Here is a 72089-nt window from a genome sequence, read left to right as displayed (position 1 = left end):
GAATCTCCAGCACCTAGAAAAATGTTTAGCCTCCAGGAGGCTAAACTCAATAAACATTTGTCTAATAACTAAAAAACAAATCTCCCCCAAATTTAAGATAATATTTCTCCCTAAAATGAAAAGTTATAAAATATTGATAATAACACAAAGGGATACTTTATAAATGGATGACTAAATTGTTTCATTTTTATCCAAATTTAAATCAAGGGGCCCAGGGTATAATCTTAGGGATGTGTTAGAATGTCACTTGCTGTGCTTCAATCAATTGTATTATACTTTGTGGAAAAAATAATTTGTTGACAGCAGAGATCTCTGTAAGGAATTTAGGAAAGAATGAATTCCAAATTTTTCAGTTTCTTTCAAGATCTGTCCAAGGAAAAAGGTGCCCTGACTAGAAAACCCAAGTATTCAATTCTCTTCACTAGTATCCCTGATTCTGGTCTACCTTAAAAGTAATGAAGAATCAATTATATAAATTTATATAGCCAAGTTTGAATGTCTTCTTGACTTTCTTCTGCCATCCTTATATTATTTTGCCACAAAATGTGGTGGCAATTGTCTTTCACTCTTAACACTTTTTTAGCAGAGTATATTTAGTGTTTGGCTAGGTCTGCTACCCTCAATAACAGTTGTTTCTTACTTAGAATCATGGAATTCTAAACACAATTCTTTACGGACCATCTATAGTCCAATACTATACTATTTTCAACTGCAAAGCAAAGTTAATTTAGTAGATCTTGACTAGTGGTATTTTTATGGAATACAGTAGAATAGAAAATAATATTAATGTGCATCTTATGAAGAAATGATAAAGTATTGTATCCGGAAACTTCTACTTAAATTTAGATACATATATTCACATATATGCACAGGATTATAATGTATAATATATTTCTTATTTTAAGTCATGGTCAAAAAGTTTTAAAAGTCACTAATATAGTTGAATCTTCTCTTTTTTAATAACAAAGAAATTGAGGTTCAGTTGGAGGTAGTCTCTAGCTTAAGATCACACAATTGATCAGTAACAAATGAGATTAAGACTTACACGTGTCAACTCCTAGCTCCCAGGATTTCTTTTTTTTAACCACCCTTTGGTACCTCTCATCTTAACATTTCTCTTATATTTTACTACTGAAATGATGTATGCTTATAGACAAATTTCAAGGGAAAACTCACACATGAAGACCCTCCTTTACTGTGGATTCATATTTTTTTAGGAGTGACATCTTATGCCATAGTTCTATATCAAACTAAAATTGATATGTGCATATGCACAGAGATTGTTAATTAATAAGTATGGATATCCAAAAGCTTTGTCCATCTATATCAGCTTAAAAATTCAAAATATAAAAATAAAAATAAAAAATAAAGTATTTAAAAAAAATCCTCCTTTATAGTTGTCTGAAATACTCCTACATGATTGTATGTGTTATCTATTACTGCTGAACAAGTTACCATGAAACCCAGAAGCTTAAAAGAAGTATTTATTATTATATAATTTCTTTAGGTCAGGAACCTAGAAGCAGCTTAACTGACTCATTTTGGTTCTAGGTCTTTCATGAGATTGCAAGCTCACTCTTATAACTATTGTCAGGAGGCCTGATTTTCTTGCCATACTAACTTTTAAATAAGGCTGTTTATAACATAGTTTTATCCTCAAATCAAGGATACAATAAAGAGAAAGGAAACAAGCAATCAAGATAGTGCCCCAAATGAAGAATTTTATAATATAATATTGGAAGTGACATACTATCACTTCTGCTGTATGCTACTGACCATATAGACAAACCTTGGTATAATGTGAAAGGAGACTACACAAGAGAATGAGGAGGTGGAAATTATTATTATCTTGGAGGCTAGTTACCACAATGATCTTATTTTATTTTTATAACTCTGTAATGTCTGGGTGTTGATGGCTAAAAATTATTATTCTTTTTTTATTATTAAAATTTTATTTTTATTTTTATTGAACTGTGGTTGATACACAGTATTATGTTAGTTTTAGGTATGTTGCACAATGATTTGGCATTTGCATACATTATGAAATGATCACTATTTAATCACCATCTAGTAATCATCTGTCTCCATACAAAGCTATTACAATATTATTGACCATATCACTTATTCTGAATATGACATTCCCCTCTTATTTATTATATAACTGACTGTTTGTTTGTTTATCTATTTATTTATTTTTAAACATTTTTTATTGATTTATAATCATTTTACAATGTTGTGTCAAATTCCAGTGTAGAGCACAATTTTTCAATTATACATGAACATATATATATTCATTGTCACATTTTTTTCTCTGTGAGCTACCATAAGATCTTGTATATATTTCCCTGTGCTATACAGTATAATCTTGTTTATCTATTCTACAATTTTGAAATCCCAGTCTATCTCTTCCCACCCCCACCCCCTTGGCAACCACAAGTTTGTATTCTATGTCTATGAGTCTATTTCTGTTTTTTATTTATGCTTTTTGTTGTTGTTGTTGTTGCTGTTGTTGTTGTTTTTAGATTTCACATATGAGCGATCTCATATGGTATTTTTCTTTCTCTTTCTGGAAAAATTATTATTCTTATTATCCAAATAAGGAAAAGTATTTCAGAGAGTGTCAGTGGCATTCTTAAGATCCCACAGCAAGATACCAGTAAATCCTGTTTGAATATATCATACCTGAAGTGAAAAGCCACATCTGATTCTTCTTTGAAACTGCTGCAAATATACTAATATAGCACCTTGTACAAAACTAAATGCTTAAAACACTCTGGGAAAATTTTAAAATACAGCCCCAAATTCTTTCATACTCTTCCCATTGAACGATGGATCTATGTCCTCTCCCATTGAATTTGGGCAGACTTGTGACTGGTCAATTAGTAGAATATGGCAGAAGTGATACTATATGACTTTTGAGGCTATCATAAAAGGCCATTAGTTTCTGCCTTGCTAAATGTAAAATTCATGCTTGGAGCACTGAACCATCAAGTAAAAAGTTCAACTACCCTGAGGCTGCCTTGCTGGGAGGAAGCCAAGCCAATTGGAGAGGCCTCATGTAGGCTCTTGGTTTGGCAGTTCTAGTGTTCGAGTTATCTAAACCTGGCTCCATACATGTGAGTAAATCAATGTTCAGATGATACCAAATCCCAGCTGTTGTATTGCTTCTACCTTGTCTTCCTGCCTGAGGCTCCAGACATTGTGGAGCAGAGATAAGGCAAGAAGTAATGTGTTCTTAGGCTCAAAGCAAAGCAGGGTTATGTGTAAAGTGATCAACATCTGGTCTAGACTGCAAAAGTGGAACAAGAGTCCTGTCTTTGGAACCAATAAAATTAAAATAGATGTAAAAGAATATCTGAAGCTGTGCACTTGATTTGCAAATTAAGGCTGCTTCTCTGGGTCAAAATTAGACCCTTAGATCCTCAAGGCAAGAGTGGAATATTTCATTCTTATTGATGTAATTTGTAACAGTAAAGTTTCTGATAGTTTATGATTTTAGAGAACAATGTTCTTCAGTGAGTAAGAAAGCAGCAATGACTTAAAGGAGGGATTGTTGGGACATTTTTTAGCTGCAACCTGTTTTGGGGGAAAATATTCGTTCCTCTTAACTTTGCAGCTAACTTTATCTGTGTCTGTTATCCCAGCTTGGTAAATGGCAGGGCAGACTTTTACAATTCAAGTTATTTTTTTAAATTTTCTCAATAGTTTTGAGAGAAATGACATCCCAGCCCTTAGTGAGTTAAGGCAATAGGGTAGCAAGAAGCAATGGGTATCTTAGATGAAGTGGGAGGACTAGAGGTGGAAGTGTGAAATATCATTCAGGGAGAGCAGGCAGAGTCATGAAATAGGACACTGAAAGAAGGGGTATGGGTATGAAGGAGCCTGAATATCAAGAAAGGCTCTAGAGAGATAATGTTGTAACAGAGTGTTAATGTCCTTGAATGAGTAGGCCATGGGGCCCAAGGCCAAGGTCACAACATGCTTATAGTATAAGGTAAATAACGATTGTATGCATCTGCCAATTATATAAGTTTTAGAACAAAGAAAGTAGAAGTACGCATGTGCTTGTGGTGTCATAAGCCTCATGAACAAAGAAAATGACACTGCGTATGTGCAGGCAGAAATTAGATAAAAGCAGGACAAGTGCGCCATGGGGCATGCACCACCTTGTGGTAGTAGAATAAAGTGCTCTTTCGCTCCATGTTGGCTCCTGGTGCAGTCTGTTTTGAGGTATGGCAGCTCCTCACGCATTTTTCCAGTTGGGCCATTCACCTCCTCAAATCCCACTTCAGCCTCCCTCGGCTGACACAGAGCCATCGTTGCTAATGTGTCACTCAAACTGGTAGTGAATGTGGGCCTCCAGCATTTTTTCCTTTTCCTTCTATACCATAACATTCTGACTGCTTAAATTTGTCATTTCTACTCTTTACCTTTCTTAGACATGAACCTTTCTCTAGATGTTTGCTTTTTCCCTTCAACTTGTCCCTTACAAACATAATAATAAACAAAGATTTAGATATAGTCCTTTTTAGAATTTTCAAACTTTAAATTGTCACTTTGTATTTATACTGAGAATAAGTAATTTTCTACCACCTGGTTAATCCTTTATGCCAAAGAATATAATGGATATCCTGGGAATGAACAAAATGAGAAGATGAGAGTGCAAAATATCACTCTTTTTTTTTTAACATTTTTTATTGGTTTACAATCATTTTACAATGTTGTGTCAAATTCCAGTGTTCAGCATAATTTTTCAGTCATACATGGACATGTACACACTCATTGTCACATTTTTTTCTCTGTGAGCTACCATAATATTTTGTGTATATTTCCCTGTGCTATACAGTATAATCTTGTTTATCTATTCTACAATTTTGAAATCCCAGTCTATCCCTTCCCACCCTCCACCCCCTGGCAACCACAAGTCTGTATTCTCTGTCTATGAGTCTATTTCTGTCTTGTATTTATGCTTTGTTTTTGTTTGTTTGTTTGTTTTTGTTTTTGTTTGTTTAGATTCCACATATGAGCGACCTCATATGGTATTTTTCTTTCTCTTTCTGGCTTACTTCACTTAGAATGACATTCTCCAGGAGTATCCATGTTGCTGCAAATGGCATTATGTTGTTGGTATTTATGGCTGAGTAGTATTCCATTGTATAAATATACCACCACTTCTTTATCAAGTCAGCTATTGATGGACATTTAGGCTGTTTCCATGTTTTGGCTATTGTAAATAGTGCTACTATGAACATTGGGGTGCAGGTGTCATCCTGAAGTAGGGTTCCTTCTGGATATAAGCCCAGGAGTGGGATTCCTGGGTCATATGGTAAGTCTATTCCTAGTCTTTGAGGAATCTCCACACTGTTTTCCATTGGCTGCACCAAACTGCATTCCCACTAGCAGTGTAGGAGGGTTCACCTTTCTTCACAGCCTCTCCAGCATTTGTCATTTGTAGATTTTTGAATGACGGCCATTCTGACTGGTGTAAGATTTTGAATGACGGCCATTCTGACTGATACCTCATTGTAGATTTGATTTGCATTTCTCTGATAATTAGTGTAATTGAGCATTTTTTCATGTGTCTATTGATCATTTGTATGTCTTCCTTGGAGAATTGCCTGTTTAGGTCTTCTGCCCATTTTTGGATTGGGTTGTTCATTTTTTTCTTATTGAGTCGTATGATCTGCTTATATATTCTGGAGATCAAGCCTTTGTCGGTTTCATTTGCAAAAATTTTCTCCCATTCCATAGCTTGTCTTCTTGTTTTACTTCTGGTTTCCTTTGCTGTGCAGGAGCTTGTAAGCTTCATTAGGTCCCATTTGTTTATTCTTGCTTTTATTTCTTCTAGGAGAAAATTTTTGAAATGTATGTCAGATAATGTTTTGCCTTTGTTTTCCTCTAGGAGGTTTATTGTATCTTGCCTTATGTTTAAGTCTTTGATCCATTTTGAGTTGATTTTTGTATATGGTGTAAGGGAGTGTTCTAGCTTCATTGTTTTACATGCTGCTGTCCAGTTATCCCAACGCCATTTGCTGAAGAGCCTGTCTTTATTCCATTGTATATTCTTGCCTCCTTTGTCGAAGATTAGTTGAGCAAATGTTTGTGGGTTCATTTCTGGGCTCTCTATTCTGTTCCATTGGTCTATATGTCTGTTTTGGTACCAATACCATGCTGTCTTGATGACTGTAGCTCTATAGTATTGTCTGAAGCCTGGGAGAGTTATTCCTCCAGCCTCTTTCTTTATCTTCAGAAATTCTTTGGCAATTCTAGGTCTTTGATGGTTCCATGTAAATTTTATTATGATTTGTTCTAGTTCTGTGAAATATGTCCTGAGTAATTGGATAGGGATTGCATTAAATCTGTAGATTGCCTTGGGCAGTGTGACCATTTTAACAATATTGATTCTTCCAATCCAAGAGCATGGAATATCTTTCCATTTTTTAAAGTCTTCTCTAATTTCCTTCATCAATGGTTTATAGTTTTCTGTGTATAATTCTTTCACCTCCTCGGTTAGATTTATTCCCAGATATTTTATTACTTTGGGTGCTATTTTAAAGGGGATTGTTTCTTTACTTTCATTTTCTGTTGATTTATCGTTAGTGTAAAGAAATGCAACTGATTTTTGAACATTAATTTTGTACCCTGCTACCTTGCTGAATTCTTCAATCAGCTCTAGTAGCTTTTGTGTGGAACTTTTAGGGTTTTCTATATACAGTAACATGTCGTTGGCATATAGTGCCACTTTTACCTCTTCTTTTCCAATTTGGATCCCTTTTATTTCTCTCTCTTGCCTGTTTGCTGTGGCTAGGACTTCCAGGACTATGTTGAATAAGAGTGGTGATAGTGGGCATCCTTGTCTTGTCCCAGATTTTAGTGGGAAGCTTTTGAGTTTTTCACCGTTGAGTACTATGCTGGCTGTAGGTTTGTCATGTATAGCTTTTATGATGTTGGGATATGTTCCCTCTATACCCACTTTGGCGAGAGTTTTTATCATAAATGGGTGTTGAATTTTATCAAATGCTTTTTCTGCATCGATTGAGATGTTCATGTGGTTTTTGTCCTTTCTCTTCTTGATGTGATGTATTACATTGATTGATTTGTGGATTTTGAACCAGCCTTGTGTCCCTGGGATGAACCCCACTTGGTCATGATGTATAATCTTTTTTATGTGTTGTTGGATTCTATTTGCTAATATTTTAGTGAGGATTTTGGCATCTATGTTCATCAGTGATATTGGCCTATAATTCTCTTTTTTTGTAGTGTCTTTGCCTGGTTTTGGTAACAGGGTGGTGGTGGCTTCATAGAATGAGTTTGAGAGTATTCCCTCCTTTTCAATCGTCTGGAAGAGTTTGGGAAGGACTGGTATGAGTTCTTCTTTGTATGTTTGGTAGAATTCCCCGGTGAAGCCGTCCGGTCAGGGACTTTTATTTGTAGGGAGGTTTTTAATTGCTATTTCTATTTCCTTTCTAGCGATCGGATTGTTCAAGTGTTCAGATTCTTCTTGATTCAGTCTTGGTGGACAGTATGTTTCCAGAAACTTTTCCATCTCCTCTAGGTTATCCAGTTTGGTTCCATGTAGTTTTTCATAATATTCTCGTATGATATTCTGTATTTCTATTTTATTTGTTGTAATTTCTCCATTTTCCTTTCTCATTTTGCTAATTTGTGCTCTCTCTTTTTTCTTCTTTGTGAGTTTTGCCAGAGGTTTGTCGATTTTATTTACTTTTACAAAAAAACAGCTTTTGGTTTGGTTGATTTTTTTCTATGGTATTGTTAATCTCTATTGTATTTATTTCCTCTCAATCTTTAGATTAATATGTGATCTTATAGATTAATATCTATCAGAAGGGAATGACACTCAGTCAATATAGAGCAGCTGTTCCTCTAGGTCCCCTTGGAAAGATGAGAAATTGATTCATAGCTGATTTCCAAAATATTAAATATAGAAATCTGTATGCTGGGATTTTAGTACTGGTTTTAACCATAAGATTTTGGACAGATAGTTTAACCTCTCTAAGCCTCAGTTTGATAATCTCCAAATGGAGAGTGATTTGTCTGACCTCTATCACAGTACTGCCTTCTGTCTTAAACTAGATAATGCATATAAAGTACTCTAGAAAAGTGAATGGGTATTTATAGACATCCTTTCCTAATATGGATACATATCCAGTCTCCTCCAATTCTAAACCTAGTGTGTGTGTGTGTGTGTGTGTGTGTGTGTGTGTGTGTGATACACACATTACATAAATTAATTTCTACAGCATAATGCCATTTGCAGCAACATGGATGCTCCTGGAGAATGTCATTCTAAGTGAAGTAAGCCAGAAAGAGAAAGAAATATACCACATGAGATCACTCATATGTGGAATCTAAAATTAAAACAAAAACAAAAACAAAGCATAAATACAAAACAGAAAAAGACTCATAGACATAGAGTACAAACTTATGGTTGCCAATGGGGCAGAGGGTGGGAAAGGATAGACGGGATTTCAAAATGTAGAATAGATAAACAAGATTATACTGTATAGTACAGGGAAATATACACAAGATCTTATGGTAGCTCAGAGAGAAAAAAAGTGACAATGAATATATATATGTTCATGTATAACTGAAAATTTGTGCTTTAAACTGGAATTTGACACAACATTGTAAAATGATTATAAATCAATAAAAATGTTTAAAAAATTAATTAATTTCCAGAGGAGTCAATGGACTAACTCATCATTATGACTTTGTGCTGTATTTTCATTCAAATCATCTCTTTTAGGGTCAGGTTGACTCCACTATACTCATATCCATCCAGTTTTGGAGGCAAAATGGTTAATACTTGTCCCTGGGCATTGTGAATAAATGGAAACAGTCACTTTGAAACTTATCTCTGCTCTTTCTTAAGTGAAGTAGCAAAAAGGAACAAATGTCCCCTCTGTAGGTTAATGACCTCCCATGAGTAGTTCCAAACACACACCATCTGGAAGAAGGCCAAACAGACATGTGGCATCCTGTGGCTGCCATCCCAGGGGAGAGCACACTTGCTGGGGTATGATTTCCAGCCTGAAAAGTGACACCCCACTGATCTCTTCTGTGAGGGTGGAGTTTATTTGATTTTCCTTTGAGTGTGATCAATCACGAACAATCTGAGGAAGTGATGTTTAAGCCAAGGAAGCCTCTCCTCTCATCTAACAAAGGAAAGCAATCAGAAGGAAATCCTAGACTAGAGGAAATCTCCTATCCATAAGTCGGATATGATATTGCTGAGTTATAGTTTCATCCAAAGGAGTGCTGGGAGTTTATGCCTAAGTGCACGCAGCATATACTCATTAAGTTTGTTGAAGGGAGATTTTTGCCCACTTTTTTGGCAGCCATGAAAATATTGGCAGAAGAGAAGCTTCCATGTCACAGCACATGTTCCAGTATCCTGTACTCTCTATTGTAACGTACTTGCCTTAGGAATATTTTCTTAAGTACTATGGACCAAGTTCCAATCATCAAAGCCAGCCAGCACAATTGTCTGAAATTGGTGAAGTGCTTTTTCTAAATTTTTAGTCTCTTTTTCACCTACTACTCCTTCACTTCCCTTCCCCATCAAGAGCCCAGCCATGGGAATATACATATACTCTCTGGTTCCATATATGAATGCCTCATAAAATTTACATTTTGTAGGGATGGAAGGATATTATCATACATGCTTCCAACAGTGAAGGAGGCACTTGAAAGTCATTCTACAAACCACTCCTTCTCCAATGACATCACATAGATAAGACTACTATTTCTTTGCTTTGCTTATTACAATGTTCCAGGCACTGTGTTAAGTGCTTTATGTATAAAGTCCCATTTGGTCATCCAAAATCTTTATGAGGAAGGTACTACTGTAATTTCCATTACATCAATGAGAAAACAGAGACCTGAAGAGATTCAGGTACCATGTTCAAGGTCACATAGCTAATACATGGTAGAGATGGTTTTGGACAACAAGGTGAAACATTACATTAAGCAATACCCCTCAGAATATAATAACTACTTATCTCACCTAACCAAAAGACTAACCTTGTGGGAGAGTGGCCTCAAAAGGCTGATTATATCTAAAGAAAAAGACTTGTCTTACCTCAGTAACTTCTAAGATAACAGGTAAACAACTAGCTACTTGCACAGCACAAAGACTGACTTCTGCTAGATGAAAAACAAAGATATTGATTTCACACCAGCTAATACTACCTGTACCTAGATGGGAAGAAAACAGGTTTATCTGGAATAATTCACTTATTCAACAAATAGTTTTTGAGTGTCTGCTGTGTATCAGTCCATGGTTTTAAATGCTGGGGAAACAGGAGGGAACTAAACAGACAAAATTGCTTTCCTTATAGATTATAAATTCTAGTGAACAGAGACAGACAATAACAGATTGAATTAAATTATATAGGATGTTAGCAGATTATAAATGCTATACAAAATTGAGCAGAATAAGGTGATAAGAGCATGAGTGGAGGTGTATAATTATAAACAGAGTGGTCAGCGAACTCCTAACTGATAAAAATAGATTTAGTAAAATGAGAGTATGTACTTGACGTGGTGAGAACATATAATGAGCAATAAATATTAACTATTATTATTGTTTTATTGTTGTTAGATACTACATCAACTTAGACTGAAAAGAGCTTATCTTTTTCAAAGCTCTTTTACATCTGCTATTCCGTTAGACTATCACAGAATCTCTATGATGTGGGAGGGACAAGCAGTAGCCCTCTTTGAGCAAGAGGAAAACTGAAATCTGAGGTTTAAAAACATAGTTAAATCACACAGTGAGTCAGTGGTGGAACCAGAGAAAGGATCCAAGACTCTGATTCCAAGTCCAAGTACTTACTACTTTGCAGTAACTTTTAGGTCTTACCTTTTCCAGTGGAGAGTGCCAAACTCACGATTCATGTCTAGTTGTTTAAGTACATGCATTTCTAGACACACATGGAAGATCTGAGGGACAAAAAAGCTCAGTCATAAATTCCTTCTGAAAAAATGAAATTGGAAATCTAATTTCAAGTACATATAGAGGTCATGTTTGCCAACATCTTGGTTTTACAGGTGAGGAAACCGTAGCCTAGATAGGGGGGTTGTCTTGCCCAGACACACAGGGAGATAGGAGCAAAGTTGAGGCCAGAACTCTGGTCTGTTGAGTCCCCACATAGTACTCATTCAGCTGTCACAAAGAATAACTTAATTATCTCTCCTGGATTCAGCATTTAAGGACATTATTTCTGCTGGTGGCCAAAAGATGCTGTTTCAGGATACCAAATCCTCAAAATGGAAGTTAGCTCAATGTGTGATGCTGAGGACAGGGAAGATTGTCATAGCACCAATATATATGTATTTTTAGATTTAGAACCTAAAAACCATGTATAAACCAACCTTTTCATATTATTGCTGAAGGAATCTGACTTGACTTGCTCCCCTCAATCTACATTGGTTAAGAATGCTAAAGTAAGTATTCCTCATGACAGCTTTCAAAAGTTCTTTAGAACGTGCCTACTATGTGTCTAGCACAGTGATGAGCACTCTTGGAAATATGAAAGAAATATAAAGAGTCTTATTTTTAGATCCCCTTCTGTATAGCTGTGTGACTTTGGTCAAATGCTTATCCTCCTCTGGGCTATTAATCTCTATAGCTCTTCCGAGTTGTAATATTTCATGAGTCTATAAATCTCAAACTATTCATACCCCAAACTATACTCTTGATATTTCCCCACCTCCACATTTGCTCTTCCCATAATCTTCCCTATCTTAGTTGATCTCCATCTTCCAGTTGCTCAAAACAAAGACGTTGGAGTCATCTTTGATCATTTTCACTTTTAGATCCCATACTCTGTCAGGAAATCATGTTGGCTGTATGTTCAATGTCCAGAGTCCATTGCTGCTCACCAATTCCATTACTACCACCCTAATCCAAGTAATAAATTATCTCAGGCCTAGTTTACCACAATATTCTTCTGTTTCCTATCTTGTTCTTAAATCTGTTCTTAACACAACCGAGATACTTGTTAAAATGTAAATCAAACAAATGCCAATTTCAAAGTAAAAGCCAAGATCCTGATAATGACCTCCAAGGCCCCGGATCTAGTCTCTGCTACCTTTCTCACCTCATCTACTACTGTCTCCCTTGCTCAAACTATTGTTCCAGCCAGAGAGACCTCCTCATTGTTCTTTGAACATGCCAGGCTAACTTGAGTCTCAAGGTCTTTACACTAGCTGTTTCCTCTGATTGAAACACTTCTCCCAGAGAACAGTCACCAAATCAGCAACATCACTGATATTTGGGAAATCCAAATTCTTCAGCACCATCAGAAACCAACCAAATAAAATAGTCTGGAAGTGAGACTCAGCAATGTGTGTTTTAAACAAGCTCCACCCCCTAGCTGATTCTGCTGCAAAATAAATTTTGAGAAACATGGGTGCAGACTTAACATTTAATTAAAAATATTAACTTTTATTTTTTAAACTGCATTAGTATAAGAAATTATTACCTTTCCTGCTCCATTTACTAGCATAACACTGTTAAAATAACATGATAGAATTTGTTTTAGTTCAGAGCTTGATTTTTAAAGGACCTGAGCATGTTGAATTAATCAGTACTTTTTGATATGACTAGTCTTTACTGCATTTTTTCCTCAGATACTGTTATTTTGCTCACCTTCAGTAAGTAGTCATTGTGCTTTCCATTTCTGTGTTTTTACTCAGATTTTTCCTGTCCCTTTACATGTTATACTCACCTCTGTCTATTCAACTGTTACCCAACCCTCAAAGCCTACCTCAAAACCTAACTCCTTCTGGAAAGCTGTCCTGAATAATGCAGTGCAGAAGAGTCACATTTTGCCTATTCTGAACTCTCATAGCACATAACATCTGTACTACTGCTTCATCTAATAGTTCTAAGAGCATTTTCTATTTTCCTCTCCTTTGATTACAAATACTTGAGAGCAAGATTTGTGTTTTATATGTCATAGATGTTGCACACTACTCTAAACATACTGTCTGGGGATGTAGAGGTACTCACTACACCTTAAATATATTAAATATTTTTGGAACAGCAATCCTAGATATGTCATGACTAAACTCATCTGAGCCAAACTTCTGAATATTCAACCTTAGCAGCCCCTTCCTTTCAGCACTAAACTACCAGTGTTTACTAAAAGAAAATTCATAAACCATCAGCAATATTCTTCTCTTGCTTTGGCCTATCTTACAATTGCAAATCCTTGTGCTGAAGCCAAGCTCAAGAACGCTGTTAAGGAATATTCAAGTAGATATAAGTTATATTTCTTGCCAAAGGAAGGAAAGGAAGGGAAAATTAATGTTTGCCAAATGGAAGAGAGCAGATTTTAATTTGGCATGAAGTATTGATGATGACATTTGACTATCAGCATGTGGTAAGAAACACACCAAGTGATAAACCATAGCTAACAGTAGAGGATCTTTTGTTGATATAAGGTTGCCATGAGATGGTGTTTAGTAGAAGAGGACAGGTTGAATCAGTGCCATTTTTTAGCGCAATTATAGGGCCTGGGACTATCCCAAGAAGGGTACAGGGCTGGGGACAAATCTCCCTCTACACCTCTCTAAACATCAAGATTTGAAACCATGAAATCAGGTTGAAGTGAAAATCAAGGACAAGCAGAGTCACCAATACGTAGCTGAGGGGGAAATGTGACTTCACAGACAAAAGGTCATTCTCAATCTGTTCCTGAAAATAGGAGGGAAATGGTGTCATGGGATGACTCAATTATAAATGTACTTCAGCTGTTATTTTTTTAGTACAAGCTGAGAGTAAGTCCCCCTTCTCCTCTCAGTTTGCCTCTTGCCATTCTGCCATCCTTAGAGGGCCCACAGAGTTTGCCTTGGCATCCCCAATTCATGAGGCTCTAAGACAAGCTCCTGGGGAATCAGGACTCAGTAGGGCCCAGAACTCTTAGACCTCTCCTCTCTGAAGCACACAATGGCATTCTGAAACTTTTTACCTATAGTCTCAGTCATGTTATCAGTGGAATAAGGTACAGTGAAACTGCAAAGGTTTTGCAACCATCTGCCAGTATCTCTGACCACCATCAAACATCTCCTTAATCTTTCACATACAGTGATCTTGCATTTTCCTGAATGTCGAAGGTGCTTTCCAGGATATTTTAGGACTAGTTCCTATAGCTTTAGTAATGCAATAGAGCAACATGACTGTAAGTAACTTTGTTGGAATTTCTAAGTTTCTGTGTCATTTGCAGTCAGCAGTAATTTGTACAGTGCTACATTGATATACAAATAGAATTGGAAAGCAAATTAAGAATACTTTGAGCTCTTGCAGTTCTTGATTCCCCATATGGTGCCCTTTTCCAACCCCCAAAGATACTGAACATCTTGAAGATCAATTTGCAGACCCATGTCAGCAAGTCATCTTCATGCAGTTATGGCATTTCCTCATGTAGCACTGTTGACTGGCATGTGTCTGTTGACAGAAAAGTATCTTATTTCAAACAAAATACATGTCAGGTGCACATGTTGGAATAAGGCACTTATCTGATTGAAAATTAACAACCTTCAATAATTTGATTTGGTTCAACTTATTGATTGGCACAAACAAATCAAAAGAATGTTGAATTGAGATGATTAAATGTGATAGTAAATTTTTTTAAGTGAGTAAAAATACCATCAGTCTGACCAAAGTATTAACATACAACTACTAAACAGGCTCCAGGGGGATTTCAAAAGAGAAGCAAACAAAAACCAAAATAGTCTTATGAAAAATGTCCCATAAAGAAAAGTTCTCTTCATATAAACATGACCAATTGAAATGGGCTAACTCAAATCACCATGTGAAACAAAGCTTCATTTTTTCATGGCATATGGGAATTTTAAAAGAGGAATAATTCTCCCTAATGAAGATATTGCTATGTGATCTAGTCTCCTGACAGGATGGTCAGCTGTCTTTTCCCATTTGGACAAGTTTAGCATTGGGTTACCTCTCAGTTTAGTTGAATGAGAGACCCCTTTTTGCTTTCAAGCAAATCCTTAGATTTTATTATTTGTTTAAAGTGTTGCCCACCATTTATAGAATAAACATTTCCATTTCATTTTAATTTCATTTCATAGGAGAATAATAAAGACAGTGCAGTTATTGGTCACAGCTGTGTTAATATGTTACATGTAACCTTAAGAATTGTGCTGTCAAGCCTACAGAGCCAAGGTTTCTGGTTTTCCCTTACAATTTGGCTACAAGACAAAGCAGGGATTTTATTTAAAATATTCATGCAAATTAAAAAAATCTATCTTAAAGCAGGCCTTTTAAGTAATAAAGATTGACCCAAAATAACAAATTTGTGCTCCAGAACTGCCAGTGCATTACAATATGATTTTGGCATCAAATTATAAAACACGAGGACTCTTTTTTCTGACTCTGCATTTTGACATTTCAATGTAGTACAGAGGTGATGATTTTATTATTGATTTTTCCCAGAATCAGATGGAAAGTTGTGTCTTTCCTCCTGAGAGTATTACAAGTTTTGTGAAGTTTAACACTCATAGAAAAAAAAACCCTCATTGTTCATTTTGAACAATAGTAATTATAATTGGAGGCCAAGGAGGAGTAAGAGTGCATAAAAAGAAGTTTCCCTAAGTATTTCCCTATGATAAAGTTGCTAAAAGACATTTACTTTTTATTTTAATATATTGTTCACTGGTGATTCCTTTTATAGAAAGGATCACTACATTTGAAAATAGAAATCACAAAATGTACATTAGTAGGTAAAACATAGCAATTTATTTCACTCTAGCATCTGGACAATATATCCACTCTAGCATCTGGACAAATTTAGCAAATGACAAAGAGATCTTGCAATTGCATCTAGAATATGTTTACTTCTCTTGTTACAAGCAGGCGTGCTAATATAAAAGCAATCTTAAACTGAAGTGGAGAGTGATAACCTAGTAACCTTAGTTTTTACAAGGAATTAAACTAAGAAATTTTCTTGAGAAGTTATTCAATTAAGGCTTACTGAATTCATTTGGAATACACTGAAAAAGAAGTATAAAAGACAAAACTAAGTCTGAAACAAAATTAACAAAATCTGTTTATTCATAAACTTGCAGCACAGGAACCCATCTGTCTTCACTTTTGTTTCAGTAGGGGTTCACGGGTGCTAGAAAGGAGGTAAGTTTTATAGAATAAAATGAGACAATACTAAAATAGTGTATGATTGACAAACTTTCTTCTAAGTGATTATTAAGATTTTTTAATGGAAGACTTTCTAATTGGTCTTCAGATACATTTGACAATCTTTGTTTGACTGCAAGGAGGCAAGTGAGCAGTTTGACTATGTTCAAAAGAAAGAATTGTTTGAAGTTCAGCACAGGGGTTTTCTATGGCTAACTTTTTCCTGGACAACGTGGGAGTTGATGGGGTGCTTTTATAGAAATGGTCCTTATGCAACACTGATTGCCATAGCAGTCACCCAATTATAAGTCCATACCTCCACTATGATTAGGAATTGACTAATGTTCTGTACCAATGGCATTCCTTATGTTTTCACACATTCTGGCAAGCATGAAATCACAAATTCCACAAAGTCTTGCTGAACCAACACACAGAGACACAAACACATATGCATATACTGATAAACATTCATGTGTGTACAAACACATATACATAAAACCCCCAACATTTATCCCTTGTGCTTGAAGAGCTTTCTAACAATAAACAACTGTTTAAGTTGTTTATACTGATCAAAAGACATCTTTTAATTAATCCCAGGCAATAAATGATAACATTAAGTGATCATTAGAGCAAATCATATAAAAAGAACAATCTAATGCCAAATTTATCACTGTAATACAATCCAACTTCAGAATGTTTTTCATAACTTACAATACAGGTGTATTTTATTTTGAGAGGACAGTGATGGATATAAAAGCAATAATTGGATTGGGCCTTGTGGCCCAATGAACATTTGTTACATAAAAAATGACCAAAGACTAATTATTATTGGTTGAAGTAAGTAATTTTTAAGATATAGGTAGCTATCCCTGGATGGTTGGTCAGTATTATCATCATTAGCTCAATTGCAGGGATGAATATGACTTCCACTTGCTTGTTGCATAGTCATGCTTGCAATACCAGCATCTTCATTTTATTAATGTTTAATTTCTCATAACAATCCCCTATTTCCTCATCTATTGTGTTGAAAGATACTGGACAGGGGCTACTAATTGTATACCATCATAAAGAGACCTTTTGAAATTCTTTTTTTGAATTGGGCCTTACATACAATAAAATGGAGATCCACCATCTTCAAGTGACACAGTAAGAGATGAAAAAAAGAGGAAATAAGATAAGCTGAAGCATACCCTACTCAACACCTGCCTTCACCCTCAGGACCAAAGAGCACTACCTAGCTCAAGCAGTATATAATAGTGGTTAAGGATTTAGGTTTTAGAGTAAAAGTTACCTGCATTCAGCTTACGGATCTCCTGCTTTATTAGAAATATAATGTTGAAAAAGTTATTTAATTATCTGTGCCTTGGTGTCACCATTTGTAAATTGAAGTTAATATTGGCAACTCTCTTGGAGTTGTTGTGAGGATTAAGGTGAATTAATATGTGTTAAGTACTTGAAAATTATGACTAGCATGTAGTAATTCAGTTATTTAAGTTTAGCTTTTAAGTAATCACATGCATTATGTTGATCAAATAATAGCTACCATTTACTGAACAATTACTATATTACAGCTCCCTCCCTGAAGGATCACTGCAGACTGGCTGAGTCCGTTGCCCATGGGTCCTTGTTCCTCTCAAGGTGGCCTGTTTTACATGATTCTCTCATACCAGATTCTGGTAACACTTCTTCCCTTTTTCTCTGTAAACCTAAGCAGTCAGTTCTCTGCTTCTAGTTTCTTTTGGATTTGTCTCATTAGGATTTTTATACAGTTTGGACCCTTCTCAACTGAAGATTCTAGTTGCATGCCTGCCTGCACACAGGATGTAGGCACCTTAAAATAATACATAAATTATTGAGAGCTAAGCAGCAGCTGGCTGAGTCGAAGATGCATCTCCAGACAGACCCAGATCTCCATTCTGTTTGGGTTTTATTTCTCTACCCTTCCTCCTCCTAATCTTCTTGCAAAGCCCATCAAAAATCTCATCTTCTCTGAGTAGTCTCCTTATATGAGATGCTCAATGAATGACATTAGTCATACCAACTCAGTGCCCCTTGTATGTCAGAGAGTATATAGATGCCAGCAACTCAGACATAAATAAAACATGGATACTTTCCCTTGTATAGCTCCAAATCTGTTAGATTGTTGAGTATTCAAGCACTTCTTCACCTTCATGGCTTTTCCCGGCTCTACCTGGCCAAAGCCTCAAACAAAGTAAAAGGCTGGGACTAAAGGGGGTGAATATGATACTTGTGGAGAATCTTAAAGTTTCTAAGAAAACTCCAAGATATACGGTGGTAGAAGGAGTGAAGGATCCAATTCAACCACATACTGTAATTAAGTTGTTGGTGACTAGGTGGAGTGACCTAGTGGTGGAGTGAAAGCCATGTTTTCTTTCATTTATTCCCCAATATCCTTGATGAATAAGTTTCAGAAGTCAGGAGGGATGAAAGGGATGCAAATGTATACTGGGAAGGGAAGCAGTAAAACATCTATGTAATTGGTAAAGCCTAAAGTTTCTCCAAATTAGTACTGGGACAGAAGGAGGCCCACTTTTCTTTTCTATGCCCTGATATCTATACAGGAAGTCTTAGGTGCTCTGGGGCTTTGACAAGCATATTAAAGGTCAGAGGAAGGTTTCATTGAAAGGAGCCTATAGAGAGAACTCTGATTAAAACAAACAAACAAGCAAATAAAACACTAAAGGCAGTGTGGGTGTAGAAGGGAGATTGTATTTTATGTATGAGAGTCCACAGTTTCTTGTGATCTGCCTACATTAGATTGTTCTTAGACTTAAGAGTTTGCCTACTGTTCAAAGCTTTGTTCACATCCCCATCCCACCTTCCCAAACTTTATCCTTTTAGTTTAAGAATTTCATTGTGTTGTATGCAGACCCAGCTTCTGACTACAGACAAATCTAGGTACTACTCCTGACTCAGCCACACGAAAGACATGATGCCAAGTTATTTAATCATTCTAAGATTATTTTTCTCTATCTACAAAATGAGGCCAATAATATAGTCTTTACAGAGTTGCCTGATGTGAGTATCTTTAATGCATATGAAGAGTTTAGCATAATACCTGTCACACAGAAGACACTCAGATTGGGGCATTTCTCTGCCTCTCTTCCATTTTCCTAAATTTATCTCTGAATGCAAATGACTTAGAAATGTGGGAAAGTGCCTAGCTCTGTAAGACTGGAAACACAGAGGATATTTTAGAATTTTGCCAAGGGACACTCTGGGTCCAGACTTTAATTGCTTCATTCCCAAGCCCCTACGTCCCTGCACAGTTGGGTTTTGTCTACTTTGTATTTCCTTTCTAAATCATCACTTGGTCTCATTTTTATTTATTGAGATTAAGTTTTATTTTAATCCTGGAAGTAGGATGTTCAAATTTATTCCTGTGATTAGAAATAAATAGTTTTGTATGCCTGTTCAAGCCAATCAGTACGAATATATATCCAAGAAAAGTCTTTTTTCTAGGATCTATTCTATAGATTAGATCTGTGAGAATCAGATTTCTAGACAGTCAGAAGCCATCTATCCACTGCCCCCTAGAGACAGATAGATAGAGGCAGCTTCAAAGAACCTCTAGATATCAGGCCAGAGTGGGTGAGCTTCCTCTGGGCAGATGAGGTCCAGGTTAATCTGAGCCCAATAGGTTCCTTCTCCAGATACTCACAGTTGTAGCTGCCTGAGGTCTGACTTTAGGAGATTTATTTAATGTTAATAAGCACAAAACACTTGATATGAGGCAGGCACTGTGCTAAGTTCTTTATACACTCATCTTATGTAACCTCCCAACAACTGTATGAGATTGGTATTACTTGCTCCATTTTACAGATGAGGAAACTAAGGAAACGTAACTTGCTCAGGGCCACACACATAATGGAGGAACTGGTAATTTGAAGGCAGATCTGTCCAATTCTGAAGTTTATACTCTTAACCAATAAGTTCTTCTGCCACCAATATATTCTCTTCAAGCTAGAAAAGTGTGTTAGGTGACTTTTCTCCTTGAATTTGCACATATCCTTGGGAGGTATATGACATAATCCTTATTAGTTACTGATGACTCTGTTTGTGGGTTTCTTCATTTCTTCCTTCCTTTACTAAATATTTACTGAACACCTACTTGCCACCAGGCATTGTATAAATGTTGAGGGTACAAAACTAAAAATAAGATAGATCCAGTTTTCTAAAAGCTCACAGTTTAGTAGTATTTTGCCAATAAACAGGTTTGATTTGGGATGGGGGGCAAGCAGGAGTATAATTTAAAATGACTTTCTGTTTTGTTCATTCCTGTGTCCCAGCTCTTAGATTAGTGCTTGCCACAGAGCAGGTCCTCAAAACAAATTAATAAATTTGGGCATCCAAGACAAGGGTCTCCATCCTTCTGGTTTTGTAAAGGAGAAGACTTGATGCCAGATGCCAAGGTAAATATTCCAAAGGCTTAGGCTTTTGAAGAAATGCCAAGAAAGCAACTTCCCCCATAAGCCATGAGACAATTAGCCATTTTTCCCCTTGCAGCAGCCTGTGCTTTGTGCAGTGACAAAACAGAAAAAGAAATAAGAGCTGAAACAAATATATCCTTCCCATCAAACATTTCTGAGACTCATGTGTAATATAAATTGCCACCCCTGCCTAGGCAGTGTGGTCAATGGTGGATTAACTAATTTCTTAGCAAAGTAGTTGACCACATATGATATAGTAGGGAATAATGTCACAATGTTAACCTCTAATCCTATCTGCTCAAGGATATGACCACTGCCTTATCCCCATTTTAACCCCCAGCAATGGTCTGCCACAGAGCTTGAAATTCCTGCTTCTTTGGTTTAGGGTAGTGGTTAAAATTTTTTTTAAACTATGGTCAACCAGACATTCATAAGATATAAACAACTGAAAAAGAAACTACCTGGAGGTTAGAGGCATTATGCTGTCATTTTTATGGCTGAATGGTATTCCATTGTATAAATATACCACTTCTTCTTTATCCAGTCATCTGTTGATGGACATTTAGGCTGTTTCCATGTCTTGGCTATTGTAAACAGTGCTGCTGTGAACATTGGGGTGCAGGTGTCATCTTGAAGTAGGGTTCCTTCTGGATATAAGCCCAGGAGCAGGATTCCTGGGTCATATGGTAAGTCTATTTTCAATCTTTTGCGGAATCTCCATGCTGTTTTCCACAGTGACTGCACCAAACTGCATTCCCATCAGCAGTGTAGGAGGATTCCCTTTTCTCCACAGCCTCTCCAGCACTTGTCATTTGTGGATTTTTGGATGATGGCCGTTCTGGCTGGTGTGAGGTGATACCTCATCATAGTTTTGATTTGCATTTCTCTGATAATTAGTGATATAGAACAGTTTTTCATATGCCTATTGATCATTTGTATTTCTTCCTTGGAGAATTGCTTCTTTAGGTCTTCTGCCCACTTTTGAATTGGGTTGTTTGTTTTTTTTCTTATTAAGTCGTATGAGCTGCTTATATATTCTGGAGATCAAGCCTTTGTCAGTTTCATCATTTAAAAAAATTTTCTCCCATTCCATAGGTTGTCTTTTTATTTTATTTATGGTTTCCTTTGCTGTGCAGAAACTTGTAAGTTTCATTAGGTCCCATTTGTTTATTCTTGCTTTTATTTCTATTGCTTGGGTAGACTTCCCTAGGAGAACATTTTTGAGATGTATGTGACATAATGTTTTGCCTATATTTTATTCTAGGAGGTTTAATGTATCTTGTCTTATGTATCAATCAAACCAAGAGATGATTTTTTTAAAGTAAACAAAATTGATAAATCTCTGGCCAAGCTCACAAAGAAAAAATAAGATGAAGGCTAAGGCACCACACCCCACACGACACACCAGCAGTGTTGCTTTGCTTTTTTTTTTTTAATGTGTGACGCAGGCTAGTCTGTTCTGTAGTCCCTCCCAGCCACTACACACAGCACACTCCAGTCCCCTGAGGTTGCCTCTATGCAATTGGCCCCAGTTCTCAGCCAGGCTAGGGCAGCCTGTCCTATCCCACCCCCACCTGTTTGTATCTAGGGCTGGGGGTCGCAGGGACCTTTTGTGCCTATTTCATTTAGTTCTGTCAGTCAAGGGCTGCTTTGCACAGATCCGAGCCTCTGAAGTTCCTCCTCTGGCCCTGTTGACCTCTCTGTTGTAGAGGATGAGTCCCAGTGTAAGAGCGGTATTCCTCCTTTGCTGCTCTCTCCCCGTGGGACTGGTCCCAGACTAATTTCCTTTTTCTTCTTTTTTTTTTTCCTCCTACCTGATTTGTGACGAATTTTGTCTTTTGAAGAAGGTGATATTCTGTCAAAGTTCATCAGGTGTTCTGAGTGAATGGGTGGGTCCATGGATGTCTCTCTTGGTGCATTCATGGGAGAGGGTGAGCTAAGAGTGTCCTCTACTCCGCCATCTTGGCCACTCCCCATCTACATGTAGTCTCGATGGATGCTCCCAACAAGCTTTTGAGGATCATATTTCCAGTAACTGTTTATATAGGAAAAAAATATCCTAGGATAAGAATGCATGCCAGGATTGCATGAGCAGTAGGATGAAATCTGCCACTGAAGCTTGGGGAAACCCTTATCTTTATGAAGTGGCAAACATATGCATACTTCTTGGCTACTGGCAAAGTGATTTATCAAATAATTCATATACATATATTCTAATTCATAGATGAGTGTGACTATGAAGGCATTAATGAAACATGAGAAATATGTAAATACAACTCTCCCAACTAAGTCATAAAAAACATGGTTTCTTTCCCAAAATGAAGAAAATTATTCTATTTGTAGAATTACAAATATGATCATTTAAATTTAGACTTTTGCTTAACAAGCCCATTCAGATTTTGGGCTAGTCAATAGATACAAGTCATTTAGGAACAATATAATTGGTCAAAATCTATGTGCTCTATGTGCTGAAGAAAACTTCAACCAACTGGGCTCTTATTACTCCTGAAAACCAAATGATCTGTTCATATGCATTTGTCTTCTTTACAACCTTTTGAATCATTAAAAGTCATCCCCTTAAGAATAAATAAAGGTGCTGAGTAACATTATTTTACATTTTTACAGTATTCCCTAGCATAAATAACATTGATATACGTTATCTTGTGAAATCATGGTGAATGCTCTCTGAAGTAGTTAGTATCCCATTTTATAGTTGAGGAAACTGAGCATAAGTGATTAAGAAGTGGCCAGCTCAATTATATATAGATAGTAAGTAGCAGGACCACATTTGAACTCAGTTCTTCTGACTATAATTCAAAAGCTTTAGCCATGATACTTTATTCTTATTATGGAAAGCATTTATTTCTGTCCATTAGTAACAATATTTCCCAAACTCTTTAATAAAAATCCATGAAAACATTGTGCCATGTAACATTTTCCTAAGTAGCAAATTGAAGAAAGTATGTCTTCCGAAAAGTATCATAAAGCAGCCACATTTGTTTTCCTATATAAGTGGATATTGAAATGACTTGGGGGGTGGGGTCAAGGAGAAACAGTGGGTAGTTTGGTTAATATGGTTGTTAAGGCACAAGGAGCCTTTCATTATTTATGCTTTTGAAAATCAAACGCTTTGAACCAACATCAAAGTTAAACAGGTGCTGAGTTGTTGTCAAAGGCTAGGATATCTGAACATAGCATTGGTTTGAGGAGGCTCTTTTCTAAAAGAAAAAAATACTTTTTACAGAATCATGAAGTCACTTAAGTGCCTAAATAGCAAGAGAAATGTCATACTTTTGCAGGTAATCTACAGGGTAAGACACCGTGTTATAGGCTTATGGGGATCACTTTTCTGGAAAATCTCCAGTGACATTTAGCAGAAAACTACTTCAGGAAACCTTGGGCCAGTCTTTCCACCAGTCTTTATCTCAGTTTTCCCATCTGTACAATGAAGAACTTAATAATATACAATACTATTGAAAGGATCCTTGCTGCTCTGATGTCTGACATGTTCTTTGAAATTCAAGCCACTGGCTTCCTAAAGCTCTCCTTTTGGGTATAAAAAGTACCTGGCATTTTAGCTCATCCTAATTTAATCTGAAAATTTGGAAGAGGGGTAAGAGCAGAGTTTTCTTTGGTCTAAGCAGAGGTTTTGTTAACCTTGCATCATTTCTGGCCCTGCAATTTAATGGGGAGCACCTGGCCTTAGATCAAGCCAGGCAGCCTATGCCTGACTCTTACTAACTCTAATCAAGTCATCCTAGGCATTGTTATTTGATATTAGTGAGCAAACAACTAGGCTTATTTAATACAGGGCTATTATAAAGGGGAATGAATAAGTGACTAGAAAGAGGCTGAAGTTTCTCAATTGTAAAAGTGTTAAAAATAGTGTGTTCTTATTACAGCTAGATGTGGGTATATGTAAAATGCATTTCATAGTCAATAGCTCTACATTATTCTTCTGGGGAAATAAGGTTTTTATTGGCTAAGTGAAGTTTTTGATATTTTTGTCAGATGTTATCTTCCACTCAGAAGCAGTGTGGATCAATATCAAAGGATCCAAATGAGAGTAAGAGCAGGTCATAATTTTCCCTCCTTACTCAATAGCTGCATAGCTTCTTGATGTCCTGAAAAACCACACTCCTTTTCTACATAGTAATGATAAGGGCACTGTTTTGTTCTTTAGTAAACTCCTCAGTCTCCATATCCAAGCATAATACAGTGTTAGCTTCATTGTGGGTATTAAAGACCTGTCTTTTAAGAGATTTAACATTTACTCTAGCTTATATGGAATTTCTGCCATATTAAATAGTTCTTATAAATGTGTTATGTTTTTAAAGGTTTAGGCCCAGACTTTTTTTTTTTGGCTAACATTTTCTCAATTTATCTTTTGAAATCCATACCTAACTTTCTGATAATTTGTGTTGTATTTGTTGTCAATAGTATTCATTGCCTAATAATATGGTAGCCATTTGTTGATTAGACATATGCATTAAAGTAAATGTATCATTTTAAACATTTTTTACATTGAATAACACTCAGAATAGCTAAAAGTAATCTTGCAAATTCATTAGTTCTTTTCCCTTTAAGTCTTGTACAAAAGAAGAAAATTAAGAAAACCTGACTCAAAGCAGATGGCGCTGTCAAGGATCACTCACATAGGTGAGCTGAACTGAGCTGATTAGTTGTTAAGTGCTTACAGCTGTTAGGTTAGCCATTGAGGAAATTGTAGAAAATCAGGGCCTCCCCTTACTGGAGAAGATTTGGAGCAAGCATCATAAAGAAACATGGATTTTTTATGAGAATTGGGTTTCTTGGATTTCAAAGTAAAATAAAAGAAAAATGAAAAGCAAAAACATAAACTACAAAGACTTCTTAAATTAACAAATATAGTAGGAGATTTTGAACAGCTTCTTGTCTTAAAAGCAAGTTTATAGTGAAAAGTAATTCAAATATCTCAAAGCAGACTTAATGAAATGTAAAGTTCCACTGTGAAATTGTTAACACTTTTTCCACTCAAATTTTAGTGACAGTCTAATATATATATATATATATATATATATATATATATCATTGGAAGTTGAAATCTTGCATATTCTATACATATTCTATACACATTGCGGCCTCCTAAAATATGTCAAAAACAAACAGAATTCTATGTGTGGCAGATAGCTGAGCAAACACTCTCAGTTTAATATTAGGTCCACAAAGCATGTGGAGGGTAAGCTGAAAAGTTTTTTTTAAAAGCTTAATAACCTTGTTTTACTGCCTAAAACCAGGGAGAAAAGCCTAGAAAAATGAAATCTGTACAGTTGCTCATTTCTAGAAACTGATCATTTATTATCCAATCCACCAGGCACATGACTGCCAGATAAAATACCACTACTATTGCAGTGTTCTCTTACCCAAATACTTCCAATGGCTCCCCTTTATGAGCCAGATTAAAGTTCTAAGGCTTGATCCCAAAGGCAAGACTGTCAAATATCCAGTCTTAACTCATCTAATGCTATACATCATGCAAACTGAGAGATTTGTCAGCCAGGATAGTTTAAGCACTTAAGTTGTAAAGACAAACTTACTGAAAGAAAAAGGCAAACATAGTACTTCTAAACAACTTATTTCTAAGCCTAAGAAACTATAGAATTAGAGAAAACAAATAACTGAAAAATAGAGTTAATAAACTTTAGTCCTTGGGTGCTTGTGAAGGATTGGCAACCCTGAACCATAGGCATTCATTGTAACTAGATGGGGTAAAGAATCCTAACCACAAAAGAAGCAGGAGCAGAGTTACCAGAAATATATCACCTTTCTCATCAATCTCAGCCCCCTCTTTGGTCTACTAATTGATCTTAGTAAACCCTATTGTGCCTTTGTTCATTTGCTTCTCAAGTCCTGGAATATCTACCAAGGGATAGTACAGTATAGTGGTTAAAACACACACTGCCTGTGTTCTATTCTGACACTTACTAGCTGTTTTACCTTAGGTAAGTTACCAAAATTCTCTGTGTTTTTTAACTCTCTGTGTTAGTGAATATTAAATGAACTAGTATATAAAATGTCGAAGAAGGTGCCTGGCACAAAGTATCTTCTATGTAAGTGTTTGCTATTATTATTTTTCTTTCTCCCTCCTTCAAAGATCAGTTTTAGCTCCCAATCATTTCCAGGAAATCACATAACATCCTTGTGCTCCTTTGAACTCCTATGTTACTTATAATTATTACGACTCCTTTGGCATTTCAGTTTATGCCACCATGGGAAATGGTTTACAGTAGTTTAGCATTATTTTAAACAGCTTTTAATATGTTCAAGTCTTGCCTCTCCTAATGATTATAAACTCCTTGAGAACAAGAACCATGCCTTATACTTTTTTTCTTCCTCTGAATATGTCATTGCATAAAAGATGCTCAAGACGTATTTGTCAAATGAGTGAATCAATAACTGGTTATAACAGGTGGCAAATTTCACAGGTTGCAGGATAGATGCAAATATTTTAACCACAAGAGAGAAGTAAACATTTCTTCTTCTTTGAAGTGTACCTATAGTAAATGCTGGGCAGTTATGGTTTTTCTCTAAAAAGAGGGTGAGCTTATATCAATTACAAGACCTTGGCCTATTGTGGAGCAGATTTATTCCATTTTAGCTAGGTAGAAATGCTTTCTAATAGGATAATAACCATTAATTTTCATGGCTTCACTAAGATTGTAAGACAGTTTGGCACATTTGATTGAATAAAAATTACAGATGAAACAGCAAAGATAAAATTTCCAAGAGAATTCTCTATAATATTCTGTACGTATATGTGAACTCAGTGCAGCAAGGGGCCCACAAAATAAGTCTTGATTGAATATTACACATTAAAATGTTCACAGGAAGTACTCAAAATTATAGTGTGTCTAGAACTTAACAACCACTTTATGGCATGGCACATGTGGAGAATGATAATGCTTATATGGTACACTGAAGTAAGCAGTGGTTCTTGAGCAGGGGTAACTGGCATTTGGACTCTGGTAACTTCATCCCTAGAACTCTGGCCACTTCAGATCCTGGCCTTCCACTCTGATGGATAAATCTCAGCACACTTGTAACCCATTGACAACACATACATCAGGTGGAGAATTCTGTTGCTTTTGTACTGTGAAGTGCTTCAGTTTGAACTGTTCAATACAGTACAAGGAAGGTCTATGATAAAATATAAACCCAGATGCAGCATGCATTATTTTGCATTCCTATGTGTAATAGTCTCAGAATCTTGCTCAATTCAATAGTTGTATGACCTACTATGAAGGCCTGTTCCTAGGAGAGACTGGATTCAGTGCAAATAATATGATATGTCTTTCTCCTTATTCTCATTCATTAATTTATTAATATATTCAATGAGGATTGGTTGAGCACCAGCCATGTGATAGATTTTGTGCTTGTTACAGGTAAAAATGATACCATTAAGTTCTGGCAGTGAGAAGTGGAGCACACTTTTCACCCGCTGAGCCATACTTGTTGCATGTCAACCAGTGAGCTGAGTAGTCTGGGCTGAATGGGGACACTATCATATAGAACCCTAATCTTGACCATTCAACAGCTCAGCCCAGGACCCAAAACAAAAGTGACTCATCACCATGAGCAAATAACACATACCTCTGGCACCTTGAGTCTCATCCTATTCTGGATTGTTGAATGACAGGTGAAGTGGGGCAAGAATGGTGACCCTGGCCACCAAGTCTCACAAACTCAGGAACCGAGATAGACCATTTCTCAATTGCATGAGAACACTGCTCTGTCTCCACAATAGACAAAGGCCTTGACAACTGGAAGGTGAATAGGACCTCTGAGGAAGATAAGTGGAGCAGATAGCTGCCATTAGCCATCTGACCATTGGGCTTCATTCTATAACACTTTGATATCATGAAAGAGAAATGGTAGAATAACGTAGCACAGCTGACCAACAAGAAGTGTACACTATACTTTGGAAAGATTTGTAATGTAAAATGAATGAATAAAATTTGTTCTTAACTTTTGGGGTGGTATGATAAAGTTGAGTTAGAAAATCACATCTTATAAAAGAACTTTTGTTAAAAAAATAATAGAAATATCTGCCAGAAATGATTTTTTGAAATGAATTTGTTAGACTTCCTACAGAAGTAGCATACATCCATGTTTGTTCAACTCATGAGTCAAAGAGGGAATCTCAAAACAAAGAAAAAAATATGTGGAACTAAATGAAAATACAATATATTAAAATATGTGGCATGCAGTTAAACCAGTACTGTGAAGTAAATGTATAATACTAAGTGCTTGCATTAGGAATGAGAAAAAGTCTCAAATTAATAATGTAAGTTCCAACATTAAGAAACTAGAAAAAGAATAAAAAATCCAAATTATAAAAAAGAAAAGAAATAATAAAAGTTAACATTATTAAATAGAAATTTTTAAAAATCAGAGAAAAACAACAAAATCAAAAGTTGGTTCTTTAAAAAGATTTTTTAAATGGACAAATTTCTAGCAAGACTGACAAAGATAAAAAGAGAAGACACAAGTAAGTCACCAATATTAGAAATAAAAAGGGGATATCACTACAAATTCTACAGCCATTAAAATGATAGCAATGGAATACCATAATCAATTTAATGCTTATAAACAATTTAAAATATATGGACAAATACCTCAGAAACCACAAAGTATGAGAGCTGAGCCAAGATGAAATAGCTAGAATAATCATATACCTATAATGGAAATTAGATTTGTGATTTAAAAGATACCAATAAGAAGCACTTCTGAAATGGCAAGGTAAGAATCTCCAAAAATCTACTCCATAAAAGCAAAAATTGTCAAAATCAACTTTTTCAGCACTCTGGAAAATAACCAAGGATTTGCAACAATTATTACAGAAGTACAGCTAAATTTGGTAAGAACAGTGAGATTTGGGACATTATTTACCTTAATTCATTTCCAACTCTCCCTCCCACCTTGACTAAGAGGTAGCCTTTAAAACAAACAAACTGTGTACACACACACACACACACACACACACACACACACACACACACTCACAAACTATATATTTATATGGCAGGCTTTGAAAAGCTCCAATATATTCCTGGAAATCTAGAAGGCCATACACATGCCCAATACTGTGTTCATGCCCGGAAAAAATCTGAGAAAGCCTTAACTTCTCACATCTATCTGATCTTCAGGCTTAGTGTAAACAGAAAATTAAGTCTAAGGCAATGATATAAATAGCTTTCTAGAATATTGAAGGCATGATCCAACATACACAGGCAGTCACTGTCAGAGATGGGATCAAAATATTTAAGGGAAGCACTGTCAATCATTAACTGACCACAAAACTAACTGAAGAGAAATGACAGTGGCAGTACACAACAAAGGAAACAGACTTTACAAAATTAGCCCAGAAGAGTCACTAAACAAACAGAAGCAGCAACAGTAACCACTAACAGACCCAACAACAAATCCTAGGGAGAGGGAGGGAATCTGATCATCAGAATTGCCACATTTTATCATTTAAAACATCCAGTTATTAACAAAATTTTTGACACATGAAACAGAAAAATATGACCCATACATAAGTAAAACAAAAAAAGAAATCAATAGAAACTGTCACTGAAGTGGCCCACATGTGAGATTTACTAGATAAAGACTTTAAATCAACTACCGTAATTATAAAAAAGAATGAAAGAGAATTTAAGGAGTTGAAATACATAATAGCTAAAATGCACAAGTTGCTATAGAAGCTCAACAGGTGATTTGAGTTGGCAAAATAAAGAATAAGCAAACTTGAAGAATTACAGTCCAAGAAACATAAAGAAAAAAGAATAAAGAAAGATAAACAGCCTCAAAGACCTATGGAGCACTCTCAAGTGTAACAGCATATGCATAATAAAAGTCTCAGAAGGGGAGGAGAGAGAGAAATGGGCAAAATAAAATTTGAAAAAGCAATGGCTCCAAACTTTCCAAATTAGAAAACTAAAACAAAACAATCTACACATCAAAGAAGTTCAGTGACTCTCGAGTAGAATTAACACAAACAGATCCACACATGGACACATCATAGTCAAACTTTTCAAAGACAAAGGCAAAGCAGCAAAAGAAGCAACTCATTGCATACAAAGCATCCTCAATATCCTCAACAACAGAGGATTAAAAATGGATCACTAGAAAATATCTATTTAACACAAAAGCAGGTATTAATGGAGTCATACAGAATAGAAAAAAAATCTGATGTAAAAAAATAGCAAAATGATAGATGTAAATCTTACCTTATCAGTAAGTAATTAAATTTAAATTGAACAAGAACTTCAAATGAAAGGCGGATATTGGCAAAATGGATTAAAAAACATAATCTAACTATATGCTGTACACTAGAGACATACTTTAGGTTGAAAAACACAAATAGGTTGAAAGAAAAGGATGAGAAAAATATACCATGCAAATGGTGACAAAAAGAGAGCTGGAGTGGCCACACTAATATCAGACAAAGTAGACTTTGAGACAAAAATTTTTACTACAATCAAAGAAGGGCACGATATGATAAAAGTCATTCCATCAAGAAAATATAGCAATAATAAACACAAATGCATGTAATAACAGAATCTCAAAATACAGGAAGTCAAAACTGATAGAATTAAAGGGAGAGATATACAATTCAACAATAATAGTGCAAGCGTACCTTGTTTTCAATAATACATAGAACAGCTAGGTAGAAGATTAACAATGAAATAAAGAACATTAAAAACATTATAAATCAATTGGACCTAACAGACTTCTCCACACAACAACAGAACACCTCACCCAGCAATAGCCTAATCCAGTTTTTACATTTGTCTCAAGTGCACATAGAACATGCTCCAGAAAATATGTTAAGTCATAAAAAATCTCAATAAATTTAAAAATAATTCAAATCATAAAATGGAATGAAATTAGACATCCAAACAGAAGGAAATATGGGGAAAATACAATATGTAGAAATTTACCACACTCCTGAAAAAAAACCCAGTAAGTCAGAAAAAAAAAATCAGAATGGAAATTAGAAAATATTTTAAATTGATGAAAATTAAGACACAACATATTAAAATATATATAGCTAAAGCAGCACTTAGAAGGAAATTTTAAGTTGTAAACATTCAAATTAAAAAGTAAAGATCTAAAATCAAGATTTTAATCTCTCACATTAGGAAACTGGAAGAAGACATTAAACCCAAAGCAAGCAGAAAGAAGGAAATACTGAAAATTACAGCAGAAAGAAATTAAATTGAGAATAGAAAAACAATAGGAAAAACCAAAGAAACCAAAATTGCTTGTTGGGAAAAAAATCAACAAAATTGATTAAACATTAATTATACTGATCAAGGGAAAAAAGGAATACATTTTTAAAATCTGGAATAAAAGCAGGGACACCACTAATAACTTTACAAAAATAAAATGCATTATGAGGGAATATTATGAACAATTTTATGGCAACAAATTAAACAGGCTAGATGACACAAATTCCTAGAAAGAGCAAACTACCAAAACTCAACAATAGAAAATACAAAATCTGAATGGAACTATAACAAGTAAATAGATTAAAACAGTTATCAAAATATGACCCACAAAGTAAAAGCCTAGGTCCATATGGCTTCACTGCCGGTGTCCAACAAATATTTAAAGGATAAAACCATTCTTCACAAACCCTTCCAAGAATTAGGAGGGAAAATTATCCAATTCATTCTATAAAGCCAGTATTATTCTGACACCAGAACCAAAACTATAAGAGGGAAAGAAAACTATAGACTATCTTCCTTATGAATATAGATTTAAAAAAACTTTCACACAATGCTAGGAAACCAAATCTATCAACCTTGAAAAGGGATTATGCACCATAAACAAGTGAGATTTATCCAGGGAATGCAATGTAAAATCGGATAATATATGAAAATAAATCAATGCAATGCATCATATTAATAGTTTTATAAAGGACTAAAACCACATAATCATATCAATAGATGCACAAAAATCATTTGACAACCACATCAACTTTATGAAGTAAAAACACTCAACATTTATCATTTGTGGACTTTTGGATGATGGTCATTCTGACTGGTGTGAGGTGATACTTCATTGTAGTTTTGAATTGCATTTTTCTGATAATTAGATATATTGAGCATTTTTTCATGTGCCTATTGGCAATTTGTATGTCTTCATTGGAAGGTTGCTTGTTTAGGTCTTCTGCTTATTTTTTGATTGAGTTATTTGTTTTTTATTAAATTGTATGAGCTGTTTATATAGTCTGGAAATTAAACCTTTGTCAGTCACATCTTTTGCAAATATTTTCTCCCATTCTGTAGGTTGTTGTTTTGATTTACTTATGGCTTTCTTTGCTGTTCAAAAGCTTACAAGTTTAACCAATGAGAATGGCCATCATTAAAAAGTCCACAAATGATAAATGCTGGAGAGGGTGTGGAGAAAAGGGAACCCTCCTGTGCTGTTGGTGGTAATGAAGCTTAGTGCAGCCACTGTGGAAAACAACATGGAGATTCCTCAAAAGACTAAAAATAGACTTACTATATGATCCAGCAATCTTACTCTAGCACATATACCCAGAGGGAACATGAACCCCAATATTCATAACAGCACTATATACAATAGCCAAGACATGGAAGCAACCTAAATGTCCATCAACAGATGACTGGATAAAAAAAATTGTGGTATATTTATACAATGGAATACTCCTCAGCCATAAAATAATATGAAAACAAATATATGTATGTATATGCATGCCTGGGACATTGTGCTGTACCCCAGAAATTGACACATTGTAACTGGCTATACTTCAATAAAAACAAATAAATTTATTAATTAATTAAAAAACACTCAGCAAACTAGCTATAGAAGGGAAGTTAATCAAAATTAGATGATCAATGAGAAGTGCACAACTAACATCAACTTACTGGTGAAAGAATAACATTTTACCCTTAAGATTAGGAGTAAAATAAAGATGTCTATTTTCTCCAACTCTATTCAACATTTTCCTGTGGGTTCTAGTAAGGTTATAGCACAGGGAAAAGAAAAAGCCATTCAGATTGTAAAGGAAGAAGCTAAATTATTTGAGAATAGTTAAATATGAAAAGTAATCTTATATTTGTCATTTGATAAAACTAATATTAATTTTAAAAATATATTTTATTCGTAAAACTGCATAAAGTATGATTTTATTTTTGCATATTAAGATAATTTGTACATTTTATTATATATACTTTAAAATGGGCTTTATATTTGGGTTTTTTTTGGTTTTTGTATATACATTTTTGTTGAAATATAGTCAGTTTACAATGTTGTGTTAATTTCCAGTGTACAACATAATAATACTCCCCAAATTGATGTACACATTGAACATAATCCCTATTTAATCCTCAGATGCTTTTTCTTTACTTTTTTTTGCTGAATTTAACATGCTGATCCTAAAATTCATTCAAAAATTCAAGATGTACAAATGTCACAGCACACATGAAAAAATGCCCAATATCAGTAGTGATAGGGAAATGTAGATCAAAACTACAATGAGAGATTACTTCATATATACTAAAATGACTAAAATTAAAATGTTGGACATTAGCAATTTGTTGGCAATAATGTGGAGAAATTGTGGCCCCCATGTATTGCTGTTGGAAACATAAAATGGTGCATTCACTCTGGAAAATAATCTGGCAGTTCCTCAAATGGTTAGAGTTATCACATGACCCAGCACTTCTACTTCTAGGTATATACCCAAAAGAATTGAAAATATATGTTCACATAAAACTTACAGCATATTCATAGCAGCATTGTACATAATAGCCAAAAAGTAGAAACAACCCAAATATCCATTACTGATAAATGAATAAATAGAAGTGATAGCTTAGGAGGGGGATGAAGACAGTAGAGTAGGAGGATGTAGTGCTTACTTGTACCACAGACATATCACTTGCATGTGGAACAATTCTCTTGGAAAACTAATTGGAAACTGGCAGAAGAACTCCTACACAACCAAATCTGCTAGAAAGATCTCCACATAACTGGGTAGGATGGAGGGAAAAAAGGCATCAAGACAGAACCTGCACCCCTGGGAGGAATCTATAAGGAAGAGAAGTTTTACATAAGCAGACTCTCACCGTGGGAAGTTAGTAGGTTGAGCCACAATCTGGGCATCCCAGTCCCAGGGTCCAGGGTGGAGTAGACAAACCCCCTTGCCTGCTGGGAAATCTGAGACAGACAAAAGGGCTGGAGAAGCCTAGACTCTACTCCTGAGGACTGCACACATGCTGGCTTGCTAACCACCAGGACAGAGAGAGCCTTGCACCAGTGTCAGGGGCCTCACCACACTTCCCAATCCAAAGGGGCAAGCACCTAGGTCTTGCTCATTCCAGATCACAGCCTAGCATGAGATTTGGATGAAGATTCAGTCTAGCAACTCTGAGACAGGCCAGGGTGCCTAAGGTGTGATCCAGGAAGAGCCGCAGAGACTATTGTCAGTGTACATATTGGGCAGTGTGTGGGGCTGCAGTAGACATTATCAGAGTACACAGTGGGTTGCACCACAAGAGTGCAAAATGGCTAAGCACTGAATATCAGACAGATAGGCCCTAGGGAGAAGTATGCAGCAGTTCATTTTCCAGTGAGATTGCCTCAGCTACATCCCCTACACAACTCAGCCCACTGCCCACTTCAGCTTAGCACTAGATCTGGGGCAGACAGATTCTGGGAAAAGTCTGTCACAAGAGGCAGCCCAGATTCCAAGTGGCAGCTCAAACGCCTCAATTCCTGAAGCCACAAGGCCCTGACCTCCAACCCTAGCCTACCTCACACTATAGCTTTGCATTAAATCTGGGGAGAAAAAAAAAAAAAAAGGACAGGACACAACCCTGGGCTGCTTCTGAGTGGAACCTGAAACACCTATACACTCAGCACATAGTCCTCTGTGACTATGCTGGCAATTGATAATGTATTTGAAGAAATTATGGCTGAAAACTTCCCAAACCTAATAATCTAAGATAATCTACCCAGCAAGATTATCATTTACAATAGAAGGAGAGATAAAGAATTTCTTAGATAATCAAGAAGAATTCAGCAATACTAAACCTACCCTAAAAGCAACATTGGAAGGTCTTCCCAAAATAGAAAGGAAGCAAGAATCTATAGGAAATGGAAAATCAGAATAAGAAAGGCAAATATATAAAAGTTTTGAAGATCACTTAAAATAAGCCAGTACATAGATTAGAAAACAATCTTAAAAATTGTAAAAGCAATAATAACTAATTTAACAGTACAAAGATAAGCATGGAGATGTAAAATAAGACATCAAAATTATGGGGGATTGTGGGGGAATTGTGGGGGAAGGGACTATAAAATTGTCAATCTTTTAGAATGTGTTTGAGCTTGAATGACTATCAGTTTAAAGAAAGTAGATAAAGTTATGGGTCAACATACTTGAAGTCCATGATAATCACAAATAAAAACATATAACAGATTCACAAAAATCAAAAAGTAAGAATTTCAAGCACACCACAAAAGAAATGCATCAAATCACAAAAGGAAAAACAAAAAGAAGAAATAAACAAAGAACTACAAATACAGCTGGAAAATAAGGATTAAAGTATCACTCAGTACATACTATCAATAATTACTTTAAATATCACTGATGAACATAGATGCAAAAGTCCTCAACAGAGCACTAGCAAACCAAATTCAACAATACATTAAAAGGATCATACACCATGATCAAGTGGGATTTATCCTTGGGATGCAAGAATTTTTCAATATCAGCAAATCAATCACTGTGATACATCACATTGTGCATTAGATCCCCAGAACTTATCTTCTAAATGTAAGTTTGATTCCTTTGACCAGCATCTTCCCAATACTCTGGCAATCTATTCTCTGTTTCTTTAAGTTTGCCATTTTAAGATTCCACATATAAGTGATACCATACAGTATTTATCTTTGGCTGTCTGAAATCTCAGCATGATGTCCTCAAGGTCCATGCATGTTGCAAATGGTAGGATTTTCTTCTTTCTCATTGTTGAATAATATTCCATTGCTTATATACGTATAAACCACATCTTCTTTATCCATTCATCCATTGACAGGTGTATAGGCTGTTTCCTGGTCTTGGCTATTGTGAATAATGCTGCAATAAACATGGAAGTGTAGACATCTTTTGGATACACTATTTTCATTTCCTTCATATATATGCCCAAAAGTAGGATTATTGAATCAAATGGTAGTATACTGTTAATTATTCAACCAGCACTGGAAGTCCTAGCCAGCGTAATGAGTCAAGAAAAAGAAATAAAAGGCATAGAGATCATAAAGGAAGAAACAAAATTGTCTGTATTTGCAGATGATATGGTTTTCTACCTAGAAAATCTCAAGGAATCTCCAAAAAAAAAAAACCCCTCAAAACTTGTAGAACTAAGTTAGTTCGGCAAGTTTGCAGGAAACCAGATCAACATACAAAAAACAATCGTATTTCTATGCACTAAAAATGAACATAAAGAAATCGAAATAAAAAAACACAATACTATTTACAATTGCTCCAAAGAAAATTAAATTATTAGATAAAATTCTAAAATTCTAAGACATGTACAAAATGTATGTTGAAAGTTACAAAATGCTGATGAAAGAACTACAAAACAAAACAAAACTAAATGGTTCGGCATACCACATTTGTGGATTAGAAGACTCAACTAACTAAAATGTCTATTCTCCCCAAATTGATCTATAGGTTTAATGCAATTTCTATAAAAATTTCAACAAAGTTTTTCATAGAAATAGTCAATTAATTCTAAAATTTATATAGAAAGGTAGAAAGGAGCTAGTATAGGTAAAATCATTTTGGAAAAGGAGAATTAAGTATGAGGAATTACTCTACCTGATATTATGAATTACTATATAGCTACTATAATCAAGACAGTGTATTATAGTAGAGAGCTAGAAACAGACCAAAGGAGTAGAATGAAAATCCAGAAATAGACCTACACAGATGTTCCCAACTAATTTTTCTTACAAAGATGTAAAACCAATTCAGTGTTCAATGGATTAATGGGAAAAGGAATTCAGTAAGTTGTGCTGAAACAATTGAATATCCATAGGCCAAAAAATTGAAAAATGAAAAAGAACTTCAACCTAAACCTCACACTCTACATAAAATTTAACAAATGGATCTTGAATGTAAATGTAAAACAAAATCATAGAATTTTGAAAAAAGAAACACTGGAGAAATTCTTTGAGATCTAGGGCTAAGCAAATATTTCTTAGACTAGACAGCAAAAGTATAATCCACAAAAGGAAAAAAATACACACACACACACACACACACACACACACATACATACTCTTAAAATGCAATGCAACAGTTTAAAAACAAATAATATATTTAAAATGAACAAAACATCAAACAGACATTTTATGGAAGAGGGGATACAAATGGCTAACAAACATATGAAAAGATGTTCAATATCATTAACTATCAGGGGAATGCAAATTAAAATCACCAGTTACCAGTACTAGCTTATTGAAATAACAATAACAAAAACAGCAACAAATAGCAACACCACCAAATTCTGGCTAGGTAGAGGATAAACTGGGTCACTAACACATTGCTTCTGGGAATATAAAATTGTACAGCCATTCTGCAAAACAGTTTGGCAGTTCCCTAAAACACTAGACATGCGGTACCATACAATCCAGTAACTGCAATCTTGGACATTTACCCAGAGAAAGAAAAACTCATCTTCCCACAAAATCCTGTACATAAATGATCATAATAGCTTTATTTGTAATAGCCAAAAAATGGAAACTACTCAACTGTCTACCCACAGGTTAATAGTTAAACAAACTGTGATACAGCCATACCATGGAATACAATTCAGTGGAAATATACCCTCTCACTATTATTTTAGTAGTACAGAAATGATAATGACTTACCTTAGAAGAATTATGCTTACTGTATTTTATTACTTTATGCCTAATTTTTAATTGAGCATTAAGGGAATGAAGTATTTTAACTGTAACTCTCCTAACATCGATAGAAGCCTGTTGCCATTTCTGTCTTTTTTTTAAAAAACTGGTCCTGTGAAAGGCCAGTTTTTTGATTTAGCATATTCTCAGTCATCAAAATACTCATGGCCTTTGGACTTTGAGTTGGTAAATATTCATGGTGTATGAGAAAGCATTATTAATACTGTATGACCTCAACCACATTTTTAAAAATGTATACTCAGTTGTGTGTAGACATACACAATGACTAGAACTCAAACTATACATTGTGATTATGGATATTTTTGTATTGTTTCTTGTGTTTAATTTGTGATAATGTACATAGAAACTCTTAAAAGTTGGAAAATAGTTATTTAAAAAGTGCCATTCCTCCCCTCACTCACAGTCTAGTAGGAGAAACATGCATATAAACAACAAAACTAAAATATAGTAATATGTGTGTGTGAAGCTTCATGTTTTTGTTAGTATCAGCTGGAGCACTGAATCTTGTCCAGTAGCAGCTAAACAGCTCTGAATCTTAACTAGTCAGGGGTTCAGGGCAACTGCCCTAATCCAGCACTCCCAAGGGATTGCTGTAATTGGCTACAACAATTGAGGGTAAACATTGGATCAGTTTATCCTAATCCCCTATGCATGTTGCTAGGACCTGCAGAGCCTTTTTGAAATGTGATGTTCCATCCCCACCCCAGCTTCATGAATGTTACAACTACAGAAAAGAATCATGGTAACAGTTTACAAAATAATGGTATGCTTGCCAAACAGTTCTTTCTCTTGCTTGGCATCATAGTTTGAAGATGATCCAACCTGGATTTTGAAAACAGTTATTAATGAGCATTTAAATACCATATGTTTGGCCTGTGCATGAATTCCTGTAAAGAAAGCCAAATACAATGTCTGTGTAAGTGCAGTAGTGAGTAATTGCTACTTCAACTTGAATCTTACTAAGAAATTATGCCTCTTTCAAGGGGTAATCTATGTGTTGGTGTTTCAGTGAAACAATTTTTCCTAAAATTTACAAAATTCAATAAAGTAGGAAACCAGTATAATTAGTAAGAGGTCACAAAATCTTCATGTCACAAAAGAAATATGAAAATTCAATTTTAGGCAAAATTTAAATGAATGTAAAATACTAATATATCAACACTTTCAAAGAAATTTCCATAAAAATGGGAAAATGAATTATATATTTAATCAAAACATCTTTAATTTAAAGACATCAATTTTTATCTGATTTAAACACATGATTTTATTCCCTTCTTGTTCTAGTAAAATTTTGAATTGTTAAAACAATTTTCAACATCTAAAATATTAAATTGTACTTTAATTATCATGTGCATAAGTATGTGATCTTAAAATCAAAATTCTGTCATCTTTAACAATAACAAATATATAATTTGATAAAAGAGTTTAATGATACAATTTGTACTATAGTTTCAAGGTTTTCTATTTCATTTCAAATTTTGTAACTTTTTTAGGTACTTTGAAAAATAAATCCAGTATACATGTGTACATTTCAAAAGTAGAAATATCCTATAACTATTCTCTGTACATCTGCTCACTATTCTCTGTACATCTGCTCACTATAATGTATGTTTACATATTAATGTGCAGTACAAATTTGTAAACATGAATATATGAAACTTTGAAAGGAAATGATACTAGCTGTTTTCCTCGCAATATTGTATTGAAACAGCATTTCAAAAATTGGCCAGCACCACATTGGTAAATAGTTTTAATACTGGATATGTTTCAAATGTTCTATGTATCTATTTGTTCTGTTTTATATTGTCATCCAAACCATGTTTATTTGCACAGTTTTAATACAAATTATCATTTAATTGCAGTCCAAACTTAAGAAGATTAAATATATATGAAGGCACTTACATCAAAGCAACAACCACCAATGCCTAAGCTATGCATTTGGTTTATTTTAAACTGCTGTAATAAACATGTTAAATTCCAGTGAAATGAAGTGGTAAACTATTGCTGTATGCCAGGATATTATTGTTATTTTGTATAAATGAAGATTTTTCAGCACAAAAGCAATGTATGTCTAAATTGGAGTAAAAACATTGTACTTCCACCCTGTCAATTCAATTCACAAAATACAGTACACGCAATTAGACATTTCTAGCTATATTTAAATCTGAATTGCCACATAAGTATATATAATTGATAGTATAAGTATGCAATGATTAGATGTTCTTTGTAGCATCTCTTTTTGAGAAGAGGAAGGAGAAAAAGCAACATGGTATAAATTATTTTAAAACAAAAGTAGACGAAAACCCTACTGGTTGTATAAATTACAGTGTAACATCTGGAATTTATCAAATTGTATATTCAAATAAGTAAAAGATTTGTTCCTGACATTTAGTAAGGAGATGTCAACTGTTTATTACCCTACTATATACATGGACATGCAGCACTATTGTCTCAAAGTAGCTAATTTTGTCATCAGCATATTTGTAGATTTTTGTAAAATATATTTCAAATATTTGTACAAAACATTTATTTCAATCATTTTCTGGCTTAGCATTGCAGCAATAACAGTTAAAAGATACATGTTATCAGCTTATGTGCACCATGATTTTTCCCAAGGTGCATACTATAAATGATTAGGAGAATAAAAAGGGAAATATTCCATAATGTCCAATAAAGATGCTTGTCTTTATTCATTGTTGGCACTTTTTCAATTCGTCAGCACATAGGACTCTGATCATTCAAAGACTGATTCACTGACTCATCACTTGCTTAAGTCTTATTGTTGATTTCTTCTCACGCCATAGACACACTTTAACCTCACAAAAGTAGAATGAAGTCATATGGACTAGGAATGGATCCATGCCTAACAGCAGTGAAATACCATGATTATTTATCTTTGTAGCTTGAAGAAAATATAACTTCATTTTTGTAGTACAGTGAATAGGAGCAATGATATGTTTGAAGACTCTGACATTATGTGACCTAAATTATTCATTAATTTTAAAATGCAATGTTCAGAGGCCTTAGTCCTTCTGTTTAGTGAAAAAAATAACAGTTTTGATGTTCTAAGTTATGTTACCTAAAGTTATCTTTTGGTAATTAAAATGTAATAAATAGAGAGGATTTATTCTGTGTTTTGCCAACAGACTCAAACTTCAATTCAAGTCCTTGATTTAATCTTGACTTACTGTTCCACAAAGTAGAATCTTCCTGACAAGAGAATCTGACTAGAGGTTTCAGCTTGACTGGGAGTTGTGCAAAGATAAAGCAACATTCAATTATTTCCTGACTCAATGTACAGGTTTTACAGAGTTGATGAAAAGTTTATTTTCTTTAGGTTTACTTGGGGTAATGCATATAACCAGGTCAGGTTAAGAATCAGATTTTATATATCTAGATAGTTAAATTAAGATGTTTTCCTTTTAAAGGGAGAAAGGGATATATAGTAGGTATGGTTAAACAAAGTGGAATTGGCAGTTTTGATTATTAGACTTGGGGATCTACGAAGTATCATTTGGCCACTTTTATTTGCTAACTATTTCTTACTTTGTCTAACTAGAGTGGTTTTGATTTTTGTAGGCTTTTAAAGCAATCCTAATATTTAGTTGATGCAGTTGAAATTAATGTAATTCCACAGTATTTTGTTTTTTATTCCATAACCACAGCCTCAATTTACCAAGTTACTCAAGTTTTGCACCATCCTATTTGGGAGTAAGTATTTATTCAACACAAAACAGTAAGGGCATTAAGTATTAATTGTGCATGAATTAGAGGTGTTAGCAATTTTCTGCAGATGAGTAACTTGCTCAGGAGATAGGGGCCTGCTTACTGAACTTCTTGAGGTCTCTTCCAAGTCTAATGTTCTATAAAGGCTTTCCCTTGGTAACTTCTTCAATTAAAAGTATGAAATGACAATTTGTGAACACTATATAAAAGCAGCTTAAATAGATGTCTAGATTCTAGCTTTTAAACTTTGCCCCTTTATATTAATTGCCTTTATCAATATTGTTCTGTATTATAAATTTTATATGGGTTATATATAGAAAAATTATCAAAATATATAGAGTACAGGGTATATGTACATGAGCAGCTACAAAATGAATGCCTTCTCTTAAATAATCATTGAAAAATAATCCAGAGATTTTCTGGATTTTTCAGTTAAATACTTTCTGCTGTTAGTTACCAAATATCTGCCATTTAAACCATCAGAATAAGTTTCATTATAATCTGAAATGGGAGTTTCTGCTTTTAAAATTATAATTAATTTTATCAGTGAAAGTTAGCCTACAGCTTTCCTGTTTTTGGAATAGACAGAAATAAAGTGTACTTGCTAGTTTAATCCCTGATTTGATAATTTTGGGTAGTACAGATTTTCTGCCTCAAAGACTTTTATAAAGGGTACCTAATTAGTTTGGGCCACAAATAATATTTCCTCTTGACTAGAATACTCAATTTGAATGTAACTATGTGCTGTTCTACCCTACACCCAGAAGTGAAGGGGCTTATCATTTTAACACATATATAAGAAAGTATATTTATAAGGTACATTTAAGAGGAAAAAACATTTTGAACAAAATAAGTAATAGTGGCATGCTGTTCTTAACATGTGTTGGAAAATTTTTTAAAAAGCTATTTATCAGTATGGTTGGTTTGTCAAAAGTCAAGTCATGGCATTGCGATATGAAAGGCCTTGGCTTAATAAATTATAGAGCGAGTAGTATCAAAATTAAAATCCATTCATCTTAAGGATACAGAGGTTATATATAGGTTATACTTAATAAGCCTTTTCAAAAAATTTAGAACCAAGTGAAAGGAAACGTTTCAACTTCATAAACTAAAATAAAGTCTCATTTATGCTGGTTTTGTGTGATTTACTGTGATTAATGCACAGGAATGGAATTAAATTGTACCATTATAATGATGTTTTCATATTAATGGATTCAAATATATTCTCTCCCTTCAAATCATAACTTCTTAGTCTTTTTGGAGAACTAAGAACGATTTGTTTTTGTCAACTGTGTATAAAATATCAGGTTTGTTAAAAGAATAAGTAAACAAGCTTCACCTCAGAATTATCCAAAAAGTAAAAGGAAATAAAAGATCAAATTTATTTAGAATATTTTGGTTTTCATTTAGGACTAAAAGGTCCTTAGGCTGCAATTATTAATATTAGAAAGTTTATGCCCTTATTTGTACCTTAAAATTGAGATTAGTAGTTCCTTCAACAGCAGATATAAAAAGCAAGTGTACAATGAAATTTTCTTCTACAATTACTAAATAATTACAATGAAGCCAATATTCATAAATAAAACTGCAATTGTTTCACTACTTTCATGTGAATTAAATCCATATTCTTTTGGTCATTGTCTATATGTAAGAGGCAATTGACATGGTAAACAAGCTTCACTATAATTAAAGACTTCATCACCTGAAGTCATTTTTCACTGGTAGTTTACCTCATCAAACAATATTTATTGAATATCTTATTTTGAGATCTAAGGCTACTATAATCAGAGATTGTTATAGACCTATAACAACTTCTCATGAACATTTCATATGGCACTTTAAATGCATAACAAAGAAATACCCTCTGATAATGTAGCTTTTTAAGCCCATTAGCTCTTGACCAATTTTTGGCTACAAATAAAGAAAATATGTGCTCACAGATAACTGTTTTAGGAATGTGACTATTCCATTAAAGGCAATGGTTAATTTTTGGATACCAAGGAACATGATTACATTTGCCTTCTCTAAAAGAAATGTGACTGTTGTCATTCACTTTGAGACGGTTGGCAGCATTTACCAATCTAGATGGCATGGAAAAGTTGTACCTATAAAAACCATAGGAAGGATGGAAAGAGCAACCAATTGCTTCCTGGGAAATGGGGTTTGGTGATAAAATGTTTCCAGGTGCCTGTAATCCATACAACATTTGACTGGCAGAATTAGGAGCTTGTTGACATTGTCCATTGAAGTCTTCAGATGAAACATTTTTTGAATTGGTGACCCCCAAGGAAGATAATATGGGAACTTCCATCATGAGTGGGGCTAAAGACTGAGAACTGTTGCTGCTTGCTAGCCTTTCAGGAGCAGGCAAGATAAGAGGCTGTTGTCGCCAAAAATTAGTTGGGCAAATCTTGTAGCAAAGGGGCAGGTTGATATTGTGTAGGTACACTTCTGAACAGGGCATTCCAAGGGAGCCTGTAGGTATGTGAAAAGTAGGAGGGGAGCAAGGTGGAGAAAGCAAAGAGTTCAAAGGAGAGGGAGCCCCTCCACTAGAGGTCACTGGAGATGAGCCACTGCTTCCACCTGCGAATGACAATTAAGTCAATGAACAATGAACTTGATGTGCCTACTGAATCAGTAATCATGTTCAAAACTATCCTGCTTCATTCTTAGACTGGCTTTCTTTGCAAATTCACCATTCCTTTAACTCCTTTGGAAAAGAACATTCCTCTGACCAAAGTTGAATATAGTATCTCTACTACTCCCACTATTAATTTTAGCATTATTTTTATGTATCATGTATTGAGTATTCACTGTGCTCTAGAACTATATTAGGCACCTTAATACTATTTATTCAGTGAATTACAAAAGAAGCCCAATTAAATATGATCCAGAGAAATCATATCTTACAAATAAAAGCTAAGTTTTTTAACTTTAAAACATTACTGAAATAAGCACTTGACTAAATTAAACAAATTGGTTGTTTGAAACTCTATAGAAAGCTTCAGTCTGATTAAAAAACCAGTGCGTATGAAAGTAACCTTTACAAATTGAAATAACATATTTAAATACATTAGTTTTTTTTTCTTACATGAATATTGCAGATGAAAAAAGTTCCATGGTTCACTATATCAAGAGTTAAAAACACTTTTGCAGTTTAAAAAATATGAAGATGAAAGTGCTCATATCGACACTGTCAAGTGATCTTTTATGGTTGCCTAGCATCTACTAAAACTAGAGATAATTATAAGGTCCAGGAAAATCTAGAATCTACATCTTATTTTTATAAATGTTTGAATTTTTTTAAATTGGTTATTGACAAAACCTAATCAAGTTTTTGTGTTTTTTTTAAGTGCTGCTGTTTTTCTTAACCATTTTTGCATATAGACATAGTCTAATCCTTTATCAATAGGGTGGCAAATATCTTTTATAATTAAACATCAAAAGTTATTTTTTTAAAAAAACTTGTACCTCTTTTCTTTGCAATTTGAGAGCATTCTGGACATCTTAAATAATTAAGAAAACTGTGTACTTTAAATTATCAATCAATGATCATCTTTAGCTTTTTTATTAGTGCACTTTATGTTGATTTAGATATTTTAAAAGCATGCTGCCTAGATACTATTCAAGTAATACTGTCAGGTAAGTGCTCATATTTTTCTACGCCACTCTCTAAGCCAAATTAATACAGTCAATCCAATGAAATATTTCACCAAATGATCAAAATTGGTCTCTTTACATTTCAATTATTATTATAGGATCATGTAAAATTCAACCTAACTATAATGTTGATGATTTTCTCCATATCTGTAACTTTGAATTAATGTTCAAAGACAAACAACTTTAACGGAGTAAAGACAAAAAGGGTAAAATAATTCCATATTGCTTACAAAAAAAAAGACTCTTTTATTTATTGTTAAATATCAGAGTAAATAAAGGTATGCATTCTTCCACCAGAAAGCCCGCATTGTCAAATTTTTATGTAATTATGTAATGCACTACCTAAGACCAAATACCTTGCAAACGTTTTAAATGCTTATGGCAATTAAGCTAATTGTGATGGCTTCATATTGTTTTCGACATTTATTTTGCCTACTCACAACAAAAGGAAAATTAGAGCCAAATAATGATAAAATTTAAGGGAAGTCATTTTTATCATGTGCTGAAAGTTTCTCATTAAAACTTAAAATGTTTACTTCAATATCTAACATTTACAAATAAGACCACTAGTGCACTACAGGCAGATCTTAAAGAATATGAGATGAGAAGAGATGCTGGAGAATCCAGGTGATTTCTGGAGCTCTCAGGATGTTTGATAAGTCAAGAAAACAGAAGTCAATAAATCCACCATTACTATGTTTGTGCTCTTTTTCCTTCATGCCAGTTACCCTCCCTTTTTTCTTCTTACCTCCTCATCAGGATAAGTATACACCCACATGCTTGTATACACACATTTTCTGGCATGTACTTATCCTCTTATGTAGCATTTGTACAGAGGTTTTGCCTGTTGTTATTTCATTAACATTTAAAAATAAAAATAGTAAAATTTTTCTTACTTCGTGTGTCTGCACCAAAAGTTTTAAAATCCAAACTGAGAGAAGGCCTCCATGGGTAGGTCTCTAAAAGCCCATCCAATACACCCCTGAAAAAGAGATTCAACCTTCAGCAAGTCAAGAATGCAATTCCTGAAAATAATCATTTGTGTAAATTTTTGAATTATTTTGTTATAGTTTTTAGGGATGAATATCTGAGATATTTTTCTTTTATAACTAAACTTCTAAATAAAATTCCCAGTGATTATTCCCTGAATAAGAACCCTATGAATCTAGAATAAGCAATATATTAAAAATGGGTTGGGAAGGGAGTGGGAGTAGGTAAGATTTTGGAGACAAAATATCTAGGTTCTTTTCTTACCACCTATTAGTTACAAAATTGAAGGCCTCTGAGTCTCTGAGCCACCATTTCCTTACCTGTAATACTTGTGAAAAGGGCTATATAAATATTAGATGTGACTGTAATATTGCTTACCTGTTTCTTCCAGGATCTCTAAATCCTTTCGCAAAAGGATTCCTGTCTATTTTCAGTTTGGTAATCTATGGATTTAAAAGAGAAAGAAAGATAAAGTCAATGCCCTCAGCAGTAACACTATCACTGTTGCTTTTAATGGTTACAACAACCACAAAACTTCTCAATGTGTAACATGGCATGTTAAATAAATATAAGCATATTGCCAAGTCAAATTTGGAATGTTTATCTCCTTTCTCTCTTGTAACTCTTTGTTCTGCTCTCCCTTCTAACACAAGATCCACACAATTCATAATCAAATTTGCCTTGGTGATCATGCAATAAGACTATGAATTTCTTTTCAATCATGGAAAATTCGATTTATATAGTGCAGCTTCACACTATCCCAAGTTTCTCTGGAGCCATCCCTGCTTGCCTGGGACCTAATTGGTTTTACCTGCTGGTTTTGGTAAGCTGTCACCGTGGTGAACTCAGTTTCTTTAAAGGAGAATGTTTTAACCCCTTCAGCAGGCAGGGACTGAATCCGGGACATGTCAACCCTGCTGTCCTGCTTCATCACGTGAACACGGGGCTTGTACTTGTGCATGGACTGCAGAATGATCTGGAGGAGAAATCATCAAATGCTGCCTAGAAATTGACTTCCCCTCCCCGACACTGTCCCCCTCTCATCAGCACTCCCAACCTTCCCACACAAAAGTGAAGCTAAACCAGAAAGCCTAGGCTAGCCACACACAAGGACTTTGCCATTTGGCCCTGCACAGAGGTCCTTGAGGCTAAGGCATTTCAGGAGCCAGGCATCACAGCAGCATGAGGCAGCAGTAATTCCATTTCCAGATGATACCTTTTCCTGCTTCTAAATGTGGGTGACCATGTGATGTCCCTAAATGTCATTAGTATCTGACTACCTGTCATAAATTCCCTGGGCTTATGTAATTGATGGGCAATCATTTGACATCCCCCATCTCCTAATCCCAGGAGCATCTATTTTCTTTTTGTGGCTGGCACAGGGCCAGGCCAGGCAGAGCAGAGGTGAGGTGCACCTGGGAAGAAGGTTCAAGATCTAGGTGACCTTAAAAGGCCTTCTATGGCGGCAGGTTGTTGGGGAGATTTCCACCACGCCATGCCTCACAGAAGATGCCTGTCAGAGGAAGCCAACCAGAGCTCACAATGCTTGCCAGGGAGGCTGAAGTTCCAGAGAGCTCAGGGAAGCATTCCCTTCCACTCTCCCAGACCAGGCATTCTGGTTTGAACAAGCCTCATTTGATCCTCAAACTCCCTTCACTCACCATCCCCAACCCCCAGCACTCTCAGATGCCAAACAAAATTCACAAGAGCTACTTTAGCCACAGGCCTAGAACTTGGACAGTTCTTAAGATCACAACTAGAGCATCAGGGAGACACCTCCTTGGCCTCTCCAGGTCGACTCTCACGCTGACGCTTTGGTATTCCCCTCTTCTCCTCTGGGCAGAGGATTGAGAACACTTACATGGCCTTTGTCGTCCATCTCATTGTTGGTGAGTTTGACTCGATCGAAGCTGATGATCTGTCGCATCCAGGTCTCTCCAGAGCAGGGAGAGTCCGGGTGAACATAGAACCTGGGAGTGATGCATGAGTGGTCTGTATTCCCAGCTACCATCCACTGCGAGCTGTGATACATGTACCTGAAAATGCGCAAAGTGTGGCTTTAGGTGCAGCGGGCCAAAGCCAGGAGTGTGGGCTGCTGGCATCTCATTCTTAAGGCCTCGGCCCAGGTTTGCCCACTAATCTCAAAGGTAAGTAGTAAAGATCCAACTTGATTTCCAAAGAGTGTTCAGGGACAAAAAGCAAACTGTAAATAAGCATATGTCACTAAAATGCAGTGAAGTGCCAGGGCAAGTATAACGTCCATGAAATTTCAGAGTCTGGTTTGTATTTTCTCACAGAAACTGCAACAGAAATTGATCTAACTCATTTTACCGTGCAGAGACACCTGGAAAATCCTGGTGTCTTGTGTCTTGGGCCACAAGAGTCATGGAAGGAGCTGAGAGATGAGAAGAATGTCTGTGCAGCCTACAGCTACCAGGCCTCGTGGAAGCCCTTTGGCCAACAACACTTCACATCAGAATATCCCCAAGGAACTCTCCCCTTGGAGCCTCTGGGCTGATTTCCGCATTGTCTCCAATCTCAGCTTCTCAGTTGTGCGCTGAATTCCCCAGCCAGATCAAACATGAGAAGCAAACAGCTTGTGCTATTTCCAGGCTGTGGCCCCAGAAGGTCCTTGAGCCCAGCCTTCTTTTTGCCCCGCAAACCCAGCACTGGGGGCTAGGCAGGCTGTATCCCAGAAAGGCTAGACACCCACTTCAGTCAAAAGCTCACAGCCAGAGTGCCGGCAGCTACCGCCCAACCCCCATAACCCTTGAGCTAAAGCACTGCCGCCCAATCCCCATAACCCCAGAGTTAAAGCACTGGCAGACCGGCAGAACTTCTGGGTTGCGAGCACAGAAAGCCTCTTGACTTTAAATCATTTCAGTCACTTACAGCCTACTCTAAGTAGAGAGCTCTCATCAAGAGAAAGGTTATTTGATTTTCTGGGACCTGGCCTCTGCTTCAGCAGAGGCTAAGGAAGGAAGGGCAAATGAACCTATGTGCAATAACTTTTAGACTAGCTTTGGATGACAAATCAGGGCATCACTCAAGGACCCTGCTGCCAAAGTAGGACAGCCCAGAGCCCGGTAGGGACCCAGAAGCCTAGGAATTTCTTCCCAAATTCCTTCAAACAGCTTTCCTCCCAGGTGCCTGAGTCCACATCCTCTGCAGTTTGCAGAGCGAAGGCCAGAACAGTGGGTCAGCAAGAGGCCTGGGGTACACTGAAGCACCAATTGGAACCTGTGTTTCAGGAGTGAGAGGAAAGAGGAACAAGTCTGCTTTTCTCTCAGTCTGAGCTCTAGTTTGAGAGAGAAAATTCAACTCTCAAAGCACATGGGAGAGAAATACCCCCTCCCATGATAGAATTTTCAAAATAGTGCTTTCAGGTTCCCTAGATCTGAATCCCCATTCCCAGCCTTGGCTTAGTACCCTCATTTGAGTCTGGTTACCTATAGCGTTTGGAATCCACAGGCACCACATCAATGGCCACATAGTACTGTTTCCCTGGGTCCAGCCCTTTCACCTTGACCCGAACAGAGGGGAACATCCTCCTGTGAGAGAGAAAATAAAGACTGACCCGAGTACTATTAGAGACACATGGAGTGGGGCAGGGTTGGGGACAAATGAAAAGTGAAGGAATTCACAACACGTTTTCCACTCTAGGACAGGTTAAGGAAATATTTGCTACATGAAGAAAGATTGTTGGTTATATGCTTGATTGAACAAGGTCAGGATTTCTGAGTGGATCAGAGTATCCTTACCACAAGGCTTTGCCCATCCCACTTTCTACCACCACCATAATAAAAAGCTATAGAAGAAAAAGTAGGAGAGTAAGAGTTTTGCCCCTCCCTTGAGTTTTCAGTGATACTTTCTGTGAGGCAGATTTGGGAAAGACTGAAATTAGGAAGATTCACACACACACACACACACACACACACACATAAAATTACCCAGCTGTGGTGAAGAAGCTGCCCCACAGCAAAAACTAGAAGAGGAAAAGGCACACCTCAAACTGACTTGGGCTAAAGACAGTGGGCTGGGAATCTGCTAGATGGGATATTTTCCACTGATAACTGTGAGGCTTTAACATGGCCTGGCCATGGCTTAGGATGTAGGGGTAGCATCTGGCACCTGCCTTGGCAGGTATAATTTTTATACCACACAGGCAAGAGCTAGAAGAATGTGTTCTTGGAATCAGGGTATATAAGAAAGAAAGACTGAGACACTAACATGGGCCAGGCAAGGCCTAGTCTGCTCGACTGAGGGGCAGTGGCTTTCTAATACCTGTCTGGGATAGGAACATGGGGAGAGGGTTACCAGAGCATAAAACTGGAGGCAACCCTCTTATGACAGCAAAACATTGAGTGCCTATTGTGTAGGGCCCTTGGACAACTTGGGCAAAGCCGAACCTGCCCGCCTTGGTAATGATCATCTCAGTCCCAATGTCATGGAATCTCTTCCACAGCTCGGATCCTTGAAGCTCCACTTGGATAGCATCTTTCTCTTCCAGACTTACGCCGCTGTTGCGGTCGCCGCTGCCGCCTCCACAGCCTGAGAAAGTAGTTGCTAAGGGTTCTGTCTTGGGTCGCTTTTCTGCTGGACACAGAGACGCTGAGAGTTTGAGAGAGCGTCACAGTTCATGAGCCCCCTTTTCGCTGACGCCTGTCTCAAAACATACCGGCCTAGTCTCTTCCCCGGGAATCTTGGCTGCGGTCTCCAAATTTCCCACAACACCCACTGTGGACCCCCGATGGAGAGAAAGCGGGCCCAGGTCTGCGCCCTGTTTGACCATCCTCATTCTCTAGGAGACTTTTGGTCCCCAACGCTGAATCCCCTTAGGAACTGGGTGCATGTCCTGCTTCCTACCTCGAGAAACAGTCCGGTTCCCAGGGCTTCAGAAGTCTGGAGAGTCTCACTTTACAAACCTGTGCGGACCCTCTCCTTCACCGCAAAGGAACCATATAACACTAAGGGGCTGAACTTTGAGACTATGAAACTTCCCCTACAGCCAGATGGCTGAGATATTCCCGCGGCGCCAAGCGCAGCCCTCTGCTGACATCCTATGGTAAGGCTAGCCGCCCTCCAGCAGCGTCGCGGGGCCAGTCTGAGACTTTCTGATCCAGCAAGCCCGGGGTAGCCGCTCAGGGATTTGGAGCCGCAGTAGAGGTACTTACCTTGTTCGCTCTTCTTCACTGTGGCGCTGCTCCTTCTCTCTTCTTCCTCCTCCTCTCCACCCTCTTTCTCCAGCAGCTCATGCTGTGCCTCCTCTCTTGGGTCTTTCAGTTTTCTTTTGCTGGGTCTTCCCACCAAGGCTTCCACCGAAAAGGCGTGCGCCCGAGAGCTCAGAGCCATCCCTGGAGAGGGAGAGGAATATGTGCTCTGCAGAGTTTCAACCTGAGCTGGGTTAGGGAGAGAGGGTGGGAGGGTGCAGATGACAGGCAAAGGAAGGAAAACAGAAAAATCCCCAAATCAGAAAGACAATTTCTAAACTCTGTATTCAAAGGAAGAAATTGTGCGTATGATTTTTTATATATACGTATAGCTTTTCTTTAAATAGAATGAAAGGAGAAGAAGATTAAACTGGAGCCAAAGTCCTCTGGAGTCTAGTCCTCCTTCTCTTTGCGGTCTCCTCCCTCCCAGTGGGCATGTGCAGACCATCAGCCCTCAAATCCCTGATTCCGGGACCTGGCAGAGTGCAGAGATTGGCAAACGCGGCTTTTTAGGGAGCGGACCTGCCGCCAATGGCGGCTCAGGCCGCTCGGATTGGGAGATACTGTTGCATAGGACTGAGTGAATACCCGGCTGGTCACAGCCTTCACTGTTTGTTTTGGAAACTGTTGGAAGCATAACAAAACACCATGAGTGACACTTCAGAGTCTGACGGGGATGAAGGGGCAGTGCGGGGATGGAAAGGGGTTGGAAGTTGGCTGGAAAGGGGCTCAGGGTAGTAGGGAGGAGGGCTATGCAAACTTACTGTTTTACATTAAATTGTGAAACTCAAAGACATGCGAAGTAATCACCACGAGGGTGATTACTTCCGGTGATTTCTAACAAAAGTGAAAATATTATTTAACCAGATCCAGAGAAGTGTATAAGGGGTCTTTTACTCATAAGTGAATGCACTGGGGAAACAAAGAAGAGCACAAGCTTTCTTTTTTTAATTTATTCTTCAGTCTGGCTCTCAAACTAGGTGAGCCCTGTGCTAGTCTAACCTCTATCCAGGTGGGGAGGTAAGGGTCAGGGCAGGTAGGAGGCTCCCAGCTGCCCTCTTTCAAGGATCAAGAGCAAACCTGGGCCTTCAAGCCCTGCCTCTCCTGGAGCCCAATATTCCCCCACACAGCCTCCTCTTCCTATTCTTCTGACTTTAATCAGCAAACACAGCCTAAGAACTCCAGGGCCACCAGCAGAGTACTAAGCAGAATTGTGCTCCCAAGAATGTGGCACTTCAAAATGTTCTGCTCAGATAATTGATTCCAGTGTCTCCTGAAATAGCTTCCTGGACTAAGTTTTACTTTTCCTTAAAATAGATAAAGATATCTTGTCTTTGTGCCAGGAGGAGACTTGCCTACCACTTCCAAGGAGCATGTCTATGTATGCAGATGTGAGATGTCTGACTGTTTGGGTAGGATTTGGTCATCCACTTTTCATCAGAAATAAGAAATCAGGCACCTCTGGCCTCTCGCAAACTGCATCCTAATTATTGACATTTTTACGTTTTCTGAAAGATTATTCTGTTCTCCTCTGACAGTTTGTTCTGAGGACATTTAAAGTCTATTCAACTTTGTTAAAACTAAGCTGGAACTTGAATGAATTGATACCATCTCAGTGCTGGAGTTTGACAGTAAAAGACTTTTTGTGGCCTTTTAGTTTAAGCTCCTCAAATACAAGGGTGCAGTGGAAATGGTGGTGGTGGTTTGGAGGGTGGGGTGAGATTAACTTCTAGCTAGTCCATAGAAAGGAGATCTTTAGGAATCTGGTAAACTTTAAACATCTGATGAATTATTTCAGGTACTATGGCAAAAGGTTGATTACAATCTGAATGCTGCTGAAGGGCTTGGTTTAATAATCTGCTCACCCTGCAGGGCTGGGAAAGACACTACCCTTACCTTAGAGGGGTGTAGTGAAGCTCCCTGTAAGGCTAGTATACCAGACACTTGAGCTGGAAAATTCAGGTCTGTGAGTGATCTTGGACACAACTCCTTGGACATTTATTTCATTCTGCAGCTATTGGAGGGGAGGAAGAGGATATTAATACATTTGTCCATCTCTTCTTACTCAAAAGATAAGTTTTCTATCCATTGTATATTCCTAGGTGAGAAAGACACAGCTGAAAAACAGAAAAGAGTTATTCTATTTAATTTTGAGTGCTAATCACAATGTATCACTTGCATCAGTGTTTCATAATATAAGCATTTTCTTGCTTTTGAATCCTGGCTAATTTTATTGCTAGAAAGCAGGAAATTGCCTTGTGTATCAAGGGAAGATTCTGTCTGGTAGTTTTTCTTAAAACCAGGTTTCTGTAAAAATAAGGCAAAAATGTTTGTTGCCAATGTCTGTTTTAGCATTTCAGACTATCTACTGTATGATGGGATTTTTTAATCAAGGAAATAGCACATATTGGGATATAAATTTCTTTCTTAGGATAAACTTCTTCCTAGATACTAATTATACACATGTAATTTAGTCATCCAGGACTTTTTATTTTATAATCTGAACTTTTTGCATTCCCATTTCAGTACCTATCTGATGATATGACTGGGAGAAAAAGGAACCCCCATGTGTATTGGGCTAAGATGTAGTCAATTCCTGTTAACTTTTATTTGAGAGTAAAATTATTGCAAGGTTCAGGATCAACTGCCAAAGCACTGAGTTGTCAGGTACCAAGGATGTGAGGGGCATACATTTATGACAGAAATTCATTTTCCACAGCTGAAAGTCTCTTTTAAACATTCTCTTTAATTCAGCCAGGAACTCCATAAACCTTTATAAGAGATTCTTCAACCCATGTGGAACATGCAGAGAGAGGCTCTGGGACCCACAGATGCCCACATTAGAAAGAAGAAAAATTTTTTAAATTGACAATTGGAAAACCCTTACAATAAAATGTTGATTTTAAATTGCCAAAAAGTTATCACTAGGAACACACAGAGGATTTATCTCTTGAAGAAAAAATAAATTTGTGATTAATATAAATCAAATATATTCAAAATGTATGGAGATACAGAGGATATACCTGTGCCTTAAGGGCTATATGGTTTATAAGAGCTTTTATTGGATATGAAATCTGAACCTGCTTTAAGGAAACAGAAAGCAATTTGTAATTATCTAGCAAAAAAATCAATATTTTATTAATTGCTATAAATATGTATGTGAATTAACATATGCACAAAACAAGGTCAGCTCTGAAGATAATGCTTCTGATGAACTGTACGTGCATTAAAGTAGATATTCAGAATTAAGCTAATGTACATGAAAATGTTACATTTCTCAGATATTTATGACATGTCAAGGACAAAGATTCATGGCCTCTCTAGTTTTCTGTATAGGTAATACGGGTATATTTGAAAGAAACTAAATATGCCTGTAGGGGAAAAAAGTCCTGTGTTCTGCAGTACTTACTAACCAAAGGGATGATGTCAAATCTTTATGAAGGGATTCCAATTGACACTTTTAATTTAGAAAAGAAAGAATGAAACAAATTAACTGAAATAAATCAATAAATACTTCAAATATATACCTATATTAAGTATAAATAAAATAAAATAAAATGCTTTGAGACTGGTTGTTACCTAGTGCCACACTTTGGCAAAAGTACAAGCAACTTCATGATAGAGATTTTTTCCCTCCAATTGTTATTCTTCTTCTTCGTCCCTTGATCCACATTCCATACAGTTAAGATATTTTGGCATACTTCCAAGCTTGTAGAATGTGAGTCTGAAATAGGTTGCTCATGATTATTTTTGTCATTACTTGGGAAAAGCCTACCAAAGTCAAGAAATGCAGAAAGTCTGTTTCCTCACAACACTGTTTGAGTACCAGAATTATACACTTTGCCTTAACTAGCTAAGTTACTTGAATAAATAAATTATCTTTGCTTAAGTGAGTTTCAGCTGTGTTTTCATCACTTGCAACCAAAAGAATCCTGACAAATACATTCATCTTGATAAAAATTTGATAAATCACTTTTTTCCCCTAGTCCTTCTTCCTCTTTTCTTCCTCCTCCTTCAATACTACTGGTTCTGTGAATTAGGAAATTATGTGCTGCACACTACCCCAGAATCATAAAACTGGAAATTTTACTTTCTACACAAATTACTAAGACTATAATAATTAACAAAAAAGTATAAAGCTCAAGCAGTATAGCATGTAGGAGGACAGAATTTGAATTCAGACTGACCTGATTCAAATTCTGACTTTGCTACTTTCTATATGAGTGACCTTATATAAGTCTTTTTAAAAATGTTCAGTCTCTTAATTTTAAGCTTTTAAACTTTTGTTTTTGATACCTTCATCATAGAATATGTTTCTGTAAGTGTATATATCTGAGAGTATTAAAATAATATACACAAACTACTCTGTATAATGCCTGGAACATAGTAAGCACTCACAGCTGTTTTCAACATTAAAAGGATGATGGAGGTTAATTTCAAGAATGTGTTAATTTTTACGTTAACCATACAATTATAAATCCTTTGTGGCCTGACATTAGAAACAGAAGAAATTTGTGCCAATACTGACACCCTCAACTTTTGTTTAAATCTTAAATCAGATTCAAAAGTTCAGAAGTCTTTAATCAGCTTTCTTAAATTTGAGAACCATTTTAATAAACAAAACTGGTGAATTAAAAATATTGCATTTGAGTTTCAAAAATACATGAGAAATATATATGTTAGAATACATATTCTGGTCTGATTTTATAACTAAATCCTTTGAAAGATTATTTTTGATATTTTACTAATGCAATGTAAGTGTATGTTCTTCTTTTTATAGTAAGTAAATAAAATTTATTAATTAAAGGCTCCTAACATAGAACTGTGTTGTCACTCTAGGAAATTAAAGGAAACTGGCCTACTTAATATTAAAAGTAATTCTCACACTGAATTCCTCAAACTCTGGTAAGTTTAATTCAATACAATCATTCAAGAACTCTACTTTAATGCATCTAATAATGGAGTAATAGATGTCACACTTTGTAATCTATGTTCCCAGGTAGAGGAGGAGAAAGAGTGGGGAGTCAAATTCTTATCTTTGTTCACTGCATTCTCATGGTGAGGACTAGGAAACTAAATGCTTATTCTTCCCAAAACATTAGATGAGGGAAAATTTATTCCTTTGAATTTAATCACATCATGTGTTCATGGTGCAATCAAATGATGAAAGCCTTCATATGATAATAATTATAACATTGTTCTTGGGTTCATTATATTCCTTATTTTTGCTGAAGTAGATATCAAAAGCATGTGACTATTTTCCCCATTTTTTTCCTACTCAATTTATAACTTATGGCAGTTTTTTTTTTTTTAATTTGGATCAAGGAGCTTTGCCGTCAGAAATACGTGGACGATTTTTGTTCTTGGCTAATTTTGGGCAGATAAGATGAATAAAATAAAAATAAATAATATAAAGAATAAGCCCAGATGTGGCCCTACTCTATAGTGACCTAGATAATTGCCAGAATAGATATTGCAGGTCCACTTCACAGCTGCCCTTGACTGCCTGGCACAGTGTAAGTAATCCATAAATGTAAATGTATCCTGCATCTTTCAATCTTCAAACACTCCACATTGAAACAAAGAGCTTGAGTCTAGTCCTTTCTTATGTCACTTCTCTGGTGCTGCATTGGCATTTGTACAGTTATACATTAACTGAAGGTTCAATCAGGATTGCTAGAAGTCACAATTCTCCATGGCCTGAGTTTTTGTTAAGTGAATTTTAATGTTGGGTCATTCTAATTTGAGTTTTATGCATTACAGATTTCCTTGACTTTTCCCATTTTCTATTTTCCCTTTCTTTGTCTTTTCTTTCATATTGACTTCTGCTTTTATGAGGGCAAGAGTCAGAATTACCTCCAAATATGCTTTATGCATCAGCCCCAAAGAAAATGGGCTAGGGTTTGAGAAATGGCTATAGGTTTCAGTTTGATAATTTTAAATAAATAATTCTGACATGTAGCAAAATATCACCAGCACAGATCACTTGAACAGGGATATACCAAGTTTATTCCATCAATGAATTGTTAGAAAAAATACTGTTTAGGAAGAATCATTGTATCTCTCTACAACCAAGTAAAGGCCTGTTTTACACCCTTCCACTGACACACTCTCTTACTTAATAACTCTGCATGCAGTCATCATAGTCAAAAACCTGACTTCAGATTAGTGGACCACCTTCCTCTGGCTCTGTCTAATTTGGGCAGTCATGAGCACAACAGAAGTAGATCCTGCCACTAAGAAGGAAATCTTCATGAGCTGTTTAGACTAACCAACCAAATCTCATGTCCATTTGATTTCTATTTACTTGGTATTTCTAACATATTTTCCCTCCTTGTTTGGCACCCCACCTCATCATGGCCAAGGTATGTGAATAAAGCGTTAAAAGCTTCCTTCTCTGTATTTATAATGATCTGCTTTTGATCAGGGCTTTTCAATATGCAACATCTACAGAAGTACTGGTGGTGAGAAATATTTGGTAGTAGGCTGAGGGATTTTCCCTAAGTCCATCAAAACACAAAAGGTAGGCAAACATCTAGCTTTCCTACACTTAAAGCAAGTCTATGCTACTTTCACCCACAATCTTCCTTCCCAGGGTTCCTATGTTAACATTACTAGACAAAAAGCTGCTTCTGCATGTAGTAAATGTTTCTAGAGTTACTTCCAAGGGGCAAAAGGGCAGGCCTTAATAATAAAGCAATATAGATACACAAAGAAAGATACAAAAGAAGAGCCACTGAAAACAAGGGTCTCACTATCTGAATTCATTGTGTTTCAATTACCTGGGGAGAAAGAGAACATGAAGGAAGAGTAAAGTCAATGGTTATGTCTATTGACAAATGAACAACAGCCTTTAATAAACTGGATCCACAGAGTCATGATGTACAACCTGGAGGCAACTCGCTCTGGTTACTACTCAGTTAAGTGACTGACTAAATCATCTCAGTGAAGCCAGTTCAATAATTGCCACTTCTCAGACTTTGGACTTTGTACCCTCAGCGTAAAACTTGACTCACCTGACAGCACCAAAAAAGTCTGATAGAAATTTGTAATACACATTAATATTTATATTTTATGATCGTAAATCCAGAGTTGTTTAAATTGTGTGTATGTATATTTCTCATAAAAAGTGATTACTGAATTTCTTCAAGGCAATGATGTCAGTTACTTTTTGGAGGATAACTGGGTTAGGAGGTTCAGTGTGCTAGCATTTTAATAAACTCTAAAGTACTTGGTATCACTTCACAATTGATTTCCATTCTCAGATTATGGTCCTGGTCTGATTAATTTTATTACAAAGAGATGAATTTTGAAAACTCTATCTTAAACAGAAGCCTAGTCTTTACTTTCTATTTGGCAAGCTTAAAACTTTACAGTCATTTTCACTGATGCACACATACATCCTCTTCTCTTTCTATTGTCTAAGGATTAGCTAGAATGTCTTTTAATGTTTTAATAAGCTTTTGTGGCTAGAAGAAAAATTTCACATTAAATGTTTGTGTTTTTGTGTGTGCTGTGAAAATGACCATAGGTTTATATTTTCAAGTAAGAATGTCAGAAGACATACTTAGAGAGAGCACTAATATGAAGCACTTTCCTCAAGAGTGACTTCTTTTTTTTTTTTTTTAACAAACCTTCCACCTTCAGTTCCCCATCATTTCATTTTGGCATTGAAAAGAGTTAAAGTTAGTTTTGAATTTTTTTAGGTGACAGTGTGTTCATCCAGCATGGGTTCACTATTCACTTTTCCTCTACATGATATATTGATAAACTGGAGCCAACATAGAATGTCTGGGCTCCCCAGGGCACCAGAGCTGGCTTGAGTTGAGGATCTTGGCTTGAAAGAGATCTTGCTGAATTTCATCAAGTTTTCCAGAAACAATAAGCCAGCCTAGGTCAAGCTGTTATGGAGGCATCTACTGTTAGAAGACTCAATGGGTCTCTGCTCCTCCCACCCTCTCAGTTTTCTGGTATCTCCCTCTTTGTGTATCTTTTTCCTGCCTCTTGATTTTTTTTCTCTGTGTGTGTTTCTGTCTCTCTCAACCTCTGTGACTCAATTTGTGTCTTTATCTCTTTTTTCCTCTTCCTCTTTTTTCTTTCATTTTTCTGTTTAGTCCTCTTTCCCCCTCTCCCTGTCTCTCTCCATCTTTTATATTCTTTCCCCTACCAATAACCCAAACCTACCACCCTACAGCAACCTCCTTGACATCTCTTTCACTCAGACGCCCTCTGTAGTCTCCTCCTGTAGCTTGAAGGCAGGTGTGTGTGTGTGTGTGTGTGTGTGTGTGTAGATTTACAATGCAGTGTCTTAATTAAAGCCCTGGTGAAAAAAAAAAGCAGGAATGAGTTAAAGAAGAAGGTATCTTTTAGCACACCATGTTGCTCCCTCCCCCTCCCCTGGGGTGGTCAATGCCACACATTTTGGGGCCTCAGACCTCTTTCTGAGGGTGAGGGACTGAAGTCAAGTGAGTGCAAGGTGAACTCTGAAAAAGCCTGCTGGCTTAATGATCTGGAGCTCCTTAGGGAAGAGACTGGGGAGAAAGCATCACTGCTCAGAGCCCTCCTGCCACGTCTTAGTGATATACACTTGCCACTCAGCTCAGTATGCTTCTCTTAGATCTGGCCTTGTCACGGACCACAGTCCTCACCTTCCAGTGAGGCATGTAAACTTCCTCCTTTTGCTCTCTTGCTCTCTGAACCTACCCTTCATGAAGTTTCCTGGGGCTGGGGGCCTTCCCATAGTGACTCTTCCCCAGGGGAAAGACTATTTATTACTAGGTCATTTGTGTGTCATTGCATACTCTCAAAAGACAGACCAACTCTAAACTTTATTTTAAGAAGCATTAACATTCCACTTCAGTTCCCTTGAGAAGTAGAGGTTCAGGATTCCTGTTACGTAGCTTCCAGTTGAAGGAGATGAAACCAACAATTGCGACTTCAGCTGGACCTCCCTAACTTTATGGACTTGCCTGATGATGTCAGGAAAGGCAGATGCTGAGAAGAATCCTTTCACCTGAGGCTCTAAAAACAAAACAAAACAAAACAAAACAACAACAACAACAAAAACAAAAACAGCTTGACCAGTAAGGCAGGGGCTTTTACCTGGAAGGCAAGAAGTGGTTGGTCGCTGCGTCAAGAGCCAGACCTGTCCGTGGTCTGAAAGCTGAGTCTCAGGCTGGGCTCATTCGCACTGTAGATGCCAGCACCAACTGTCTCCAGAGTTCAAAGGAGAGTGGCCTGGAGCCAGGGTACAAGAGAATTCGATGTTCCTGACCCCAGCGGCCAGAACTGCACTGCTGCTTCCTGGGTTGGACCGTCTCGCGCCTTCCCCCACGCAAGGCCAGCCACGAAGGCAGAGTGAGCGTCTGTGATTTCACCCTTCTGGATAACAAGCCTTCAGGCTCTCAGCTTCCTTCCTCAGCCTCCCTAGGTGGCTTATCGGGCTGTTCTCTGACCTGAGCTGCAAGCAAACGCTTCTTGGGAAAATTGCCTCCAAACCAGAAGTAGATTGATTTTGAATCGGCCCACCTCCATCCCGAGCGGTTGGAAATCCCTTTTCAAACCCAAATCAACAGCAGCTCAGCAGTTCCGCCCGCGCCCATGGGGCCCAGCTCGAGCTCCTTCTGCTGTTTGCCAGTAGCCCACTAAGCTACCCATTCAGTCTCAGCGATTTCACAGGCAGCCGCTGCTAGGTGTCCTGGGCAGCGCAGACACTCTTCAGAGCCACAGTGTCTCCTCAGGTCGACTTTACGCGCACATAAGCAAACTCCACAACTCCCAAAGGAAAGAGTCAGCGTGTGTGTGTATATATGTATACATATATACACACACACACATACATACATATATATATTTGTGTGTATATATATATATATAATACATAAATTATATAAATAAAATATAAATAAATATAAATAAAAAATATATAAATATATTTTTTAGGGAATCCCAGAAATGCGTTGGTTGATTGAGTTTCCCGAGGCAGAATAGAACGTTTGATTTTTATTTGATTTATTTCTCTAGGCAGCTCAGAGAGAATTGAAAAGGGCTAAGACTCAGAGCCAGAAAACTTTACTAGCACCAAGTGACCTGTAGGGACTAAAAAAATAAATTCTTGTTTTATCCTGGAGTAGAGTGATTCCCGGAGAAGACAGATTTCGAATCAGGGCGATTAATTGGATGAACGCCCTAGCATTTTTTTCCCCTCCCGCTGCGGGGAGCGCTAAACCTCCCAAGAAATGAGGGAAACCCCAGACTGCCAGCATTTGGCTACCTCGCTGCGACGTCCTCCTTTACCTGGAGGAACCGGGGGCTTCTGAAGAGACCCCGAACCACTTAAAGTATTTGAGGATCTTGCGTGGGAAACCAACGGCCAAGGGATGCTTCACGTTATTTATCAAAGTTTGACCCTGAATTATGAGGGTGCAAATGTGTTTCCGGGTTCCTGGTGTTTGCAATTCAGAGTCAACCACACATAAATCTATAGTTTCTCTTGACAATTTCCTGTACAAGTTGTAATTGTCTAAAGAGAATTGTCGTTCTAAAGTAATTTTTCTGGAGAATATTTTCCCCCTTCTCTCAAGGAAAGTAAAAAGAAGGATTTTATTTTTTCGTTTATGACTCCCTTTCATTTTATTTCGACTTTTAAGCCCGAAAAGAAATCAATGTAATGAACAGGTTCCAGCCATTTTTGAAGATAAGTCAGAAACAGGATTTTCCAACGGGTCTTTCCACATCCCTTAAAAAAGAATTTTGAAACATGGACAAATCTGTCTCTGCATTTTGAAACACAGACAAATCTGTTTCTGGTCCTCGTTTTATGTCAGGGAAATGTGTTTCCTGTTGTAATTGGGGCTATTCACTTTTGGTGATATTTAAAACGAGCCTGGCTGAGTCGAGTTCATGTTTGGTTAACTATGAAGGAAATGGCTCTTGATCAGGCAGGCAATTACCAACCAAAGCTGATCACTTCCCAAGCAAAACAAAGGAATTTGTAACTTTTTTTTTCTTCAGTAATGAGCATGGCAGGCAACTATTTATGAATGAAATAGAGTTTTCTGCATTGGTGAGCAGCAGCGGGACTAGGACCCACATCCCAAATCGTCTTCCCAGAACCCCAGCCAGCGGCCACCGTTTTCTTCTGTGTGGGGAGGGAGCTGAGTGCAACTGCAGGCAAGATCCTGAGTTGGCAAAGTCGCTGCCCCCTGGAGCAGAAGAAACTTGTGGCTAGCTCCTAAACAATACCACCCAGGCAACTCAAGAGTCCTGAGTTCTTCTCCTTCCCTCCACTGTCCCATGTGAGCTCCCTAGTGCTCGGTTTCAGGCCCTGGACAGCCAGATGATACTTTACTTCTAGCCTTTGGGGTGAGGGATTCTAGATCAGACTCTGACAATATACAGAGTTAGATAGGGAGCCAAGTGGGCAAGTGTTTGCCAGAAACCTGTCTCAGTGTGCCTACAGACAGGTCCACGAAGTTCTAGGTGTGCACTGCCAGCATACTTGCTGCAATGATCCTCAGCTAGAGGCAAATTTTGACATTCCAAAGAAACTGCCACCTTTTCTTATGACTTCATCAGGTGCATCCAACTGCCAGTGGCTCCTAACAAACCAGACTAGGGGAATAGAAGAGAACAAGAGCTTGGCTTTCCACAGTTCAGGTGATCTTGGCAGAATTCTGGCAAGATGCTACCGTGAGGGGGGCCTCTAACAATAATCACTGACTTTTATGAAGCTTGCTACTTGTTAACACTTTATATAATATTAATCCACACAGAAACATTAAGAAATGAGGTAGCTAATTTCATTCCCTCACTATCCAGATGAAACAGTGGAGTCCTAGAAATTAAGTGGCAGAGCCGGCTGATAATCTCCAGTACTGCAACTGCAGTGAGCTTCCAAGAGCACTACTCAGGGACCAGAAAGTAGGGAATTTCTAAACCTTTTGCTACCATTATTTAGTCCTCTCCCACCCCAGATCCTCAAAGTGATTCACAATAAGAGAGGCTTTGAGGGGTCTGGGGGCAAAACTCAGCTGCTGGCCTCTCAAGGAGGGCTGACATCATTCCGTTTAGCTTGATCTTCTGGCTTCCACCTTCTGGTACTGCTCATTGAGCAAACCCTCACATCCTGGCAATTCACAGAGCTTGCACCTTCCCAGTTCTTCCAGGAGCCTAGCTTTCTTTCCAGCTAAGCTTATCGATGCCCTACGTGCCTAAATATGCTCCAATGTTTGTGGGAAAGGCTGCTGCCACACATCAGGGCCTCCAAAAGCTCCTTCCTATAATAGAAAAGCTCTGGCTGGGACAAATAGACCACCTCACAAACAATACTTTAGGAAGTCAAAGCATAAACATCAGTTTCTGCCCTGCTTCTCTGTCTCTATTACCCAGTGATATCACCCCACCTATCATTCAGCTTCCCATCATCTTCCTGGACCAGCATGACCTTTAAATGATCACAATTCATGGGGCCATTAATTTACTAAGAATTTGACTTTGTAAGAAGCCAAGAAGGGTTTCACAAAGTTCCCCTTGCTAGAATGTATCAAAATGCCAGTTTTTTTTCCAGTTGTTTTTTAAATTGGGAACTTTAGGCTGTTTATATTGACCATTCTCAGAAGAGGTTGACATTGGACACGACTGATGGAAAATTACTGGTTAGATTTTCAGACAACATTCTTTTAATTAGCACCATTACTTAACTGTTCAGATTAGCCACTGAATCTATTTTCAGAAATATAAGTGGCCAATTTCAGGTGCAATTAGCACACCAGCACTTAAGAGGCCCAATGAAATAACTTTGAAAATCAGGTTGCAATTTTTGTTTTATTGTATTTACATATACATGTTAGCCTTTTAAGTGCCATTATTTTAAAAGGATCTTTCACTATTTGCTAAAACTCCTTCAAATTAGAAGCAATTATAAGACTTTTTTTTCACTATAGCATATCTTAAGCAATCACCACATTGGGGAAACATGATATATAGCACTCTGAATGGCATAAACTGTTGAGATGATGTGATGTTGGAAAAAAAAAGCATTCTAAAGTAAGATTTTGTGGTGCATGAAGTGTGTAATACCTCTGAAATAAAATCTTTAAAATTTTAAATATTCCAGTTTCTTTTCAACACTTTTATTTCTCAATACCTAAAAATAATCTATTGTGGGAGTTAAAACAATTATGCTTTAATAAAATGTAAGCTTTATCCTTTGTACAGTTTTAGTACATATACCCTGGGTTCAAATTGTCAATAAACATTTTTAACACAAGGATGTAAATGTATGTTTCACATTGGTGGACTTATTTTTAATATTTAAAAACTAAGCTTATTTTATGAAAATCACAGATAGAAAAATGATCTCTTGCTTAGGGTTATCCCAACTGAAAAATGTTAAGCAGCAGATCTGATTGATTGAAGAGACCTTTGTCACAGGGACAGCTGCCACAAAATTGTCTTACTGAAAGAAAAAAATGATAAAGTAGACCTTGTTACTTGAGTGAAGAATTTTTTTACTGCAACCGATGGAGAGATTGTAGGGATTTCAAGATTTAGAAAACTTTACAATGGAAAATAGACTTAAGTATGCAAAATCTAACCATACTTCAAAGGCCTTAGAGTGCATTTACTGATCTCTAAATAAAATATAAAGGGCTTTCCTAGGTTAGAAGAAGGTATCTGATGCTAATGGCAAGTGTGTTACTAATTAATACTGTTGTACATTTTCTTGGTTTCTAACTTTTCCCTAATTCTTAGTTTCCTATTATCTGCTGAGTTTTTCCTTTAGTTTCATTGTTATTACATACTTGGTTTTACTTTTGTAATTGTGTTCAGCATGATAATAAAACAAGTGAAGAACATTTTCATTATATAATCCTATTGTCATTCTTTAATTACACTTTCTAAATTAATGAAATCCTCTCTCCCAAAGGTATAATTAAAACATGTATAGCAAATGTAGCTGTCATTATAGTGGCCTGCAATCACAAATTTAATATTAAGTACAACTATGTAGTCTTTTATATTTCATTCATGAATTATTTTTCTTTTTATTGATACTGATAGAATCCAGCTGAGACACTTATATCTCTAATTGAATGACATTATTTTAAAGTATGTCAAATAATGTTTTATTTCTTTATTACAACACATTTCAGAAACTTGGACAAAGATCAGCCTGATCATTTTAATTTTTTATGGGGAAAAATGAAAAGAACAACAAAAAGGACAATTGGGATAATGTAATAAGGAATAGTTTTGAAGTGGATGTAGCTTTGTATGGTAAGCTGGACAACACTTTCTGTTGAATTGGGGTAAAATCTATCTGTTACAGATTGGTTCAAATCATTATTGCATTTTGTAACCTTACTGAGTCCCAAGAAATTAGTTTTATGATATGGTATGACACTCTGGTCAGTAAGCAAAAGAAATAAAATCCAAAATTAAAATTATTTGAATCTGCTCTATATGCCTTTAAAGGAAACATCTCATTTTCAAACTTGTGAATATAAACAATATTTTAATTATGTATTAATTTTTCAAAAGTTCAAGGGTTAATACTACAGCCTAACAAAACTCAGCTGGCAGGATATTGAATTTTTCTGTGGTTCTACTAACCATTTCATTCTTGCAGTAACCAAAAACTTGTGTCTAGCTTTCAGGTAATAGTTCAGCTTGACAAATCACATGTATTTAATTTGGTAACTGATATTGTTATTTATTATGTTTTCATCTGATTGTCTTAAAACTATGGCTTTATACAGTGTCATAGTTACAAATTTGATACTAACATATTTCCACTACAAAATTTACTGTCACTAACACACTCCATATTTGAGTAATTATTTATAAGGTAGATCATGAAACTCATGAGTATCTGACAAGATGCTAACAAGCCCCATCCCCTGCCCCACACTGCATCAATATGGTTTCATACTTATAGAAAAGAATAATGGCTTTCCTTAGAAAGTCTTCCAGGGTAAAATGTATCATTGATATTAAAGCATAGTATAGTCAGCCCTCTGTATCTGGGTTCCACATCAGCAGATTCAACCAACCATGGATAGAAAATATTCAAAATTTTCCAGAACATTCCAAAAAGCAAAACTTGAATTTGCTACACATTGGTAACTATTTACATAGCATTTACATTGTATTGGGTATTATAATAATATAGTAATATAGTAATATAGAGAGAATTTAAAGTATATAGGAGGGTGTGCATAGGTTATATGCAAATACTACACCACTTCATATAAAGGACTTGATCATCTGGGAATTTTGTTATTCTCTAGGTCCTGGGAACATTCTCCTGCATATACTGAAGGATGACTATAGTTGAGACCTGGGTTGAATCAGACAGACCAAGATTAGAATCTTAAATCTAATATATAATTATCTGGTAATTTTGAACAGATTCCTCAGCTCCTCAGAGGCTCAATTTCCTCGTCTATACAATAAGGAAAAAAGTAATTACTGTCTCATTGGGTCCCTATAAGAATGCAATAATAATAATGCATGCCTGGCACCTAGCTAAATTTTATTGAACACTCAATAAAAACAAAGGCAACAAGAACAGTGATCACTGACTTATATCCAATAGTTTGATGAAAATTCCTGAGGTGAGACCATTTCAAATGATTAATAATTTTCTTCAAATTCAAGTTTGGATAGTTGTATGACTATTATCTATAGTTCAACCTTATCCTGGTTTAAAATGAAAGTGAAATAATTTAATTTTTGATATTAAGTCCACACTTTGATTAGAAATAAAAGCTAACAGAATAGTATAATTTAAAAAAAAGCACCTGAATCATGTGCTCTGCTTTCTTTTCCCATAGATTTAATTTTTTTTTAAAATTTTGATTCTGAAATGTAGATTCACATGCAGTTGGAAGAAATAATATAGAGAGATCTTATGTACTCTTCACCCAGTTTATCCTAATGGTAACATCTTGTCAAACTATACTACAATGTGACAACCAGGATTTTGACATTGTTATGATCCACTGATTTTGTTCAGTTTTTGCCAGTTTTACACACATTTATGTGTGCGCCCATATACATGTATTTAGTTCTATGAAATTTTATATATGTAAAGGTTTGTATGATCACTACCACAGTCAAGGTATAGAACAGTTCAATTAACCACAAAGATTCCTCAGTCTGCCTTTTAATAACTACATCCACTGTCTCCAGTCTTCACCCATAAATGGCACAGGTAACATGTAACCATTTGTTTTGTTTTTTTTCATTTAATATATTTTTTTTTGAGATTCATTCAAGTTGTGTATGTCAATAGTTTGTTCCTTTTTATTATGGTACACCCAAGGTGTGAATGTACACAATTTATTTTAGCCACTCATCTACTGAAGGACATTCAGTTGTTTCCCATTGCTGGTGATTAAAAATAAATCTGTTATAAATATTTTGGTACAGGTTTTTAAAAACTGCTCCTTTCTCCCATCACCACTCTTACTGCTTTTATTTCTTCCACTTGCCCACTGTTTTGGATGGTTAAAGATTTAATTGCATTTTTACCAATGCTTAACTGGTTATTTATCTCATTCATGTTAATAGGAAGCATGGCAGAAGCATCAAATTATCTTAATAAGTTCTGATTCATCTGATTAGTGTGGTGAAAAGGGACTAGTCTGGTTGCTAGTTGTAAATAAATAGGAGTTCGCTACCTCCCTTTAGTAAGTAATATTCAGAACTTAGCCATTCCTTTTTGGAAATGGTTGAGAGGAAGAGAGCTAGAAAATACTTTTCAGAAGCAGGAAGATTGTGTCCCAAGTGGACATACAGTAAAATAATATTTTATACAAGTTTTTGCAGTGATATGTCATTAGTAAAAGTTAAAAGGATTGTATCGTATTAATTTCAACATTAAAGGCATGCTTTCATTATTTGATACTAAGTATTGCAGTTTTATTTTCATTTGGACTTCTCAAAATAAGTTTGAAATATATAAGGGCAATTTCTAAAGCTTTATCAATTTTAACACTGAACTCACAGACACAGTTGTTTTTAAGAATTTTGATAACATAGAAGGATAAAATATTTTTGCCTATATAGCCATTCTTCCTATCAGAGTCAGTTATTTCCACTGCTTTTCACTTTTCTTTGAAAGAAAATCCTACATAGTTTTTTCTTACTATACTTTGACATTGGGCTGAAATTTGAGCTCTTTCACCTTTGGTGTCTCTTTGCACGTTTTCCATATTATGTAATCAGATATTGGAATTTTTTTTTCGTCTTAGTGAATGACTATTTTATAGGTGTGGGCTGGCAATAACTATATAGAAAATCTTTATGTAACCAGATCAATAAAGCACTGTGACTATGGGCCATTAGGTGGGGCTTAGAAATGTTTTTTAACAGTGGGATTTTTAAAAATTGTAAAGAGCATTAATTATCATATAATTTTAAGTTAGTAACTTTTTGCTCCATATTTTTAGAAACTCATCACAGTTGATTTAGCCTCTGAATTGTGTAGATTAATTGAATTCCCTGAAGCTTGACTGAAAGTTCTTCATTTACCATCATAAATGTCGAGGTCCCGCATTTTGTCAATATTATGTAAGCACAGAGAAATTAGCCGAGTTTCAATGGTCAAACTTCTCCCTCCTACCACAGTAATGTAGTCTGCTGTGCTCCAGCTGCCTACTAAATACCTAATTCCATTTTGAGAAAGATACTGTTTGGTACAAAGTATATCCAGTGTTATCTGCATAAAGGTATTGTTCACAAAGACAGTTATCATTAGAAAATAAAACAGGCTTAGAATTCAGCAAAAATTAATGTTATAAGTAGACCTTATAGAGTTTGTTTCAGAATATGATGATTTCAAAAATATATTAAAATATGTAGTAAATATCTTCTCTGTAAATAGAGTTGATTTGGAAATGCACAGAAATAACCAATTATTAGAACATTTTTGAATATATTTTGCTGGAAATTTATAGGGTGGAATACAAAGTTGAAATTAATAAATCTTACAAGTATGAAGTGATATTCTAAATCTCAAATTTTGTGATATTAAATATCTTTAAGAACATTTAATTTACAAAAATAAAATTTTACTTTGATATTGTATCTTAATTACTTGAAACAAGATCTATTCAACAAATATTCTCATGCCAATTGAAATTTAAAGCATATTTTTAACATGTAGCATCAATGAAGGAGGGGATAAAATTTAGGGTAGTGAATTTATAATACTAAACATAGTAGAAATAGTCTAAAGCAATATAAGAACATGTAGTTGTATTTGACAAACAAATGCAATAATAATATTTTTATATCGAAGACTTTGTATTCAATAAAATACAATAGGTTATATTAACACATTTTTTAATGCTCTGTCATTGATAAACACATGTTTAAGATGCTTCACCAAAGATAGTTTGACTATTTAGATTCAATTATTGCCCGTTATCAAATTAAACTATTAAAATTTTTAAGGACAAATCTTTCATTTCAAAATATCTCAAAGGCTAAGTAAACATTGGCAGAAATACCTAGTAGCTTGTGAGATAATTTTCCTCTCTGTTCTCAAATGTCACATCACTAAGCACAGCTTTAATTTCATTTTAGAGTTTATTTTCCCCTAATGAAGTTGTATGAACTTCTGTTCTCTTATTTATATATAATGTATGCTTAAGTGCAGAACTATGGCTCCTAAAAAGCAAGATTAAATCTAAAGTGAATTCCACCCTGAAAAGCTCAGGAAAGCCATGTGCTAATGTGAATAAAATGAAAACAGAATCCTGAACGTTTCTAGTTTTTTCTTCTCTATTTTGGTTACACTCTTCTCATTGTATCATGTTGTGGAGGAGACTCAGTAAATACAAATTTTCCCTACCTTTCCACCTACAAGTGGCAACTGAGGATTTTGCTTTATACTTCTGCTGTTATTTCCAAGTACTGGTTTATATCCCTTTGAACTTGGGAATGATAATTGAGAAGGAAGTTTTTTCTTTGCGTAGTGATACAGTTGACTATTTAGAGTTAATATGTAGTTAGTGATTGATTATTTTAAGAGATTGGTCTCTCTTTTCATCATTTTATGTAGTTGAACCATCCATCAAGTTTTGGAGTAATGTATGCCTTGGCACATACCTCTACTAACCAGATTTACTCACAATGTAAGATGTAAACAGAGAGGGATTATATCTCTTTTCTTATCAGCAAAAATCAAACAAAACTAAAGCAAAAAATATTCTCTAATCTTGTAATCCGAAAATAGAATATTCAAAACATGTGGAGGATAAATCTTAGAGGTTAAGGTTAGGAATTGTGGGCCTTTTCTGTACATATTCTTTATTATTATGGTCCATTGGCCATGTGATGTGGACTTTATGTATTCTTGGACCTGTGTCAATCATTTTAGTCATCTAACATAATGAGTTTTTAATGAAAGTGTATAGTTTAACCCCAGAGAAAAGCTTAAAGATTTTCCCTTATTTTTCCAAGTGTCAGATGAACGGCTTTATTTAGTTTGTATATGAAGCTTAATTTACTAAGGATAAGTGTTATATCTCTGTGCAAGTATAGTCTGAATGACCTATCTATGAACAATAGTTCTTTTGATGCTTCAAAAGGTCCATATAATTGTGGGTGTATTCATTCACATACATATGTGCAAGTTTGTGTGTTTGTGGGTCTGTTGTGTATAAATAATTGTTTTCAATCATGTTCCCAATTTATGTGTATGTGATATCAATTAAGTGAATCTTCAATATTTTCTGTTTTTGATAGGAGCATGCATACAGTTATTACACTTTATAATTTCTAGAAACAATATTTTCTAGGAGATATATTAGATCTAGAAATTATCTGATTATATACACAAATACATTTTAT

The 72089-nt window shown here is 36.1% G+C and overlaps 1 protein-coding gene across 1 annotated transcript; it reads right to left on the bottom strand.

Annotated features, from left to right (window-relative positions):
• Positions 1-39761: 39761 nt before the first annotated feature.
• TBX22 (T-box transcription factor 22) lies at positions 39762-52681 on the bottom strand. The gene is made up of 8 exons (XM_010950605.2): positions 52188-52681; positions 51423-51609; positions 50463-50564; positions 48875-49049; positions 47825-47989; positions 47392-47456; positions 46920-47005; positions 39762-44946 (listed from the first exon to the last, which is right to left on the bottom strand). Exons 1-8 carry the CDS (start codon positions 52363-52365, stop codon positions 44333-44335), a joined length of 1572 nt encoding a protein of 523 aa, XP_010948907.1. The 5' UTR covers positions 52366-52681; the 3' UTR covers positions 39762-44332.
• Positions 52682-72089: the final 19408 nt, after the last annotated feature.

The sequence above is a fragment of the Camelus bactrianus genome, chromosome X (genome assembly GCF_048773025.1).
Source record: "Camelus bactrianus isolate YW-2024 breed Bactrian camel chromosome X, ASM4877302v1, whole genome shotgun sequence".
NCBI classification, from domain to species: domain Eukaryota; kingdom Metazoa; phylum Chordata; class Mammalia; order Artiodactyla; family Camelidae; genus Camelus; species Camelus bactrianus.
This window is presented reverse-complemented; position numbering and strand designations above follow the sequence as displayed.

What these genes read in the sequence shown, in the direction of transcription:
- TBX22 (XM_010950605.2), bottom strand. Translation starts at nt 52,365, where the DNA reads ATGGCTCTGAGCTCTCGGGCGCACGCCTTTTCGGTGGAAGCCTTGGTG. An exon ending in AGATGGACGACAAAGGCCAT is followed by an intron (nt 47,990 to 48,874) that starts GTAAGTGTTCTC and finishes TTTCTCCTCCAG; the next exon opens with ATCATTCTGCAGTCCATGCA. An exon ending in AGAGATCCTGGAAGAAACAG is followed by an intron (nt 47,006 to 47,391) that starts GTAAGCAATATT and finishes TCTCTTTTTCAG; the next exon opens with GGGTGTATTGGATGGGCTTT.